This window comes from Botryllus schlosseri, chromosome 11, assembly GCF_051294905.1.
Source record: "Botryllus schlosseri isolate E-star chromosome 11, Bs_hap1, whole genome shotgun sequence".
Lineage (NCBI taxonomy): Eukaryota > Metazoa > Chordata > Ascidiacea > Stolidobranchia > Styelidae > Botryllus > Botryllus schlosseri.
This window is the reverse complement of record NC_137246.1, coordinates 2,377,278-2,449,366: the sequence shown is the minus strand read 5'-3', so window position 1 is coordinate 2,449,366 and position 72,089 is coordinate 2,377,278. Positions and strand designations below refer to the sequence as shown.

General features: G+C 40.4%; 2 protein-coding genes and 2 long non-coding RNA genes across 4 annotated transcripts; 2 read left to right on the top strand and 2 right to left on the bottom strand.

Annotated features, from left to right (window-relative positions):
- The first annotated feature begins 21,283 nt into the window (after nt 1–21,283).
- LOC145449435 (delta-type opioid receptor-like) lies at nt 21,284–23,799 on the top strand. The gene has a single exon (XM_080327797.1). It carries the CDS (start codon nt 21,363–21,365, stop codon nt 22,443–22,445), a length of 1,083 nt encoding a protein of 360 aa, XP_080183923.1. The 5' UTR covers nt 21,284–21,362; the 3' UTR covers nt 22,446–23,799.
- Nucleotides 23,800–29,571: 5,772 nt separating this feature from the next.
- On the bottom strand, nt 29,572–42,571 carry LOC145449654 (vimentin-like). Its single transcript, XM_080328049.1, has 11 exons — nt 42,430–42,571; nt 41,980–42,109; nt 40,923–41,115; nt 39,080–39,237; nt 38,261–38,417; nt 37,908–38,075; nt 35,480–35,605; nt 35,332–35,412; nt 35,007–35,146; nt 33,967–34,001; nt 29,572–29,868 (listed from the first exon to the last, which is right to left on the bottom strand). Exons 1-11 carry the CDS (start codon nt 42,527–42,529, stop codon nt 29,759–29,761), a joined length of 1,398 nt encoding a protein of 465 aa, XP_080184175.1. The 5' UTR covers nt 42,530–42,571; the 3' UTR covers nt 29,572–29,758.
- A 9,741-nt stretch (nt 42,572–52,312) lies between these two features.
- On the bottom strand, nt 52,313–55,713 carry LOC145449652 (uncharacterized). The gene is made up of 3 exons (XR_013918317.1): nt 54,869–55,713; nt 53,383–53,568; nt 52,313–52,492 (listed from the first exon to the last, which is right to left on the bottom strand). It is a non-coding gene; the product is annotated as an uncharacterized LOC145449652 (long non-coding RNA).
- An 8,173-nt stretch (nt 55,714–63,886) lies between these two features.
- Nucleotides 63,887–64,600, top strand: LOC145450911 (uncharacterized). The gene is made up of 2 exons (XR_013918634.1): nt 63,887–64,408; nt 64,485–64,600. It is a non-coding gene; the product is annotated as an uncharacterized LOC145450911 (long non-coding RNA).
- Nucleotides 64,601–72,089: the final 7,489 nt, after the last annotated feature.

The following is a 72,089-nucleotide window of genomic DNA, read 5'->3' as shown; positions in this document are numbered from 1 at the left end:
TTTGAGCGAAAAACCGAGCTGCTTTACAGTCGTTACAAAGCTTTCTTGTGCCGGTGTGTGACAAATTTTCACTCACAAAAGTCGGGGAACAAGTAAGGCCCTGTGGATATGCAGCTGTATCATAGCTGTTTCAGTTGTATCACCCAAGTATCAGCTGTATCACTCAGTTATTAGCTGTATCACAGCCAAGGCGGCAATGACTCTAGTCATAATTTTCTGATGCCTCGACTCGACTCGCGACAGCTGTATATCCACAGGACCAACAAGTAATACTACCAGATAGACTTTGATGCCATAGCATAACCCTATCTGTGAAATAGTTGGTCATAACGCATATAAAGTAGTGAATTTATTCGACTAATAATTGATGTTTTATCTGTACAGGTTGATTTGCAAAGTACCGTTTAAAAAAATCTATAGCCTATTTTATAGCTTATAGGAAATTGGATATGAATGCAGATAAGGGACCGCGGACTGTAAACGGAAGATCACATTTGCACTGTTGCGTTCCAAAATGCAACAATGACGATGAATTTATCTTTTCACAGGTTTCCTGTTAAAGAAGAAACAAGGAAAAATGGGTATTGCTAATCAGTTGTGGTGTGTGGCATGTCTTCTCACTAACTTCAGGGGGCCCGTTGTTTTGAATATTCCTACCATGTAACTTTTCCCATTACTTTTTATGTAGTTTCTAATGCATCTGGGACAAGGTCCTTTGTGGTTTCTTATATGCTATTATATTTTGCAATTTTGAAACTAGTACCTTGGCAGTTGCCAGTTGGCTTGTAATTTGTCAGAATTTCACAATCTAAAAACTGTAGCATGTAGGCTAATTTGTTTGAATTACTTTTCATGTAATTTCTAAGGAATCTGGAACTAGGTCCTTTATTGTTCCTAATATGCTATTTTAGTTGTCTGATTGGCGTTCTATCTGCGCTGCTCTATCTGCACTGCCAATTGTCTCTCTCTTCGCAGCTAGCGATCGCAAGGTCTGAACGAAACGTTATTACAAGGTTCAATGACGATGCGTATATTCATTATTCACAAATCCTCTAGCACACTGAAGGGAGGATACACACAAAGTCTTGAGGCATGGTTGACTGCTATTCTATCATAGCATGCAATCCCTTCATTTCCCATCTGTTCAATAAATGATCAACTTTCGACAGTTCTGTGCGTTATTTATATTGACGAAGTAGGCACGTAGACAATGGACGTAGCCAGTTATGCAGAGCTATCCGGGGCACAACTGGAAGTGAGGGGTTTGATGCATGAGAACACCATGGATACCAAAGTATAAACCCGGTTAAAATGAAAGATCTCCGGGTCGCCATGACCCTTTCATATCCAGCAAATGGGTTGGGTGTCACTGACAGTTCTAGGCAGTTCGTCATCAGATCTTGAAATAATGTCCATCGTTCCATGGTCCACGGCGTTGTGGTTGGTCAATATGGCACATCTGCACCTGGAAAATAAGAATATGCGGCAGTATTTAGTACTCGTATTTAAAGCTTCGTATAATTCGGTATTATTTATGAACAATTTCACTGCTTATACTTAGCTCTACAAGTTATTGCTTTACCAATATCACGCATTGACGGCAGCGAGAGGCAAAAAAAAAATTGAAATAAAATTTTTCAAGTTTCGAGAATATTTCTTTGAATACAATCTCATCAGTATAAATTCGGTTTATGTAGACCTTTTTAGAAGGTGTGTAGACCACGAAATCACATCATGACAGTCCTGTTAAAGCTAGTTGGCCCATGACCTGATAAAAGTAATTGTCATTCTCTTTGAGAAAATAGTCTATTGATTGTCAATTTCAAATTGTGAAGTGGGCTGTTTCTCGACATGGTATGATAGCTCTTCTCCTGCACGTAGAAAATTCCAGTGTCGTGACATGCTGAAAATACAAATACCTAAAAATTTGATTCAACATTATATAACATCACACTGCCTGCAAAGTGCTGTACATCGCTCAACACTGTGCAGATACCGAGATGAACAAACTCATTACTGATGCTACTTGCGAAGTCATTACTACTAGTTCTCAAATAAAAATACGGAAAGGCAGGTGAGAGCCAACGACTGAACTGCTTGAAAATATCTACCAACGACCTATGCTGGTGTAAATTTCTACATACCTCTAAAATCTGTTATATAAGACTCAGCGAAGACTTTATATATCCTTTATCTTTGTTATTTCCACTGCCCCTCGATTCACTGGCAATCCGCTGTCGACGTCAGCAAAACTGAACGTGGGTAAACCCGTCAACAACTCAGAATATACTAGTTCCATACTTTCGGTTCGATTACTGTCTAAAATGTTCCTGCCATTTGTGACATTGGAGATAAACATTGGCATCAGTGCATTTTGGCAAAATGCAGTTCAACGGATAAGGATTCTCGAACAACTAGTGAAGAAATAGGGTCCTGATTTTGCTAGCAATGACATGAAATCAGTCATAAGGAATGCAGCAATAACTAAGAACTCATATGCTCGCAGTAAAGCGTCGCCAGAAGGGCAAAATAATGAGATTGCCTTAGCTGACAATGCCAGCCTTATGGAGGCGAAATCACTCTGGCCAACCATCCACAAGAGGCGCTAAAGCGGTGAGAATCGTCCATTCCCATTAATTTCACCGAGGAAGCTGCATAAAGAAACTAAATCGCTCCTTTCTATATTGTGAGCAACTTTGGGGAAATAAGCGTCTCTATACTACCGGGTGCTACTGTGACAGCCGTGCTCTATACTGCCCCTTACGTCAGTTGTAGTATTATCGCATCGTGCTTTCACTTCCTCTTTGGCTTCTGGCCGCTTCGGCGGACGGAGGTATAATAAAGTCTCTGCAGCAGTTGTTGAATCGTGTGTGATCAACTACAGACGGAGGTCTGTTACAATGGCGAGCACGCTAAAAACGTTAATTCATTAATTTGGCTGCAATTCTGAAGATTCCGGGACAGTACCGGTATGCTGAAAGATAGGCGGAAATTCAATTACGGCATTGGCTATCTGAACCGATTGAAGAAGCAGTTTTGCATCGATGTGAGAAGTTTGAAGACTTGACTGATGCCTTCACTTCGTAATGACTGTTTCACTGGCGGAACTGATGTGAGCGCGCGTGGAGGGGATGGAGCTTATGACTCTCCCGGTCCGGTGTTATGAAGAGGGGATAGAGCATGTGACTCTCCCGTTGATGTGGCGCGGCGTTGTTAGGGTTTTAGTTTAGGGAATTGTTCATTGATGTTAGTTTAGGGTTAGTGTTCTGCTAATGTGATGCGGTCATGCGGATGTTTGCGATTTTGTTGGTGATTATGAACTTGTCGGTTTTGATGTTGCTGTTTTTTTTTATTGTAGTTTGTGAGAGTGCTTTTATAGGCACTTCTCAAGTTTGGTGGGGAATAGTGTGACAGCCGTGCTCTATACTGCCCCTTACGTCAGTTGTAGTATTATCGCATCGTGTTTTCACTTCCTCTTTGGCTTCTGGCCGCTTCGGCGGACGGAGGTATAATAAAGTCTCTGCAGCAGTTGTTGAATCGTGTGTGATCAACTACAGACGGAGGTCTGTTACACTACCGGGTCAATAGCGTAGATACTCGGCTACGTTATGTATGTATAAACAAGCTGAAACACAGCAACTACCGCGAATTTATCCGTAATTTTCCTATTATTTTCATTGCTCTGCAATATGTTCTTAATATTGGCATAGCGCAGAATTATAGGTGCGACAAATGCCCATGTTGTATATGTTGTATAGAGAGGGATGTGGACAGAAAGGCAAAGGGCTTTCCAATTATGCAACTGCTATCGAACCGAAATTTCAAGTAATTCAAACTGGATTATTTTTCTAATTTCGAGTGCGGGAATCAAGATCACCCAGGCTAATATAGCGACAGCGGCGCAGTGCGCAATAATGTGCACTATACAATACACACGATTCTTGCAATTTCAGGACCTCCTATGCTTTGAGCAATCCTGTAGGTAACGAATCATATGTAAAAAATGATATACATCACTCGAAATGCTGTTCATGGTATCTTCGTCCAATCAAAGCGATATCATAGAATAAGTTTGGTAAATATCACTGAGGCTTGTTAATTTTATTGCGAAATTAGAAGCGGACGGAAACACAATCTGCTTAACTCCATGGAAACAATGGTATTCTCATGTTTTAGTGGCATGGGCAATTATCCCCTAATAAGAATCTGGGAATTCCAGAACAGCGTAACTATAGTTAGGATTTAGGATTGCATTTACAACAAAAATCAATTTAAAACAAACCTAGCCCTTGTTTAAAACATGTTTTTTGTTATGTTCTTGATCTTGTTTGAACAATAACTCAATACGACGAGGTTTCAATATGAAATCAGTATATTATACAGCAGAATAACTTTACGACAAGCGACACGATTCAGAGTTCAGTTAAACGAAAAACCAGTAGACAACAGAACACAGGGTATAAATACAAAGCACGACACACGAGGAAATAATGATTGGCGGTAATTACCAATCCTAGACAAATAAGAAACAAACGATACCAACGTAAAATGCACGAACATAACAGTTTTTATTGTACTTTTTTCTGTTTCTGTTTTTTTTAGCAATGACGTCACGAATATTAAATTGTCACGCCACAGTGGATTGCCACAGACAATTGAAAATATAGGGTAAAAATGGCTACTTCGACGAAAAAGGCTTCCGGCCACTGTCACAAACAGACCAAAATTTTTTTAATACGGCATTTGCTTAAAGCACTGTTTAAAAACATATTTCAAACAAAGTGTTATAAAACATTGTTTATTTTAAACGCAATTATATGTATATATATCACAATTTAGCAATATCATGAGCTGCATTAAGTATCCTCGTAGGAACAGAGTTGCGTGGCTGGCAATGTCGTATACTTAATGCGACGTTACGTCGTATCAAGTACATTCACACAAATTGACATAAAGTGTATTAAAGGTGCCGGAGTAATGGAATACTGACATCTATTGAAAATGAAACACGGATTTTCGGACAGATCCATGCTAGAGATTAATGTCATCATCAGTAAATGCGCAATATAGACAAAAATGTAGTTATTGCAAACTCATATCAGCCGCCATTCATCGCATCAGTTTGCAGTGCATGACTAAATCTACTTTCCTTGCTATACATATTATAGTGTTAACTTTTCTGTAGTTGTCGGGGTCTTGATATATGCCCAACAGAAATTACCCTTGCGCGACATTTTCCGACCTCCTCCTCCGCCGACGTCCTGAGATCTTTCGACGCGAGGTTGTAAATGATCGGGTTGATCGCTTCCGACAAATTCACAATCCAACGCGACACAAGGTACAGAATGGCGTGAGACCGGCGGCTCCGTATGCCAACATAGTACCAGATACCGTAGATAAACTTTGCGATATAACCGACGAGGAAGCAGGTCACGATGGCCGCGAGTTCAATCAAGGCTTGCTTCTCTGGCTCGCGAAATGATTTGTCGACCGCGTGTCGCTGCCTAGATAACTTTCTTTGGATCAACAAAAAAACGATGACTGAGCATGTAATAACAATGAAAGATATTGGTGCAAAAGTCCCCAGTACTAAATCAATAAAATGATAAAAGTGAGTGAGCCACAGGTTTGACGGCTTCACGATGCATGTCTTTGCGATGCCCCAAGGGGGCGGGACAACTTCAAGGTAATATGACGGCGGTGACAAGATATCTGCGGTCACAATCATCCAAATGCAAATCACCAGGATTCTAGCCCTTTTCAAGGTCATGAAACCATTTGCTTTATGACCTCTCCGTATGACACGAAACCGCCAAATCGAAAGAACGAGGACGTGCAGTATTTATTGTAACTCCCGATGCTACCGCTACCGGTGGGAGTCGTACTTTGCAAACGAAAGCGCCCAAAGGATATTCTTCGTTTCTGCAAGAGACAATCATTTGCTTCACAATAAACGGTGATACGATCGCCGACAGAATGTCAGAGCAACATATAGTCCCATGATAATGACATTGAGAGGAATTTGGCTCATTCTGCAGAGCGCCACAAAGGTTGTCACATTAGCAACCACCCCGAAACTCCACACCACGCCCGATGCCACCCAAATCGAAATGATTTCGTTCCGCGAGAAGCATTTCATTGGAGCGTTGACGCCGATAGTCTGCTGAAAAGTCGTGTCCGGCACTTCTCTTGCGTTGCTAGTAGTTACGTTGTTCATTTTCAAGTCAATTACAGGGCGAACTGAGAAGAGTAAGTAACCTAAAATACCAATCGCGTCAGAAATATATATTTAAAAAGGTCAGCGAAACCTATTAGTTTCGTTGAGTAAAAAGCATATTCGGTATTATTCGGAAAATTAAGACAATCATGAATTCATATAATTGATTGCAGAGTTTGAAAACCACGGCGCAAATAACGTTAAGTGCATTTGGGCGCCTGATTTCCGATTTTCGAAAGGATTTTGCGAAAACAAATTGTACTGTGTCGATTTCATCGAATTAGCGATAATATTTCAATAATTTTTTGAATCTGCTTATCTCATGGTAAATACAGCGTTCTGGATTCTTTTCAAAACGCCATTTCAACTATAAAACTGGGATGGTAAAACTCTCAGCTGGTACCAAATCGACATATATCATTTCATTACGATGTGGGCTCACGTCGGTCATTTAGCCGCAGTGAAATCGTCAATTTCGTTCATTTTAGTCGATGACCATCCGAAACAATGTGTTTTTTGCTTTGGCGTTCCAACCAATATTTTTGTTTAATTCAAGTGCAGTCGACTCCGCTAAATTCGAACAGTTTGATTCCGCTCACTTTTGGCCGAATAAAGCGGAAAATCAATTGTTCCTTCCTGGTCATGCGTAAAGGAAGACAACGCAAAATTACGGTACTGTCGCGTAATAAATGAATTGAAGCTGCACTATACTGCAGTAACTGCACTGATCCCATAAAAGGCAGAAGAGTTATACATTCATGTTCGTTGCATTGTACAGTATTTTGCTACCAAACGTTTCAACAATTGCAATATACTGTATTACTGTGCAGTGTTGGGATGACTCGAGTCATGACTTGACTCGAGTCAGACTCGAGTCAACTTTTTCGTATGACTTGACTTGACTCGAGTCACTTTGGAAAAATGACTTGACTTGACTTGACTCGAGGCTTTAAAAATGCGCATTGACTCGTGACTCGGAGCAAAATTTACGAGTCAATTTCAAGTCATCAAGTAAACGGTGTCGAATAAATCACTGTATCTTGTGTAGGCCTATGTTCGGATTGTTCGAGATACGCCGGTGTCGCTTGTGAGAGCAGCCAGTCATTCACTGATCGTACGATACACTGATCCTCGATTGTTAGATCACAAATAAATAGACCGCAAACTAAAGTATCACAGCTTGCGTTGTCGTAGTAGTAGTAGTAGTAGAAGAAGAAGATTAATCTAAATCAGAGGTCTCAAACACGCGGCCCGCGGGCCGCATGCGGCCCGCGAGAGCATTTTGTGCGGCCCGCGACGGCATTTTGGAAATTCAAGTATTCGACAATATATTTCAGTGCCACATATCTTTTTTAGATATAAGAACTTTAAGTTCAACCTAAAACTGATATAAAAACACTGTAATCTCAACAAACTACCGTATACTATCACATCACCTTTAAAAGCTACCATGCGGTAGAAAAGATCAGCTAATACGTAACATTTCTAGTTGATGATGATAAAACATGACCCGTTGATGATTCGTGACTGAAAATATTGTGATTTGGTTTTGTGCGATCGAGACTTACGACGCGGAACGGTGACTTGGCAAATGGCAATCCTACGGACGTAACAATCTATGAAACTGTCATGGGGAATAGTAATATATCAAAAGGTGGTAGCTTGCGTTGCGTAAGGTATATATAGCTATCTAATCAGGTCAGTATGGCAACCATTGGCAATATGTGACCTCCGTAGTTGGTTACATGCAAGGTGTTGACTGATCTCTTTATCCATGTTATTATCGGTGGCGAGTAGGTATTAGTACGCTCCACAGCTGTAACACCAACAAATTCATCGGCGATTGGACATGTCTATTCTTAACCAGGGGTCCGAACTCGGAAGGGGTCTACGGAGCACCACATCATGGGGTACGAGATGCATTGTGCAATTGGGCCTATAAGCTGGGGAATGTTTTCTTGACCAATTTACGCAACTGGAAAATGGTCTTCGCGCTACGCGCGATTTTACGTGTTTGGGCTTTCTAATTTTAATACAGGGACAATCAGAAATTGTGTTGAAAGTGAACAGGGGCTACGAGAAATTTTATTGGAAGCACGAGGGGTACGATCACTAAGGTTAAAAAAACAATGCTATTACTATGGCTCAATAATGATTATATTCAACTTGTTATTGATATGTTTCAATATTAATCGAAGGCAAAATCTGACGCTGATTTAATTTGACTTTGGCAATGACATAGTAACAATAGCCTACTTATCACGACTATATCATAACACGGATTAGGCTACACCGCTCAAATGCTCTGATATCATATCAATCTTCAGTAGATTTTAAAGTATTCTACATAAAATTGTGGCACGTCAAAGGTCCACTAGCTGCAATATTATAACCCGACAGTTTGACGATGTCATGATCAATGTTCCATCTAATTTTTGACGCATCTGCCCAGACTCACCAACTTATTGCGCAGACCCTTGGACAACAGTGCGTAACGATCAAGAAAAAATGTCATCACTTTGGATTTTTTGCGCGCAACTTAGATTTTCTGTTCGCAGAGATCTTGTCAGCACTGCGCATTTGCGCACGTGCGAAGCTTAGAGGGAACATTGGTCATAATGCATCCTCTCGCATGATGTCCATAACTCATTATTTGCCCGGCATAAAATCAATTTTATTCAAATATTTGAAAATATGATTTTTTCCCAGGTCAAGCGTGGATAGTACAATAGTAAATTACATATCCATGATGTTTCTGGAATGCCTGTCGTCAAGTTCCCGTCAAATAAGGCCTACTTGGAAATTCTGCGTTGAATATCCCTACTATTGATGGTGCGGCCCGCGACGTCATCAAAACTAAGAAATTGGCCCGCGAGCACATTTGAGTTTGAGACCTCTGATCTAAATAGTAATGTGTCTCTGTTTCTTAGACGGATCAATGCTTACGTTGCGAAGTGCTCACCTTTACCAACCTTTATGTATGATTTAAATCACACAAATATAGTTTGGGCGTTTATTTACTCACGGATGTATAGATGTTGATTATGTCCTATATTTTGGCTGATAATAACTGACTGTAGCATGTGACTGTACAGTTACTCACGTATTTTAATAACAGTTCTACGTGTGCGTGAGTGATACAACGTCTTTTCGCAGGTATATTTAACTAGATATTCGTTATTTCATTCAAGCTAAATGATCAGCATTGATCAATTAATCTGTCTTTCACACAGCTAGCAAAGTGTAATGACTTTGAATCATCACTCATACATCGAAAATTCAATTTGACTTGAATTGTGACTTGACTCGTGACTTGACTTGACTTGACTCGACTTGACTCGAGTCACCTCCAAAAAACGAGGGACTTGACTTGACTCGAGTCACTTTTGAAAATCGATTGACGTGACTTGACTCGAGTCAAAATCTGCAATGACTCGAGATGACTCGTGACTCGAAGGTAGTGACTTGATCCCAACACTGGTAATAATATTATCGACGTAGTTCATTTATAAATATTGAAAATTGTACGCGCATGGCGCGGCCGATGGACAGCGCACTCGTTCGTCAATTGCACGTGGCCCTTTAGCCGAAAAGTTTCGTCACCACTGGTCTATATCAGAGTTGGATCAATTACATTATTTCAGTTCAATTACAATTACAATTACAATTACTTTCATGCATGTTTCAATTACATTACAATTACAATTACTCCATGCTAAAAATATCAAATTACAATTACAATTACAATTACTCCTTGCATGCTTCAATTACATTACAATTACAATTACAATTGCTGCTGCTGAACATGTAATTGAATAATCATAAATTCAATCGTGCTCCTTGACAACCGTAGCGTCGTATTTAACAACAATTCAAGTCTAGTTCAGATTGTGTAGTAATAAATGCGTTTATGTGCGTACATAGTATGCTATGTAAGATGTCATTGTGACGTAAGACGTAATATAGGCGTGTTTTGTATGCTCGATAATTATGGCTCACGTAATTGGAAATGTAAAATGTTATTTACCTAATTTCCTATGGGTTAGGATTAAGGATAGGGTGCAGTATGTCGTTGAAAAAGTATTATAATATATGCACGTGTTGGATTTGCGTATATAGTATTGAAGAAATAATATTATTTGTATCGAGGGACGTAGGAATTAGGATGAGGAGTAAAAACAAAACCGTGCTTTGTCAGATAAGACGTTATATAATATCCAGTGGTCTAGTTAGTTAGCCAGACGAAGTAACGATGCAGCATCGTGATCTGAAATCGTATTGTAGATTGCCAACCCACGGATAGATGCGCAAGATGTGAGTCACGGATGAATGCACCGACAAACGTACTGCAGAGCCGGCTAAAAGCAGCAAACTTTGTAGTCCTAGAGCTGGCGATCCATGCGTCCAAATTTGATGCATCTGGTCTTTATTGTAAGCTATTGATGTACTAATTCCGAAAATACAAAATAAAATCTCGTCAGGGCAATGTATCTGCTCCAAAATAGCCGTTTAAGGCCGACTGTTCTGAAAAGTGAGAGCGCTGCAGCAGCATGACCACAACAATTACCAATTACGCCCAGCGATTATTCAGAACAATGTCGATTCCCAGACTTTCACGACTATTTTGGGATGGTACCATTGCCTGGAAATATACTTTTATTGCGGAATCAGTGCGACACTAGCTTTCGATTAGGACCATACATATCAAATTTCGACGTTCGGATCGCCAGCTATGGGACTATCAATTCTGCTGCTTTTAGCCGGTTCAGCAGCTCGCTTCTCGGCGTATTCAATCGTGAGTCACGTGTTGCGAATCCATCCGTTGGTTAGTAATCTAAAAATTGTATACAATGGCAGCCGAGGCCAGCATAGCGGTAAAAATAAAAAAAACTTCGCCCGCAGGGGCGCAGTCAAAGGCTTCCGCGAATGGATCCACCAAATTCCTTGTCGACATTTAAAGAGAATGCATTATAAGTCAAATATTTTATGTCGTGCTTGTCAGGTCTCAATAGCAATTTAATGTAATTGAAATTGTAATTGAGCAAAATTTTTGTCAAATTACAATTACAATTACAATTACTCAAAATAAAAATGCTTCAATTACAATTAAATTACAATTACATTGAAAAATGTAATTAATTACATTCAATTACAATTACAAATTACAATTGATCCAACTCTGGTCTATATAGCAGACTTGGTCAACTAGATAATTCTAAATCAGAGCAAAATGCCAGCAATCTAATTCTAATCAAATTTGTGAAATGTTCATATGCTCTAATTATAATTCTAATCGAATTCGCCAAGTGTTTCCACACACTAATTTTAGTTCTAATCTAATGTATTTTTTTTCTGAAAATGCCTCTTTGTTCTCGGCATTTTGCAGCAAGTTAACAAGAATATCCCTCTCACTCAGGGAAATCCAGTGCCAAGCAGCCTATCGGGGCTAGCGCTTGCCAGCCATATTACTAACTGAAAGATTATCTCCTAAAAATTGATCTTATGTGGGCAAGCCCTAGGCCATTTTCTTAGCGTGTCGGTCTTTGCAGCGTATGGGCCATTGCACGTCATGACTCGAGTCATCCCAACACTGGAAATAGGGAATGGATGGCATTCTTACGAATTTTCTGAGCGCAATGATATAATTGTTACACTTAAAAAGTATTTAGGCCGCGCACCAGTCGACAGGATAACAATATATTTCGGGGGAATTTTCAGTGTTGAAAATTCAATACCAAAGGCTCCTACGAATGTATGACTTTAGGGTGACTGCTAGGTCCCAGTTTCGCAGCTATTTTTTGTAAATTTGAGTGAAATATAGGATCTGGATTTTTTGGGGTTCATTTGGCCTCCACATCTGGGTTTTTACGAAATACTCCAGTGGCATGCCTGCTTTGTAAAGCATTAAAATTCTGATGCGGCGTTATAACACTGGCGCTGTACTCGTTTACATTAGGCCATACTGCTGAATTCAATCTTTAAATGTGATATTTAATATTCAACTGTAATAGCAGTTAGAGTAATATGGGCGCATATCACGACCTGATCAATAAAAATCCGATTTGTACCAAATAGCCAATGGTTTGACGTTCGATATTGGTGCACTCGTCACCAGTCCATCCGGTGTCAATAAATTTTATCGGAATACAATATTCTCCCGTTGAAACGAATCGAATAATCGAATTAAACAGAGTGCCACGCATTAAAATGAGGAAACTTAGTATATTATAATTGCGAACCATTCGATATCACCAAACAGAGTTATAAAAACTAGGTTTAACAAGACTTTAACTGGAAACTGAGTAGTCAACACGATGACTTGAACTCGGACTCGAGTCATAATACCATGACTCGGACTCGATCCTCTGCTCGCTGACTTGGACTCAGACTTGACTCGGTGGTGAATTTAAAATGACTCGACTTGACTCGAGTCAAAACTATAAATGTGAGATTTGACTTGTGATTCGGAGCCTTGTGACTTGGTCACAACCCTGCTTTACTCACATTGAAGTAAATCCTGCACCCAGTTATTAACTTTAACGTTAATGTATCGAAACAAAGCAACCCATATTATATAACCTTGATTTGACGTTGCGGGTCACAACACTAGACAGTATTGTCCTTTATGATACCATGAAGAAATATTCTGAAGATCTAATTTGGTAGGAGCTCTTAAATACATGTATATTTTGTTAATCAATGTAACTTTAATGTACAAAGGGGTCTTACTCTCAGAGGCGGTACAGTGAATCTTTCCTCGATTTCGAAATCCTGTGCGCTGCAGGATCAAATACCTAGTTCGAAATATTTTGTGGAAAATAACCCGAGCTATCGCGACAGAAGTGTTTCAACGGAGAATCGGAGATCTAAAAGTACGGCATCTGCAATTTTTGGGCATGGATTATAATAAACCACTGCTCTTGTGGAAACATGTTGGAAACATGCTGCAAACATTGCCGGTGTACGGTGTACGAAAGATTTAGAGTATTGACATATTTTGTCGACTGTTAGTTTCAATTAAAACTCAGGGATCTATAAACTGGTATTTTACCATACAATCATATGTCCTTACTGCACCATCTACTGTGACGCCATTCTTTTCAGCGCCCCCATACCCCCTCATCCTAGTGACCCTCATATCGCCCCCAGACCGTTTCCGCCTCCTTAAAAATCAACATCGCCCCTTGGACTGAGAAACACTGATTAGTCGATGATAAATTGATTACCAAGAAACATTATGTCCCTTAGGTGGTCGCTTATTGTATGAGTCGATCAGTATTCATGGCAGACATGAACATAGATATTATTAGAAATGTTGAGATAGCCTACATTTCATCACATTTATTCTGGCGTATGAAAATATTTAGCTTGTATGGCGAAAATTACGGATCGATGTAGCTCTTTGCAATTAAAAAAACAGGTAATTTACCATCCTAGATTGCTTTTCAATCTTATATTAGACTTGATGAATGGCATCCTCGTGAATTAATGGATCCATCCCTTTCATATATCTCGACGTAAAAATACAGATAAGGTTATTAATACGAGAAAGTCATTCGAATCTAAGACATAAAACCGTGGATGATAAATATCCTGGAGCAGTATAAACGCACATCTTTAGCCGATTAAACTTGTGTACCTTCTATAAGTGGTACGTTGTCGTTGCATGATAAAGCACGTTTTGTCTACAGTTAAGCAGCATTTGAATGTCGTGGTATTCAGTGATTCGCGATAGGCGGCGTCTTTGTGCAACGGAGAACTGAAAATATAGAATCCTGGACTGAATTTAAATTTGTAATTCAGAACTTTAAAATGGTATTTTATTTATTATATTGTCACGGATATTCTCAGCATCATCCAGTCTCGCATCAACCCACTGGACACTGGACTAAGAGTTATCGATACCATTTCGACGACAGGGGACGTTCCGCTAGTCTTTCTTAGCGTGGCATAATTGTGATTTCTTTCATTTTCTTAGGGATGTATTATTGCAAGGCTATAGAATAGATATTACGTGTCTGCCTTACAAGCTCCGGGAGAATCACTTCTTCTGGACCATACACGGGGTAAATGTAATCGGTTACTATAATGAAAGCATTTTCAGGTAATCTTAATCATAAACGATTGCATTTGAAAAATAAATACGAATTAATCGTAATCGTTATAGATTCTTTTGCATAAAAAGTGATTACAATCGATTGCTTTGTAAACGGATAATTTTTTACTTATATACAAGGCATGTAAACTGAACATAGTGAACAAGCGACGCTTCAAGAACGCACCCCAAATTTATGCAGAGCGCTGCTCACCGTTTCATCACGAGTTTCAGTACACTAATCAATCGCGTTGTGACGAATTATGCTCACGTAATCCGGTTACAGCTGTCGCTTATCTTTAATTTCTCCAGGAATCTGAACCGCGCTGAATCATGCGCAGTTTTGGTGTTCTATCCGTATATCGTAGAAAGCATTCATTACACTGGCCAACACATATTTTTAGGCAGACGAAGTAAGAGTGGTTTTGGGGATTCTGAAGGCCACCGATTCCGAATATGATCTTGTTTTTTCAAATTGGCTCTAGTTTTTAAGATAACCCATGAGGCAATTTTGACTAAATTCTCATATTTTCGCTGTATGGGCTAGACATAAAAAATCGGCTCATTCGTACTATAAAGTTCAGAAATTCAATCTGCTTGTTCTTTTTACACGCTGAAGACTGTTTTATATCAAAATACATCAACAACATTGTATTTCGGGGTATTCGATTTGTCATAGTTGGAGACTTTCACGGGTATCATGTACAGTACATAAATAAACTCCAATCATGTATATAAGTATTTACCTAGTAGATAATCAAATAACGTTGCATTAATTCAATCAGTTTTATGTCAACCATCTATTATAAATGGAAGCTATAAATTCTCAATGTCATGTAGCAGTTCACTTGCGATCTCTGTCATTCTGAATTCACGGCGTCTTCACTTCGGAATCTAATGCGCATCAGCTCAAGGCAAGTCCGATCTCGTCGCCCACTTACGAAAGTTAGGCTTATCCTCTGTTATTAGGATTGTTCCTTTTTTCTCCAGACAAGTGAATGGTCATCCGACGACGCCCAAATGTCCTCATTTTTCGTATTTTCGGTTAGTTGCTTATACTGTCAAGTTCAACTACACTTTTCGGCGACAAGTTGTATTTGTGTCCAATAAATTACTGTAGAATGCAGAATTGCTGGTTTAAAACTGGTTCCCCAACAAATTGCCCTATATCGGACCTGTCTCCTTGATTTTTATTCGAAACATTGTTCGACGTTTCTGTAACATTGGGACCTTCATATATGCGAGGATCTGTCGCAATTTGAGGAGAAATGTTTAGTGAACTGTTACAAATCTCTCAATTTTACTTTAGCATGATGGCCCATAATTAGGGTTACCATAATTTGGGATCCGGAAAGATGACACTTTTTAGAAATCACAAAAATTGGATTATCGGACTAAAAACTGGTGATTTGAAAATTGTTACGGTTAATCCTCCCGTGTTGACTAAAAAGGTCATTTTTCCAGTCCGACTATCGAAAGACCAGTTCGAACGTCCACATTACAGGAATCTCGTCGTTTACGGCGCTTTTTTGTTGAGACTGTCCAGTGTAATGGCTGTCAAAGCTAGAAAAGGAGGAAAAAGAGACAACCTAGTTGTTAGATAAATTTCGAGCATCATTTTATTGATAGCCTATTTAACTTGTGGTTTGCTTCGTTTTTTTTTTAGCTTTTGCCTTCCAGGAAAATGTAAATTATCAGCAACCTCAACTGTCATACTTTTGTCTTACCTACTGGCTAAATAAAGTCCTCTTTATGGGTGCTGAAAAGATGGTAGGCCACGCGAATTAATTAAAATAATCAAGCAGGATGGAGGGGGCCGACGTGTCAGACCATATCTCCGGATGTCCTCGGGTATGTATTTTGTCCAATGTCCAATCTTCACGGTGAACTCTTAATCCAAGTAGATATTGACGAGTCCACACTAGCGGGAATACTGAAATCACCTGATCGATTTTGTCACATCGATTTTATCTCTATTCGGCCCTGCTGCCACATGCCGCATTCTACTCAGTCTATTTTTAAATAACTTTGTAGCAGTGGCGGCTCGTGACAATATCGGGTGGTGGGGCAAGGGCTGCAAGCGACTTTTTATCAAGATGACGTCACAATGGCGTTTTCCAACGTAAACAAGTAACTTAATGATGGTACGGTAACATGAATTTCCCGGCAACAGTGATTTTAACGTATGTGCCACGAGAGGTCCGCTGGTGAGCTGTGACTTGAAGTGTGGTAACTGCGTAAACGGCGTACGGAACAAAGATTCAACACGGTTCATGTTCGCATTAGACCTGACTAATTATCTGCAGAAATGGAAATGACTATAACTCGAGAGATAGCGTAAGCCTAATTGGAAAGGTCAACGAATTCGGACAGATACGTAATTGTTATCTCATAGATTGGGCCTGTCCTATTGAATCCAAAACATCATTGTAAAGGACTAAGAATAGCAGCCTCGGAAATTTGGTCTCGGTACAGCATAAGAGATTTTGGCCTTGAAACTGGAGACTGTAACACGACACATACGTTTTTATTACTGTCTTATAGGTCTGCTGCGAAATCGCCTTTGAAAAATATATTACCGAATAAATACGTGGATGAAAGCCCTAAACTTGGTACACTGTTACATGACATTATCGAGAAGTGGCCTCATGGCCCTTTTCGGTATGGTACACTGCAGTGTTGGGATGACTCGAGTCATGACTTGACTCGAGTCAGACTCGAGTCACTTTTCGCATGACTTGACTTGACTCGAGTCACTTTGCTAAAATGACTTGACTTGACTTGACTCGGCCTATCAGAAATGCGAATTGACTCGTGACTCGGAGCAAAATTCACGAGTCAATTTCAAGTCATCAAGCAATCAGTGTCGATGAAAATTACTGTATCTTGCATATGTTCGGATTGTTCGCGCAACGCTGGTGTAACCCGCGAGAGCGACCAATCATTCAATGATCGTGCGTTTTACTGAGCCTCCATTGTTCTCTCACAAATATATTGATCGCAAACGAAGTGATCGAAGCTTACAACCTACGTTGTCGTGAACTATAGTATAGTAAAGTAATTTAATAGCAAAATGTCTATTTCTGTTCTGTGTACTTACCTTAACAAAATCTATTGTTTTATTGCAATTGAATTCGAAAATACTTTACATAGTTATCAACCATTGGCGCAGGCTCGAATTGTATCATATCAATTTATATATATATATAGGTCTAGTTCTGTATGCGTTCCGACTTAGAGCACCATCACCGTGGTGATGGAAGTATCCATCAAAAAAGAGAGCATCAAAGATTTAACTTATAAATTTAATTTCCCTTGAAAGTGCTGCTTTTGAGAATGTCCTGATGTCATGGTCGTTCCGATTGAGGACATTGTTCATCAGCGTTGCGGAGGGTCTTCCTTTTTTCGTTGTCCTTTCATCTTCAAACGTTATTGAACTTCACGACACTGTCATTATGTTTTCGAATTATGTGTGCAATAAATTTAGCTTGTTGGTGATCAATGAATGCTGAAAGGCCTTCAGTGCGACAGATTCTATGAAGATTCTGATTGCTAATTTTGAATGCGTGATCGGTTCCCCTTCGAGTGTAGCCTCCGTTTGCAAAAGGGTAATGTATTGCATCTTATCAATTCGTTTCTCTATTCTCTATTTTGGCTGGTAACTGAGGCTGTGCAATTACTTACGTAGTTTATTGGTTCTACTTATATGTGAGCGATACAGCGCCTTACTTCCGTGTATATTCAACTCTACATTCCGTCATCTGTTCAAAATCAATGACCACTCAATCAGCATTTCAGACTGCTAGCAAAATACAATGACGTAATCACGCCTCATAACTCGAAAAGGCAATTTGACTTGAATTGTGACTTGACTCGTGACTTGACTTGACTTGACTCGACTTGACTCGAGTCACCTCCAAAAATCGAGTGACTTGACTTGACTCGAGTCACCTTCGAAAATCGATTGACTTGACTTGACTCGAGTCAAAATGTGTAATGACTCGAAATGACTCGTGACTCGAAGGTAGTGACTTGATCCCAACACTGGTACACTGTCAAAATTAATGCGAACAGACCAACAGCGAATTTTGCGTAAAATTTACTGAGGAATAGGCTGATCAAGTGACGGGGGGGTTGTACGCAAATGGCTTGAAGGCCACAATTTCACGGTGAAATTGACATTGGAGAATATACGATCAAAGTAAATATTTGAATGCAAACTGAGAATGATATCATCATCTCACTTAACGTTACCGCAGATACACCGGCTTTTGCCTGAAATCCGCAATGTGTTGTAGGCTAAAGTGTCAGATCGGAGCACATCTTTAGCATACTCGACCTTGATAACGAAATTACTGCCCTAATCATTGAGTGTCAACCTTGAGACTTGGCACAGCGTTCGATACTAAAATCAAGACATACCGTGCAAAAGCTTATGACGGATCTAGGCAAGGAGCATCGTTAAAATCAATAGAGACCAATACCGGCTTTGCGTATAATCTGTTAGCGATAAATGACGAGTCAGCTCTCACTCGAATTAGGAAACGAAATTACCACTAACACAGTTCAGTGACAAACTTAAAACTTGGTACAGCGTTCGATACTAACATTGAACACCGTCAAAACCAATGGATACCAATACCGGCTTTTGAGTAAAATCTGTTTGCGATACATGACGGATCAGCACACACTCAACTTCGGAAACGGAATTACTACCCTAAACTTTAAGTAGAAACCCTGAAACTTGGGGCAGTGTTAAATACCACCATCACGACATGACATAACAAGTTTCAAGAGTTTTCATGGTGTGAAACCCCATTAAAATCGACCTATACCAGCAAAGGTCGACTAAACGCATATGACGGTAACAGAGTTCAGCTATAGATACGATTGTTACATCACACCTTAAGGGCACAGAGCTATCGTGCCCCGGTTGCTCGGTAATTTTATGAATAGGAGAGAGTAAATCACCGTTTCTTTATTATGCGCGGTTTTGAGAGAATAGGCAGTGAAAGCTTGTTATGAGCGCTACCGGGGCAAGCCCCGGCTAGGCATTCGCAAAGCGAAAACACAGAAGAGAATTTGATTTTCGCATAGACTTCGCTATATATGGGCATTTACAAGCGAAAGGACAAGAAGTATACGATTTTCGCTGTGATTTCGGTTTATATAGATAGGTGTGCGTCTATAAATGGTAAAGAATTGTTATTGAACAGAATTTTAGGTGGGGCAATGCCCCAGTTGCCCTATAGGACGAGCCGCCACTGCTTTGTAGGATGTGTCTCATTGATGCGTGCCGTCTATCTTCCATTTGAATTACTATATTTGTAGGTCAAGAGGGTATGGTAAGATTGATTGACTTCGTTGTCACTCTTTCTTTTCTTAAATAGCTGGCTCGTGGTACCGAACGTGAACATAGCTTTCAATACAACATCCATTGTAAAAGAATATTTATTGAACTCTCTTTTCATGAGTTAACGGCACACTAAAGGGATTTGAACATATTTAAACACTGCGTAGACTCTTGGACAACAGTGCGTAACGACTAATAAAAGAAGATCATCACTTCGGATTTTTTCTGCGCAACTTGGATTTTCTGCGCGCTAAGACCGTTTCAGCAATGCGCATTTGGTCACATTGGTCACAAGTCTATCTCACTTTTATAGTTTTGACTCGAGTCAAGTCGAGTCATTTTCAGTTCACCACTGAGGCAAGTCCAAGTCCAAGTCAGGGATATCGAAGTCCTCGGATTCATAATATATTCATTTTTTCTTTCTCCAAACATGTTTTACAAACAGCAAAAAGACAGTTTCTGACCTATTTTTAAATTATCGGTCCTGATATACGAAGTGTTGGGATGACTCGAGTCAACTTTTTCGTATGGCTTGAGTTGACTCGAGTCACTTTGCAAAAATGACTTGACTTGACTCCGAAATGTGGATTGCCTCGTGACTCGGAGCAAAATTTACGATTCAATTTCAAGTCAACAAATAAATGGTGCCGAATAAATCACTGCTTCTTTTTATGTTCGGATTGTTCACGACACACCGGTGTGACTTGTGAGAGCAACCAGTCATTCACGGATTGTACGTTTAAATGACAGCACAAATAAATTCACCGCAAACGAAATGATCACAGCTTGCGTTAATGTACTAGCAGTAGATTATACTAATAGCATTGTATCTCTGTTTCTTAGACGACACATTACCACGATTGAAATTGAACGAATATAGTTTATGCGTTTTTAAGCTCGCAGATATGTAGATCAGTAATGCACTGTACCATATCAATTTGTTTCAACTTCTCGAGGCTACGTTTTGGCTCACGCGTTTCATTAGCAGTTCTACGTGTGCGTGAGCGATAAATACCATATTGTATATTATATTATATTCGTTATGAATTCAAGATAAATGGCCAATCAATCTGTCTTTCTCACGGATAGCAAAATGTAATGACTTTGAATCATCAGTCATACTTCAAATTCGAAAATTCGATTTGACTTGACTCGTGACTTGACCTGAATTGACTTGACTTGACTCGAGTCACCTCCGAAAAACGAGTGACTTGGCTTGACTCGAGTCTCCATTCGAAAATCGATTGATTTGACTAGACTGGATTCAAAATGTGCAACGACTCGAGATGACTCGTGAGATGACTCGAAGGTAGTGACTTGATCCCGACACTGGATATACGAGACCTGAATAAGTCACATAGAATGTGTCGACTCACATCGCTTGTTCGGATTATGTGCAATGACTCGAGTACAATAAGTCGAGTCAATAAACTCGAGTCGACTCGTTTTCCATTTTTAAGCAAATGACTCAAACCAGGTCGAGCCAACGAATAATTGCGACTCTGGTCATTACAACCACGATGCAAACTCAACTTTGATGACATCGTTTTATCCTCATTCGGTAACGTGGTAATTGGCAAACCGAAAATGCAAATACTTGCAGACTATTGCCCACCTTAATCTACTATCCTTTCTTAGAACTACTTCGAGTGCTAGGCAAACTTACTTCACTATATTATAGTGATATACGATTTAACATGAATGTCTCAAATTCGGAATTCTCAACCGCGGCCACAGTTTCTGCTCCGACTGGAAGTGCTTTAACGAAAAGCTTCTCGGAAAATGAAATACTCTCGACATGGATAGCGTTCGGCGTAGTATGGAGTTTCGGACTGATTGCAAATACAATAACTCTCGTGGCATTCTGTAAAATGAAGCAGACTCCTCTCAATGTATTTATTATGGGGCTGTGTTGCTCCGATATTCTCTCAGAAGTCGCGTCACCATTTGTGGCCACACATATAGTCAGCTATTCTGCTCATGAAGATTATCCGTGGAATTGGTACGTTTGCAAGACGGCTTTACCTGCTGTTGGGGTCACTACAGCGGTGACTATTGCACTCGTGCTTGCCCTGTCAGTATGGCGATTTTTTGCGATTAGGAAACCTCACAAGGCTGCCGGCTACATGACCATAAGAAAGGCAAGAATGTTAGTGGTAAGCATTTGGATAACCGTTGCCATAGTCGTTGGTTCTCTACCGGTATACTATCTAGACATTATGAAAGATCCCCGCAACGGGAAACCAGTGTGTTTCATCAGACAATCCGAAATGTGGCTTGCTGATATCTACCATTTCATTGATGTGGTGTTGACGAACTTCCTTCCAATTGCTCTCATTGTTCTGCTTTGCATCGCCATAGGATTGGCGTTGCTCAAGAAGAAATTGAAGAGACAGCAGATGACAGGCGATGAAGAGTTTCGGAGAGCAGAAAAACAAGCCCTGATTCAACTGGCTGCCATCATGTGTTCTTTCCTTGTAGGGTTCGCACCGAAGATCATTTTCACAGTTTTCTACTACACCTCTGGCTTCAAATCGCCCCGTCAACACGACATCGCTTACCTGACAGGACGCTGGATAGTGAATTTGACAGAATGTATGAACCCTATCCTGTATAACATGACATCGGAAGTCCTGTGGAAGTCGGTAAAGGAAACCTTTGAATGGCCATTCCTCAAATTGTGGATGTTCTTCAAGTCGGAAGCATCCTCGGAAACGGCGGTGCAGCAAAGTGGAACTCAGAACAGCGATAAAGAGGAACACCAGGACACTGCTATATGATGGATTGGTTGTAATTAATGGATGATATCAGATCTCTTTCTTGGTGAAATCCTAAAACAAAGAACTGTAACTCGAATTTTATTGAGAATTTGCTTCTATCTATTTGACATGACATTTGACATGTTATTGTTGTATTGCAAGATTTATTGTGTATCGACTACTCTGTTCATTTTACACTCGGTGATACTCTTTTTCATTTTTTCCTGTCCGATCAACTGTTAGCAAGGCTCGCTTTCGCTCTACGCCAAGGGTCATCAAAACGCGGCCTATGACCTGATTTGAGATTTTGGAAGAACGCATTAGTGACGAATTTTGAAATACTGAAATTGATTGAGTTCTGCCCAACATCACTGGAGGATACGGTTTCGGCGATGGTAATAGCATTCCGTGGTTGAAGAATTAGCTGATTTGAATGGCCTTGGCCTTGACGTGCAATAGCCCAGCCACAGCCACGATTGAGACGCTTAGAAAACGACTTCCCCACAAGATCATGCTTACGATGAGATAGTTTTCTAGCAAGTATACCGTGTCTGAATACCCCCAATATCGATTCTTTAGTTGCTGCAAATTGTTGTCAGGTATCGTGTGCAGCTCATAGGTAAAATATAATTAAAGAGATGATCGTGATATTTTTTGTTGCATTTATATTTATTTTTTGATAACTACATACCCTTCGAACGTGCGCGAGAGCACAGCGTTGTACTGACGTAAAGGTTTTCAAACGCGGTTGTTAAACTATGTCGCTTATTTCATATCGACATTACATTGATGTGGCTCACGACCTGTACGAAATTTGAAAAGGGACCCGCGACCCGTTTTGAGTTGGCGACGCCTGCTCCACGCTTTTTTGAGACATCTCGTGCGCAGATCGGATGGCTACGAAGAGCCCAACAAAGTCATGTGACAACCACAAAATATTTTGACTGTAGCGTTTCTTTTGAAAGAAATGCGACTTCATTGTTTGTTACATTCTACTACAACTGTCGCCGTCAACTGTCAACTGTCAACTTTCGCTAAATTGTACTGTACTTTCAAGCAATTCGATACAACAACCTCTGCACTGCGACGTTAAAACTAGGCCATCAAATCTGCACACGTCAGAAAAGCCTGTTAGATTACTACTAAAATTCTAAATTTGTTTAGAATTTGGTGTTTTATTTATTTTAATAATGGACAAGTTTTAAAAAGTGTTTTTCAATTAAGAATGAAACATTCGACAACAGTAGCATGCATATAAAATTGGGAGCAATGTCAGGGTAAAGTAGAACAGAAGTGGTAATACGAAGATATGAGGTACTGCGGAAAATCGTTTTTAATCTATAACATGGCAGTTATCGCATATGTGGTGGCAGTGAATTCTGAATGATAGGTCCTGAGTAGGGCTGTGCACCGTGATTCGAGTACCTAAAATTATACCCATCTTGTAACAAACTGTTAATTTATCATCGAAAATTATAGTTTCGTTACTGCTTTCCAATGGGGAGTCTGTAAACCTCAATTGGTCGTGTCGCAGCATACGGAACATGCATTACAAAGCTACGCACGCTAGTGGAAATGACATATCTGTGATCAAACCTCAAACATCATCACAAAGTGCAATGAAATAGATATGGTACCGATGTAAAACTGACATATTCTCTGTGGTCGCATAAAAATTATTTATTCGAACTTCCCCGTCATTCATACTGCTGCGATGCCGTGATGTGTCATACTCGAATAACCGACTCGACTCGAAGCCCAACAGCCAATTCATAATCGAATCATCCAGGTAGGCTACCCGACCCATTTCTAGTCCTGGGTAGTCAAGGGCTATCTTAGCTATAGGTTACTATATTGAGTGGGGTGCGTATAGATTTTATTTGTCTCTGACGAGGATCTTGTATGGTGAGACTGAACATCTTATGAGAAATGATATGAGAAAGTCATCATACACAGGAGGCACATTGTTTGGAATATATTTGCGCGTGTAAATTTTGACACGTATAAGCAATATCACCGTGGAACGATGCCGCAATAAATTAAAGCGATGTTACAGCCAACACTAGCAATTCCAAAAATGCCGGATTCGAGTATCGAACAGTAGTCATACTTTCAATTTAATAGTAAGTGGGTGATTACGAGAAAAATACATACTTTTGTCGTAATTATCTTTTGGGTGGATTTTACTTCATGAAGGTCGACCGGTCCGCAACCTCGTACGTTAACAGCCATTCCAAGAATATCCTTTCATGGGCTGTTATTTTCAAAAAAAAAATCCAAAAATGCCGGATTCGAGTATCGAACAGTAGTCATACTTTCAATTTAATAGTAAGTGGGTGATTACGAGAAAAATACATACTTTTGTCGTAATTATCTTTTGGGTGGATTTTACTTCATGAAGGTCGACCGGTCCGCAACCTCGTACGTTAACAGCCATTCCAAGAATATCCTTTCATGGGCTGTTATTTTCACTACAGACAGCTGTGACTATAGAACACTTAGAGTCCAAATATCTTTTAAATCATATACCCCGGCAACGGATTGCAGATCAAGTTTTTAGCATGGGATGAACTACCCCTATATCCACTAGCCGCGTTGTAGCTATTGAACTAATTAGTTATTTCTATACAATTTAAGTGTTATTCTGAGTTGATTTTCGAAGTACTAGTTCATTTTTCTGAAGTATAGCTATTGACGGTATTATACAGAATCGCTCAGACATTAGGTTAAAATTTATGCTGCGATTTTAACGATAGTATCAGTTTCATGACATTTGCGTATGTGTCGTATCCAGACTAGCTTTCGGGCTTAAATTGAGATCAATATGACCGTTTGATTCGAATTTTGTCCGGCTAGTCGTACGATTTCATCTATTCCGCTTGGCAATGCCAAGTGAATGGTTGTATTATCCAGCCAGTTCCATAGTTCTCCAAGGTTATAATGCAGTAGAGCTACTATTTCTAACTTTCGACTCGACCATCGAACTCAGGTAAAACCCGTATGGTTGCAGTAATACTGGTACAAAGGCGTAGCCAGAAACAAATCGGGGTCAGTGCCTACTTTCTATGAGTTGAAGGGACTCCCCCCCCCCCCCCCCCCCAGGGAAATTACCCTAACACGAATCCTTCAATGAGCAATTTCATCACTTTATATTAGGGATGGTGTAGACGTGAGGTTCACGTCCGCGTTCTGTGTGAAACTCATAAATTTAGAGGTTCGCGCTCACAAACGAACCTTGGTAGGTTCTGCACTGTGAACCTTTTTCATATATTACAATTTGTCACGTCCTTATAACATCTTTGGTTGAAATTTATTGCATTTCATTGCCACTCTATGCACGGCACTGGAAGCATAAAAATAAACACTAAACGAGCATGCACCTTGGCAATCTCAAAAGTTTTACTTGTTGTGTTACGAACGTTTGCTCGAAATATCCAGCCTTCCGATTTTGACTATTTGGGGAGTCTCTGTGGTGAGCTTGACACGCAATCACACAACACCAAGAGCGAAATAGGCTACATGTATCGGTAGTCAACGAATGGCGCTTATTCAACCAATCAGTGAAATTGGTGTTTAATGTAAAAAATCTAGCAGGCGTATTGTGTTCATTTTGATTTGGTACGTTTATTGTATCATAAAAACCAAATCCGCGCGATTTGGGTGTTGGTTACTGCTGATTAACTTGTCTATGGGGTGATATCGATAACAAGTATAGAAACCCGTTTACACTCTGCTCAATATCAAGGTAGGCCTATATAACAATACTCAGAAGCCAAATACATTGTCCGGCCAGGCCTGGGCCGTTTATATAGCCTAAAATGTGGCCCGAGTCGTCGCTAGGTATCGTGTCTGTACAGTAGGGCTGTACAAAAATAGCTTTTTTCCTAAATCTTGCTGGTTACGTGATTAAATCGTTAGGTTGCCTTAAAAAACGACGCACACCAAATTTTAATTCATTCCAACCAATAATCGCGGATTTCGTAGTTTGAAAATTTTGAATTTACCCAGAGATGCAATAAAAAAATTTTGTCAAATTTTTCTGTCAACCCCATGAAATTGGATTATCCACCGATCAAGGATAAATCCCGAATTATTGAAGAAAAACTCAAATAGCTCCGCTTCTACGGGTTGGAATTGTGTCAACTTTGTTTTGCGTCGTCTTTGAAGACAGCGCAACAATTTCATGGGGTTGACAGAAAAATTTGACAAAAACATTTATTCGCATCTTTGGGTAAATTCAAAATTTTCAAACTGTACGAAATCCGCGATTATTGGTTGGAATGAATTAAAATTTGGTGTGCGTTGTTTTTTAAGGCAACCTAACGATTTAATCACGTAACCAGCAAGATTCAGGAAAAAAGTTTTTTCTGAACAGCCCTACTGTACAGTGTACGTTAATATATCACTTCACTGAAATGTAGGGTTGGGATTACCTATATGACATCACGTGACGTCATGAGGTTCATGTTCGCGTTCACACAGAACCTTTCAAAAAGCTTCGCGTTGACACGAACCTGAACCTTTCAGAGGTACACACCATCCTTACTTTAGATACATTGTACTTATATTCAAAGACGCACGGATGCACCCTCTTGCCGTAGCGAACTAATTCCTGTGTTAGGCGATCGAAACGCGAACGAGCCTATATCGCTAATATTAAAGGGGCACTGCGCTCTAAAAATGATGTGGTCTCAAATTGAAGGGCATAACGAACAAAAATTTTTGGTCGCAGCCATTTCCTTCAGAACGCCACCGTTACGGATCTGCAATTTATTGAAATTTCCACAGGACCTTCACGCTCCAGCTGCCGCAGCTGCTTATCCCGTTACATGGCAGTGATGGCACGATGTCTTCACCGTCGCATTTGCTCGACGCGATTAGGCAGTCACGCAGAGAATGAATTTTAGATAGTTGTCAACTGATGTTATGAAGGAAATATGTCTAAGTTTCGTACTCTGCGTGACTGTCCACAAGTGCCCGACCAAACTATAAAAGACTCCGTTGGTAAGACTCGTCAGGATAGTCCAAGTTCGCACATTTTCACGGGGTCAATATTTTCCGGTACGAGCCGCATCCTTATTGCAAGGACAGGACTATTCGACGCGAGCCACTTAGGCATCTGGACATCAATATCGAAGGCTTGGGCCAACCTGAGTCGGTTTTATCGCCGTCAATAATTCTGGGAGCACGCTTCGTGGAGTGCGCATGTTGGCCGAAACTTTATGTGCATGTGCAATTGTGCATCCTGTCACGGAGATGGCCGGTAACTAATATAGTCCCCGACCCATATACTGCACGGCACAGTGCACACCACCCGACTAGATCATCCCAACGGTCTCCAGTAGTGGCATCGGGTGATACTATAGGAAGATACCGTTTTCTCATAATACAGGTAAAATCAATTATGTGCATTTTAAAAAATCTATTTGTTCGAGAGGAGGGAACTATAATAAAATAAAGAAATACAGTGACACTGGATCGCTCGAAGAGCGAAGAAAAATTTTAGGTTGAATTCACATTCCCCAAAATACTCATGAAAAATGTGGTTGCGCATGGCCCCTTTTGCTCCATGGCAACGCCAATGTACTGGTATCATATCTATTATAGGGTTACCATATTTTATTGGAACTAATTCCGGACGCTCTTTAGCGCTAACTAGCGGATTTCAAAATGAGGTATGAGCACATTGTCGATAAATATGATGTCACACCAGCAAAGCTTTTTCTATCGACTAGAGGTGGTCACGATCTGGTTCAGGAGTATGTGGTTTTGTGTTATAAGTTGCAACTAGCGCGGAAGCAACATTTTTTCAGCCCCCTCCCGCCCAAATAAACACTGATCTTGGGCCCACCGCACGGTAATCGATGCAACTTCAAGGGCATACTATAGGCATCAGGTCCGTGGCCCGGCTCAAAATTTGATGAGCTGATTACTAACTTAAGGTCAGCACATTTGCCCTACTCACGGCCCATTATTGAAGCTGATTACGTGCAACATATTCGCAAACTCCAGAATATAGGCAAAATGCCTCCCGGTTTAGAGCCATGGACTATCTTTGAATAAAGCATCCAAACGGTGTAAACCGACTCTATGAATATAGCGTTATCTTGTAATTGCGATTACAATTAGACTTGTTTTTGTAAATGAATGTTATTTTTATTTATTTTTGATCGCATATTTTGCGAGGGTAGTAGTCCCCATATTAAAACCAATTTGTAATAAATCGCGCGCAGCGTGGAGAAAAATTTCATGCAGCATAAATCTGCCCTAAAATAATATTGTTTATGTTGATTTACGAAAATAATATTAGCTTATTACTTCAAGCCTTCAAAATTCCGGACATGTACTCATATTTTAGAAATTCCTTCCGGACGCAGTTTTAACTATGAAATTCCGGACATATCCGGGAAATTCCGGACTTATGGCAACCCTAATCTATTATAGTCTACATATTTGGAGGATTCTGATTCGTGTCGATGCAATTCTGTTTTGTCGCTCATGATCTTCAACATATCTTAGGACCGTTACCGTGCCCCTTACGAAGTAAATTGGGGTGCACCGGTGACTCGATCATGCCCAGGTTTCCTGTAACGTTTCAATGTCGCATCAATTGACCGCTGTACTACTCAAAGACCAACGCACATATTTGGCATCGTAAGCTAAATTGAGACTGCGTTTTTACAAGCAATGCATTTACAGTGAGCGCATCCATGCGACGCTGTCGGGCATACCACTGCCTTCTTCCGTTCTCTTTAGTCCTGGGGCATCAGCAACAGCAAAATAGCAACGGATTACGCAGGTCTCATGCTGAATGCGTGCTAGGAAAATTGTCAGAGTAGGTTCATAAAAATGGCTCGTGGCCAGAAGCTTTAACTTGCGGAATCGGGCTCAACCTTTCGTGCAATGACTTGGGCTCGGACTCCCCCTTTGGTACCACTATTTAACCTACCATAACCCGGACGTGAGTCAGTGATGACGTGAAAATAACTCAACTGGACTAGAGTCTGAATTCAAAATCATCTAATGACTTGTGACTCATAAAAACTCATCAAAAATCATACCCCTAACTGTGCCCACCAGTCCTCTCAGGGGAATCAGATGCCTTTTCTCTGAAATATCCATTCTAGAAACGCTTGAACAATCACACTTCACGCCACAGTAAATGATCATAACGATTCTAGTACCATATACAGAACCCTTAAAATCAGAGAAGACAAGGCTGATACACCGTTTTGTGAGATCACGTGACTACTCTACATAGTATGGTCATTGATAACTTTTCGAATACATGGTCTCTGATCTATTTTACATCTCTCTGCATCACGGCACGCGCTTCAGTCGGATTCGGAATCGGAGGATGAGCTAGAGTCCACGGCAGTGTGCAACTCCTCCTTGACGACAATGCGAGCACGGGTTGGAGAATTGGTCGATGACACGGAATGAACTAAACAGAATTTCGTCAATTTAACATGAGATATGGATCTATATTTGTAAGTGACACGTCAGCTGCCTCCATCATGTTAGAATGGAATACAGTGACAATGGCATTGTCCCGTTATTAGGGTTACCAGGTCCGAAAAAGAGGGCATTTTTTCAAGTTTCATTAACAGACATGAAAACGAGAAATATATACAGATGATTGTGAGTCTCGGTGAGTTGATCATTTTTAGTCACCTGAAATCCGGTTTTCTCGGCGAAATTGTGTCGGGTTGATCTTATTTAGTTTTCGCTGTCTAATCACGTAAAACTCAGACAAAAAAAATAGGACGGCGCGTGAAAAAGGAGAACTTTTTACTTTTATTGAAAAATGAGGACAAGTCTTCCTAAAAGGGGACATATGGTATCGCTATGTTAATACTAAAAAGTACGACTATGATTTGCGATAATCAAAGAGACTCTGAGCTAGGGTTGGGTTTAAAACAAAAATCAATTTTTATTGTTGTTTTTGTAGTTGGTGTTAGTCATGACGTCACGAATCTTTAATTGTGACGCCACGACGGAAGGACATTGACAATTGAAAATATAGGGTAAATATGGCTCTTTCGACGAAAAGGGCTCCCGACCACTGTCCAAAAATATCTTTAACCAGGACTACATCGTTATGCAGCATTTTTACGGTCGGTGGTCATGATCATCAGAACACCCATTCCGTGTACCGATGATCTATATATACGTGCCATAACTTTTGAACCGACGATGATTTCGAGGGTCCCAGCCACTCCACATCGCATACATCTACTATATTGAGTACAAATCGTCCAGACTCATATACTACATGTTTTCGAAAGTATTTACACAATGATGGCATTATTATTAGGGATGGCGTGAACCTCCGAAAGGTTCAGTCGTATGAACGCGTACCTTTTTGAAAGGTTATGTGTGAACGCGAATGTGAACCTGATGACGTCACGTGACGTCATATTGCTAACTACAACACTTCATTTCAGCGACGTGATAGCCTATAGTAATGTACACCAGTGGTTCTTAACCCTTTTCCCTCTAGCGCCCACTTTCAAACATTATCGTGCTCCAGCGCCCCCAACCTTATATTGTAAGGAATGTAATAAAGACAATCAGTAAGAGGGAGGGCCGTAACAGCACTTCGTCAACACCCCCAAAAACGATTGCCTTGCGCACCCATAGCGTGATAAACCAAACTTCTGAGGGCTTCGTATCCAAGAACCCCGTAGCGTGATTTCGATGGTCAGCAAAGTTTGTGTGGCCTGGTCGCTCTAGGTACCAAAATTTTCTATAATGCATGAATGAATAGTTGGTAATTACATATATAAGTCGCTATAAACTATTTATCCTCTCAGCCCACGTAATCAGATTTACCAGTAGCGCTGAGTTAGCTGTTGTATTGGCAAATAAAGGGCACGTAATTAATAATTAAACATATTCGGGCGTGCCCGTAGGTACAATTAATTCGTTACCAGGGCCGTAACAGCACTTCGTCGCCCCCCCCCCCCAAAAAAAAAACACGTTGGTCTTGGGCACCCCATCGGGTGATAAACCAAACCCCCAGACCCCCTTCGGCTATCCGCTATTTGCTGATACTAGTCATCATAATTAATGATTAAATTGGTCAATATGATCGGGAATTGCATGCATATGCATATGCTCACGTAAACAGATTTACCGGTAGAGCTGTGTGATGTGTGATTGAAAAGGTAGGACCCCTCAATAATAATTATACATCTTCGGGGTATACCCGTTGGCAGGAACGAAACGGCACTTCGTCAAGCTCCCCGAAAAAACTTGGGTCTTGGGCTCCCATAGGGTGATAAACCGCCCGCCCCCATCACGTTGTTCGCTTTTGCCACGAAATCAGCTGTACTGTTTAGCGAGCCAGTGCGAAGCACGAAAATTTTCGATAATTTATGATACAATCGGTCAATAAAATCGGGAATTGAATATATATTGCTATCAATTTCTTGTCCTCTCTGCTCACGTTACCAGATTTACCGGTAGAGCTGAGTGAGTTGCAATGTTCCCTCTAAGCTGCACACGTGAGCATTGCCGACACGGTCTCTGCGCTCAGACAATCTACGTTGCGGACAACAAATCCGAATTATGACCTTTTTTTAGTCGTCACGCACTGTTGTCCAAGGGTCTGCATAGTGAGTTGATGAGTGTGCGCAGACTCGTCAAAACGTAGAGGGAACATTGTGGCGTGTCTTGGAAACTGTAGGGCCCGTAACTAATAATTAAACTTATTCGGGCGGGCGGACCCGTTGGTATGACTTCGTTGCATGATGTTATTTCGTGACCTCCTGTCTGCTACGGTATATCAAAAAATATAGAATCGCTCAACAGGGATATCGCCCAACAGGGATATCTAGTTCTATATATCCCCGTCGCGCAATCGTACTAAACTAAAAGACGCACACGATTTCAAATTGGTATTTCTTCATTGGCATATAATTTTTCCCAGCCAGATGGAATTCGTCTTCTGAGGTTCAGATTGCCAAGACAGGAACATTCGGTGCCAGTCATTTAGGCGCCCATTGACAATTAAACCTATATGTCTTTTGTAGGCTATATATAACGAAGTTTTCGGTGTTAATTTGCTCTGAATACTCATTAAGGATATGCCCTACCACCACATCATCTACTGCGAAGCCATTTTTCTCCAGCACCCCCAATATCGCCCCCTGAGCGTTTCCGCCCCCTTCAAAATCGCCAGCGCCCCTTGGGGGCGCTGGAGGCAAGGTTAGGAACCACTGATGTACACGATACCTAGCGACGACTCGGGCCACATTATGCCACAATGCTGAAGCACATACGGCGTTTTAAACGTCTCCAAATATATCAGCTGGGACAATCAAATGATACAATAATTCCATAAAATAAATATCTTCCGTCGTTTTGCCAACAATTTCGACGAGGATTGGCAATGGGATATAAGCTTACGCCTTAACGGTGTAGACCAGACCGGACAATGTGTTGGGCGCTACGTTGATATTAAGCCAAGTTTGAAACGGGTTTCTCTGCTTGCTACCGATATTACTCCATTAACAAGATATACAGCAGCAGCCAGCACCCCAATCACACGGATTTGGTTTTTATGATACAATAAACATATGAAGTCAAGATTGACCCTGTGCGCCTGCTAGATTTCTATTACATCAGACAACTATATCAATTCTATTGATTGATTGAATAAGCATCATATGCTCACTACATGCAGTGTATTTCGCTCTTGATGTTGCGTGGTTGCTGGTCAAGCTCACAGAAGAGAGTCACTAAATATTCACAAACGGAAAGCTGGATATTTCGAGCAAACGTTTGTAACAAAGCTGCAAGTAAAATTTTTGAGATCGTCAAGGTGCATGCTCGATTAGTGTTGATTTTTTTATGCTGCAGGTGCCATGCATAGAGTGACCCGAAGTTGATATGCAATAAATTTCATCCAAAGATGTTATATTGATGTGAAAATCGTAATATATGAAAAAGGATCACAGAACAGAACCTACCAAGGTTCGTTTGTGAACGTGAACCTCTAAATTTGTGAGGTTCACTTCACACACAGAACGCGAACGTGAACCTCATGTTCACACCATCCCTAATAATTATGCAACGTTTGAACAAAATTCAAGACATTTGTTTCAAACACTGTTTAAAACATGTTTTAAACAAAGGATTCTATAACACCATTTGTTTAAACTGCAATCCTACTCAGAAAAATCCGTCAAATTCGTAGCTCAACGCTATAACCAAGGCACTAACAATTCAGAATCATATCGAGATCACATTTTCGTGATTTAATAAATATATGAATTTTTGTAAATGAATTAAATAAAACCAAAAATAACAAACATCTATTTATCGGCCATTCTGTTGTAAAGTTATTTCTTCAAGGCCTCCAGCATGACCGACACACTTGGTTGCAGTAATTATAGTACGACTATGTTTCTCATGGGACCTCTCAATTTAAACCTACAAATTTTTATAGACAACAAATTAGGGCCGCACCATTTTAATGTGATATTCTTCTAATATTGCGTTTTTCACATTTTTATCAACGATCGATTGAACATACCTGTAGTTCTTTCTACACTTTCGCTTCTCTGTATTCTGTAAAAACAAGACCGAGTCAACATCTAAAATTTATATTCTAAATTGATAAGACAGTGACAAAATTTAAGAGGGTTTTACAATCCGATACGATATAAGGTGATTACGTCGGGATTCGGACCATTTGGATTGGTTGCGTCAAACTCATTCCGACCGCGAGCGACATCACTCTATTGGTCGCCTCCAACGGTGCGGATATCTTACGTAACCTTATAAAATACAAAGTAAATACGACAACTTCTTAGTGTTAAACACGGTTAGGGATGTTTTCGATACAAGGCCTTCTTATTCAATTCGACTGGTTTTTCGGAGTACATTAAAATACCGATATGTTCATGTGAATATGGCCGTGGCAGCAAAACGATTTTGAAGCTTACAGTTGTACGTAACGATTTTCAGACTCATATCGGTAAGTGCCAGATTTGGTTATATATAAAACGTTGTATTCTGAACATGATTCCCAGTCACGATTTTGATTATGCTCGCTCTGTTCGGCGGTAAAGTTTTGGGAAACATTTCCTTGGTGCCATACCCGTGTCTAGGGATGCATTTAAAACAAAAAACAATTCAAAACAAACATGCTTTTATTTTTTTAGCCGTGACGTCACGAATCTTTAATTGTGAATTGGCATTGAACATTGAAAATACTGGTTAAATATGGCTCCTTCGACGAAAAGGGGGCTCCGACCGCTGTCATAAACATACCAAAACTATCTGCAACAAGGACTATACATCATTATGCAGCTTTTTCTCGGTCGATGGTCATCTTTATAAGAACACCCATTCCGTACCAATGATCTATATCTACTCGCTATAACTGTTGAACCGACGACGATTTCGAGGGTCCGTAGTCCGCACTAGTCCGTAGCCTCATACTGGTATAATTTGGCAAGGTTTGAAAAAATACACATTATTTCAAAGGCATTTGTTTAAAACGCCGTTTGTTTTAAATGCAACCCTAGGGTGAAATGTTCATGATCTCAGATTATTGGGTGTTCTCGTTACCTTCCTTCCTCCCCTTCGAGAAGTTTCCTGTAGGTCGCAATTTCCAGATCAAGAGAAAGCTTTATGTTCATGAGTCTGTTGTAGTCCGCCAGATACCTAGTCATCTCGTCGCGGGATTTCTGTAGCTCTGTCTCCATTTCCTGAAAGTCGGAAGTGAGGCATATTATAGTTCACGCCTATACGAACGTAAGTCGATTGCCATAAATCGAGAGTTGCAGTGCGTTTATTACCACGTAAAATGTCGACGAATTCCATCAATCCTCCGAGTCACTGAGATCTCCTTCGCCTTGGATTGAAAGCAATTTTTACAATACATGCTACTTACAGTGATTCTCTCTGTATACATTCTCCCTTCTCTCTCGTGCCTCTCCTCAATATCAGCGAGCTGTCCCTCAAGAGTAGAGTTCTATGGGAAAATAAGCATATTATATACGCCGGTGAGGATGTACACTGGAGGCAAAGAAATCACGCACAGTGCTTCGCAATCCTTCAATTTCGGCAGTAAGACCCTGCAACTGGCGACGCGTATCCATCAGATTGCCCTTCGCCTCGGCGAGAGAGGAGTTTGCGTTCTTGACTTGCGACTGCAGATCAGCAATCTGAAATGATGATTGATTGAATGATTATTCTAAACTTGCAAAACCAAATTTTGATATATGACATTCGGCTCAGTATACATTTTAAATGGGTCTGCATCGTACAGAGCCTACTTACAGGAGAGCCCTTGTAAACCCCCAGCATTTTCGGATTGATTCATACCCGGTTCAAAGACTAAGGCGGTGGTATTCACGAGGAACAGTCAAAGTAATATGTATGTTTCGGTCTACAAGTTGCAAATACTGTTATAATACACCAATTTTATATCAATAATTAATTTATTTACTTTGAGGGTGGAGCGGTATATGCTTATAATCTGAATTCTTCATGTAATGCATAGGAATAACACAGTTTCACTGTGAATAAAGAATATAATATTAATAGGCTATACTTAGTGGTAAACTGGTAATTTACGAAATTATTTTTGTGTCTTGTTCGAATTGGGGGGTTTGAGGCGCGCGACAGTTACGGTACCGCCTCTATATAGTGGAGGCTTCGACGCATCAGTAATGTGCTTCAAATTTGAATGTTAAGACCGGAAATGCATGCGTGCAATAAATCTTTCATATTATCAAGTATCTATCATCAGTCGGTTATTTTATCGATGATTAATACGATACTTGGTAGACTTTGAACTCAGTAACAACTCATAGCCTGGTAGCTCATCTGAGTGACAAATGAAAATGGCGTTCATTTGAGAGACTAATAATAAGTCAAGTTTGAGTATAGGGCCTGATAAATTTGAGTGATCGTTTTTTTTAGTAACATTTCCAATCATGGTTATTTAATAAATTCGGTGCTTCCCAACCAGTGGGCAGCGAAGCTATTTTTAATGGGCCACATCGGTTGGTTTTGGTTGATATGTAATGCCAGCAATCATCTAATGGATACGATAGCGATTTTATAAGTATAAAGAACAAATCTTTCGAACACCGACGATCTGATGTGTGGTGGTTGGTCAAATATGGGCGTACCTCAATTCTAGGTATTCTGGGTATTTTCCTAGTAGGAATATCAAGCCAATAAAGCCTGTAGGCCTACTTGATCTGAAAACGCATATTGTATAGTATGCAAACTCAACTTTTGTCTGGATAGTAAATTACATGCGCATACTTGTTTTTTTCTCGATAACTTTTTAATTTTTTTTCATTCGTTTGGTTATATCTAGGGGTGGCATTTAAAACAACTAATGTTTTAAAACAGTTCGTATTAAACATGTTTTAAATAGTGTTTTGAAGGCTACCTTTTAAAAGATTGTTGTTTTTTTCCAAACTTTTTGTAAAGTTTTATCAATGAACTGTACTTATGTCACTCAGATAACCTATTCTTATCTGATTTATAGAGTACCTGGGTGATTCGATTTCGAACAGAATTTTAGGCTATAGTCGAGTATTCGTGTGTCACCCATTGTGGCGAGTTAACAGTATGGAAGATGTTAATATGTACAGTTTATGCTGTCACAAAGAATATAATGTCAATTCTACGTCACATTAGAGATAATTTGGTATTTTTTCGGCAATGCTTATTTTATTGCATTTTGTGACAATGAACTAGGACAGATTTCAGCAATACGCGGCCCTCGACGTTATATCTTGCGGCCCGCGACCAGATTTGAGATTTCGGAAGAATGGTTAGTAAAGTATTTTGAAATGTTGAAATTGATTTCATTTTAAAATATTGCTGTTGTTGTTAAAGGAAGCTACATTATTGTTCCCAAGATAAAGCTTAACGAGAAGATAGTTTTCCAACAAGTAGGCTACCAGTCTAGCTCACCACAATATCGATTCTTTAGTCGCAGAAAAGTCCTGTCCGGTATCGCGCATAGCCCATAGCTCAAAATAGAATGAAAGCGATGATCATGATATTTTATCTTGTATTAGTATTTCTTTGAAGTATTTCTTTTGTGGTAACTATCCCCGTCGCCCATGTTAGAGAGCACAGCGTTGTACTGAGGTAAGGTTTCAATGACGTGGTTGATTTTATGTCGCTACTGAATTATTGTGGCCCGCGGTGTCCGCGAAATTTGAAAAGTGGCTCGCGACCCGTTTTGAGTTGGCGACACAGATTCACACATATTTCATTTTCACTAAGATGATAAGCGTTGTTGGCTACTTCCAGTTTCGTGTTTTTCAATATGACCAATCAAGGTTTCAAGGCTTCCCCATTGGAAAATACTATCGAAGCTGAAATTTTCATTGATAAATTCACTCTTGGTGTCAAAATCCGCAGAATTAACACTTGATCACATATCGATTACATGAATCCTTGTGCCCATTCCTCCCCACCCCTACTCACGATACTCACGTTCGCTTTGTAGATCTTTTCTATGTCCATGGAGGAATTGCTTGACATCTGCTCGTAGGCGATGCGTATATCTCTTAGCGACTCCGTCAGATCGGTGCCTGGTGTTATTGGAGAATCGACCATTTCATCACGTCTTAATGAGAGTTGACTCCTCAGCGTCTCAATGTCCTGAAGATAAAATCCTACATTTATCAATATTTTATATTTCCGCCCACATACTAGGAATATCCACCCATCTTAGATGTTGCCAAATTCCTAAGTCACAATCCCACAGTCTCCCTTAATGACAAGTCAGAGCATACTACAAACTTTTAAGACCCCGTCTGATCGGACCCGCGCCTAGCCACCCTCACCTCGTCCGAAGTAGCCTTCATTAATGAGAGTTCCTCTTGCAAAGTTTCTATCTTTCTTTCCAAGTCAACCCTTGCGAGAGTGGCGTCGTCCACGTCCTTGCGAAGAGACTTCACCGTGCGTTCTGCGTCTCGGCGAGCTTCAATCTCCTCGTTAAGTCTATAAGCATCAATAAGGTGAATATCTAATGTTTCTTGCTATCTAAAAATAGGAAAATGTCCAATTTACCGGCATTCTTTCTAATCCTGAATGGATGAGATATCCGCGGCTTCTAAATTGGTGCCAATATCTAAGTATACTCCTTGTTATTTAGCCGAAATACAGGGACTGAATCCACATATTTACTCCTAGTGACTGTGACTCCCATTCCAGTTATTTATTGTGTATCATTACTGCTTTTATTTTTGTTACCCATACCGTCGATCGATTTCCATGACGATGAAAGTATTTGCTAAAATTACTACTGCCGTCAAATGATTCGGCGTTCAATTTAAAGTATATATCTATATATGAGTTTGTCTCTTGACTAACTATTTCTTGATAATTACAGTGTTATATAAGTTCATCAATGGGTCGCGCATCTATCTGGAAACACCAAATCGAGACTTTATATTCTGGAATGAGATTCATTTCATTGCAGATTCTGAACGAATTTTTATAATCCGTTATATGACATAATCTCAGTTCCTTTGCAAGTAAATCTTAAAACCCCGCTCATTGGTTATTTTAGTAGAATACGAGCACTTCGCCTGCTCTCCCAAAACCATCGCAGAATATTTGGAGCATTAATTTTTCAACCCAGAGCTGTCTTTCAGTTATACCTTTTATTGAGATCATCCAACTCTCGGTTGGCATTGTGCAGTTGAATCTCGGTGTCAGCCTTCTCGTGAGTCAACTTTTCTATTTCTCTTCGCAGTCTCACAAGTTCATCCTCGTACATGTCGCCAGCGCGGCTCACCACGGTCCGGGTGGATTCCAACTGAAATTCCGACGAGATTTATTTCCATGATAGTGTAATGATAGCATACCATCGTTATTTAGAAGTTGTATCGGGTCCTGCACACATTCACTTAGTCACGCTTGTGATCTGTTTTGTTCTCGGTATATTGGTATATTTAGTAGCTATCTACCTTGAGCTACTATAGGCGCAATAGTTTAGGATCGCTGAAGGAACTACTTGGTATTTTCACATTTTTCGATAAGACACTTTGGCCGTGTATCTGATTCCTCTTTGCGTAACTTTTAGTTAACCGTACCCTTTCCGTATTCAACTGCTGCAAGAAGTTTCAAGGAAAGGAAATACAAAATGGGTTGTGGTGCGCGTTGATCGGCAAGCTCTGCTTCGTACTTATTCTTGAAAGAGTAGTAATACGTATTAGATAGCGTATATAGCGTTCAATTAATTCAATGTAATTAGATTCATGGGGAGCAAAATGTAACGATAAAATATGCACCAAACTTTATCTGGCTGCTATTATACTACTATTTCCGATCACTTCAACAACAAAATGCTACTTCCATTTCGATTGAATGAAATTGGTTATTATTCTCAGCACAACGAAAGATTGGTAATCTGATTAGTGATTAATTACATTGATTAGTGTTCTATGGATATACGTGATGGATCGTATATATCGTTGTAACGAGTTCAATATTGTATTTTGTTGTTCGGTATGATATTACCGATGATCAGCGTACGGGCTGTCTTATTAAAATCTACAATGAAAGTCGGCCGCTCAAGGAATCATAATAAGGAATACCAGCCTGCTGTAAATGGCCCAAGTATAGCTGACACACCACGAATACAAAATTTAGGACATCCTCTGAAGGGGTACAGCCTTCTCTTTTTTTTCGGGGAATATTTCGAATCTCACTCGAGTTTTCACGGTGCTTCGAGGCGCGACTTGCAGGTAGCTCACTGGGGGACGCCTGCGGTCGTATTCCCCAGCTGCTTGCCTACAGCCCCTTGTTTTGAGCTGACAGGACTTTCGACAGGCCACATTTGAAACTCTTCTCCCGGTAAGTTACACCGTTGAGAGAGTGCTCGTTCGGGAATATGAAGGCCGAAGCCATACTCTTCCCAGTACAAACAGTGATTAAAGTGAATGACCGTAAGAGAGCAGGCCAGGTTTACCAAAATACCAACCTTATTTTTTTTTAGGGGTCTGGAGGAACCGCAGTAAACCTCCCCCCGTGACGCTTGTGACAGCCCTATGGCATTACACCACACCACTATGTGCCACAAGCGCCCGTAATAGGGTCGTTGGACTCAAAGCACCCATAAAGTTGCTTCCGTTTCCTCTGTTTCTCTTGTTAAAGGTTCAAACGGTCGGCACAAGCAGGCTTTAGAGGGGGCGTCTGCGGCCACTGATCCCTCCGCCACCATGCTTGTGCCTGGGGAGAACAGCCTCGAATTACGGGCCGCATCCCTGGGGTCGGAATATGAAGTCCTGGCAGCCATACTCATCCTGGGTACATGAGATAGTGATAGGATAGTATCCGCGTTGTACCGCTAGGACTTCGCATCGCCCGTCGCCCAACAAAGCGATGCTTGCCGTAATACAACTAAATACTCCAATCAACCTTCTCCCGTGTAGAATCCCCACAACAGAATACAACGAAATCATATGTACTGTTGTCAATTTACAATATATATGCAATTACCTCTACGATGCGATTTGATAATGCCTTGTTTTGAGTCTCCAATCTGCGGACTTTGTCGATATAAGTTGCAAAACGGTCGTTGAGGGAACTGAGCTCATGCTTTTCATCCCCTCGTTGCATTAAGATCCCAGGAATTTCGGCGAAGCTCTCACTCAAGTTAACAGCGCTGATAGGGATATGCCTTACGCGGGACCTGGATATAAAAGGAAATGCATAGAGTTTGCAGTGTGCAAGAAGAGTGATATGACATGTGTGTCTTATATGTCATGTCACTTTTCCCAGTGTGGCAAACCGACTTATAGTTGCTGGAGAAAGAAATAATTTTATAATAATTAGCTCCCTTAGACAATATGACGCATACTCTGAGCAAAAAGAGCGTGCATTTCCGACCGTGTACCACCCCTGATATACGAGTGTGAATATCCACCCATGACACACGAAACCACATCCTACCTCAGACTTATACCGCAACACAAATCGAGTTTGAATCCAAATGATGCATGCACGTAGGAACGTAGGAATGTATGGGTGGACGGATGCCAGTATAGGATTTATGACAGCGATATAATTCTGTGTTAGGTTCTGTTTTCGCATACCACCGCATTCGGTGCTTTGGTTGTGTTCGCTAAGAGTTCAGTTATAATCACGAAAGAAATCATTCTAATTACGTCGATTAGTTATCCCGATAATATTGCAGTTATCGATAGCATGAAGGTCTGATTATAAGGACAAAATAGGTAAACTATCTAGCCCCGCTACAGTTCGAGAAAAATCCTATAGTGCATGTAATGTAAGGCTTTCCGATAATGATTATAGGCCCGCGAAAATTTGTTCGACGACCTTAATTATCTTAGCTTACACCTCAGTATGTTGGATATGGGCCCAGGTCCAAACGGATGTTTCATTTGGCACGTATATAAAAAGTATCGTAAACCTCGAATGTATATGTAGAATATATAGATGGACACAGTCATGCAGTAAACATGTATGTTAATTAGACATTGCGTTCGAATTCGGATACCATTGTTAATCTCATATGAGATATAGCATAGCATACCTAGCGGATGATATTTCCGATCGCCTGACCCCGCGATTTCCAAACACTGCTTGATAGCTGGATGAAGGCATGTTCGATGAAGACATGCTCACGTACGATGTTTTGGAAAAGACGCGATCGCCCGTTGATGCTGTAGAAACGAACAATTTTATCCAAGGTCGCCTAGAACGGATACTAAAATCACTACCGATGGCAACGCGAAATTTGACAATAAATTATTGTAATCACAGCGTGTATTCTTTGTTCGCCCGTTGGCAAAAGAAAATCCGAGAAGCAAACACATTGCCGGGATCCGATGCCTACATACTGAAAGACATTTTGCCCTGAAAGGGTGCTTCAATACAAGAATTCACTTCAGAACTAAAGCACAAATGTGGGCTCGGTGGGAGCCTGAGAGACACTCGTTAAAAGCGTTCTCAAGAGTGCTTTACAAACTAGTCTGTGAATTACCTTGTTCCATACTGCCGAAATCGCGGTGCTTAATTTTATGTACGATAGTCTGCAAAATAAATGTCATCGGTGCAATTGAAATGATTTTAGAAGAAAACATATTTATAAAGTGCAAATTATACAATGCTTAGTTTGTCCAAGTATCTAATATTCCTCTCTGTGCTAAAGGCGTAAAATTTGTCTTCATTATTGATTAATATAAACATATTGAAATAAACACGGATATTTTCGGCTGACATTCGTCAGGGGTAATCGTCAGCTACTAGAAGAGATTTAAATAGAACTTTTTATATCAACGGTCGTATCACCGTAACCCGACGAAGTCATATTTGGTTATACGATTGTTGATATACAATGTTCTTTCCAATTATGTGCTACTTGCCGACGATCACCCCTGACGAGCGTCAGCAGAAAAGATTCGGATTTATTTCAATATGAATACATAGTTCAATTGTATACTGAAGTTGTATACCTTTAAGAAGGGGCCTTCGTTATAAAAGTATGACCACTGACCAGCCTAATGTAGGCAATGATTCGCAACATTATCTAAACTCCCCCAATACACATCCTAAACAAATAAAACCCCTTGTCATCTAGCTGAAATGCCGGAGTTAGCAGCACCGTTGACAGCGCTAGTCGCCAATACTGCCGTAAACGCCGGTCGATGAAATGATCGGCCCCCCGCACACTTCAGCGGTATTGAAAAAATAATGCTAAGCTAAATCCGCCAGGAGAGAATCGGGCCACAACATTGAGTGGCCGTCTCCTCGAATCTGCTCTCTCGAATAACAATAAGATCGAGTGGTTAACTTATGTATTGAGAATCGGTTGATGGCTCTAGTTAACTTTTCCGAGAAGCTGACTTCGCTTGTTGCTTGCTGACGATCAATATATACCACTCGGCACTATTTCACAAGTTTAATTTGGCTACAGGATTGAGCAACAGCCTGATTCATTGCGGGCGTGGTATTAGGAATTCTCACAGGTGTAAAATGAATATGTATTAACAATTAACATGTGGTATTATTATATTGCAAATGTCATGGAATTTAGCACGAATTTCGCTCGAAATTGGCTCGAAGCTTTCCGACTGTATACCGCTAGGAGCGGACGTCAGTAAATGAGATTGTTCTATTTCTTAATTATGCTTTCCATCATTATTTATTTCATTCACGTCGATTAGGCTCGCTCCCTTATGTAGTGCTATAAGTACGTAATCCGTTGTCAGATGCTTTAAGTGTTGGGTCTTGCGTTGCCGTATTTGAACTGTTCGGAGTGAGTATTTAATTTGTCCCTCCTTACGGACGAAGTTTAATAAATATTAAAATTCAAGGAATTTCGATCAAAGATGGGAATATTACTGTGAAATTGTCACAATATTAAGAAAGTCGTAGAACCGTCCACGGTTCGATTGTGAACACGAACCTCTGAACCTCGCATTACGAACACGAGCGTGAACAGAACGTTGGTACCACCCTACGACCGCTCAACTCCACTCCATTGAATGAAAACTGAGATGCAAAACATTTGAAACTAATCTTGACAGCACTAAATTACTATCAGGTGAATTAGAAACTGTACCACTACATTATAACTTGGGCTGGGCGAGTCGAGTGGTGAGATGATTTTTTCGCGTACTGAAATTATACATTAGGGTTACCATATTTTGGAAATCTGAAAGGAGGACCCCTTTTCAAAATTTTCAAACTTGCAATACCAGAGGAAAATCCTGAAAAATGGTTAGTTTTTCCCACTTCGTGGTCGGTTGACTTACAAAAAGGTCGACTACCCGATCCGCGCCCAAAATACAGTTTTTTCTTTCACATTATCAGGTCAACGTTCCGGCCCAGCTCCCGAAATACCCGCCGGAGCGTTCTTCGGTTCTGATTTACTTTATCTAAGTCGATTTTGCCATATAGTTGACCAGAATTCCCAAAAAAGAGCTCACAATCTCAAAAAAGAGGTCATTTGGGCATCCTCCGAGTACGCTTTCAAAATAGTCAAAAAAGAGGACAAATCCTCTTAAAAGAGGACGTATGGTAACCCTGCTATATACTCCTTACCACTAATATAGTTAATTTATAAACGAAAATTATAATTCCTATAGTATATTCCATTGCGGTATAGCTTTGAACCCTCGATTGCATGGTCATATCGCAGCACGAAACATGTAGAACAAAACTATACTCAAGCTACTGAAAATGTCATATCTGCGGAGTCGTGATCAGTAGCACGGAATTGTCACAAAGCGCAACTACGGAGGCATGATCGACGAAATATCAAATTATCGTTAATGCCCTGTACAACTTGTATTATATTCGATGCGGTCACAAAAAATGTATATATTTCGTTGTAGACAGATTGAGTGTTGCTCAAATTACTCATCTACTCGGATTAACTCGCCCTAATTTGGTCCGGTACGCAGCTAACAGAGATGAGAAAAAAGTTGCAACGTGTCGTTCAACGAAAGAACGTTCGTTTCCAATCATATAATCTTTTAACTGTCGCCAATATTATCGCCGAAGTATCGGAATTCATACCGGAATTCATACCGAATCGTCAGATTTAATCTCGCAGTCATATTGTGTAAAAACACATTTCGGAAACATCTCGATTCATAAGTTATAACTAGGGCAAGTTTTTGCAACTTTTGCAACTTGTTTTACAGCTTCAGGCAGCTTCCTAAATACTTAGTTATATAAAATGCTGTTTTAAGCTGTTTGAAGGAATCTTATAGTGCCACTTTTTGCAACTTTTGTCCATTTTGTTCATGCAGCTTTTTGCAACTTTTTCGATTTTTCATGAAAGTTTTTTCGATTTTTCATGCAACCAACTTTTTACTGCAAATATTTGGCAGTATATGTAAATAGATCGCCTGATTATGTCACTGTTTTCTTTGAGAATTTTGGTGAAATACACGCAAAATTCGACTGAAATACCGTCAATCAGAACTGAAGTAACGCTCTAAAAGGTATTTCTGGAGCTGAGCCGGAGTGTTAACCTTTTTTTCAGTCAGCCGACCAAAATGTGGTTTTATTTAGTGCAACTTTTGTGGAAAAATAAATGCAGCTTTTTACTGCAACTTTTATGAAAAAATAAATGCAGCTTTTACTGCAACTTTTGTGAAAAATAAAGCAACTTTCCACGGATTTAACTGCAACAAAAACTTCCCTCGTTATAACACCTCGATTGCGTTGATGTTAAACCCTTTGATGCGAAAATCACCACTAAATTACTATATAGGCTACGTAATAGTCATAATAATAGCCTACTAATGATACCGGGCTTCAAAAGATCTTGCTTAAGTGACTCGATATTTCAAGTTTTTGTTTTGCTCTCAGCCTTTTCACTTCCATACCAAATGATCGCGAACATTATCAGATTTTAGGGAGCTGGGCTCACAAGACAATCTCTCCCTTCGCAGTTGTTGCAGCTGTGTAAGGTGCCGATGCACTATCTCGCCACATAAAACGTCTATAAATACTACATCCGATAATCTAGCATTCAAGTGACTACCGCTCTGCTTAATTGGAGGAAACACTCATCTGTCGTTTACGGTACGATTCAAAAACTGTGTGCGTATTTATGCGAGATAAGATGGTTTATGAGTTTTCAGCGAATCATCAACATCGAAACGGCCGCGGTCGGAAGTCGGCAACGGTACGAGCGGCGACTCGCCTCTTTAGCATTTTGAGGACGGGTTTTGAAAATCATGCTAACGCTATAATTAAGCTTATACTATATGGTTACCCTATCGCAGTAGCGACTCGTCACTAGTGCTGGGCAATATCGAATACCTGAGTTATTCGATTCTGAATCAAGTCAACTCATCAAATATTAGTCATTGCGTCGTATGAAGATGTGTGAAGTTCAAATATGCACCACTTATGCGACTGCAAATAATATTATAATACCAGCTCTACATCACATTCACTTTACTTTGTTTTTTTTTCGATCATGATTATTCCATTGCATTGTGACAATGTTGTAGGTTGATGACGATTTCACAGATATGTCATCCCCAGAGGGGGTCAAAGTAGTCAAGAAACCTACCAAAGTAGAAGTAAAAGTAGCCACAAAAAATCAACTCAAGTACGAGTAGAAGTACTTCTTTAATAGGTCACCAAAAACTACTTGAAGTAGAAGTAGAATTGACTGACTTTAAATCTACTCAAGTAAGTAAGTAGTTTCGAAAACAGTCTTAATTCGTTCGCATGGACTGTTGAAAGCTGCGAATTGAGCTATGCGGAAGGTGCTGAGAGCTTGATTCGTATTGATGCATCCCAGGATGTATTGATTTTCGACAGAATGAGCATTTTTCGCATCATGGGATGCAAACTATAGCATTGATATGAAAATGCGATACTAACCCTTTGCTTACTAGAAGACCCCATTTTAGAGAATATCACGGTATGACGCCCTACCCCATATTATAAGGCCCCCAGATTAGGCGAAGAGCAATACGTAGACGTTGTATCGGATGCGGTTACATCACTTTGCGCGATTAGTTTACGTTAATACCAAATATTGTGGATCGTAAAAGTTATTATTGTAGTTTTATTCTCGGACAATACAGGCATTACTACACTTGCTTTTATGCTTCAACATGTATGTTCTGCAGACTAAAGAACTGAAAGTAATTAGACCTCAAAGTATGATACTCGCAATTGAAAGTGAATTACAAATACCACTTCTAAAAGGCGGAAACTGTCTTTCATGCCTTTTGTCCATAAAGCTTCAAAGGTGATCTGCTAAGACAGGTGTAACGTTCAAAAAAGCTGGATTTTCCAGATTAGCAAGATACGTAACGGGCTGCTGGATTACGATATGATAGGCAATTGCCAAATTGCGAAACAGTAGTTTCAAACGCTATGGTGGGCCATATTTACGTGATAAAATATTTGATATGGGCGACAATGCGGTGTGAGCGGAACCAAGCAATCCGGTACCTAAATTATATTCACTGATACTTTCGTGAAAACATATTTGTCACTCCATACCTACTGTGCGCGAAGCGCAACAAAATTTCTGGGCTTTACTTGAGTTTTATGAATATTAAATGTTGGTACTCCGTGAGAACAGCCTCGAAATTCCTCTGACTATCTTTCGTATTGGGGGATTAGACTACTTCTACTTGACAAACTGAAAATAGCGAAAAGTAAGTAAGTAGATCAAAAAGTATTAGAAGTAGAAGTAGAGAAAATCAGATCTACTTGAGTAATTAACAGAAGTAGAGGAAAACTACTTGAGTACTTCCAAAAAGTAGAAGTACTTCGTTACTGACCACCTCTGGTCATCACAGATATGTCATATGCCACTAACGTGCCTAGCTTTGTACTACATGTTTCGTATGCCGCGATGCGGGCGATCGAGGTTTCAAGGCTTCACAGCGGAAATAGTGTCGAAACCAAGCTGCACCAAGCCGACTTAGCATACTTATTCTACGACCTAAAAGCGCAATACAACCATCAAACTTTACATTTCCCGAATACTCGAAATTGCCTCAAAAAACAAGCAATACGCATGTCGCTCAATTTGCAGCGTCATCGCTCATACGCGACTGAAAAGTGTCATACAGCTTATCAACGTGCATGTATATTGTATACACAGGACCGTAACTGCCGCACCCCGAGCCCCCCAATTGTGATGGGGCCCGAGCTCGAAGGGGGCCTAAAATTATTTCGTGAATTAGCATAAATTATAAAGTAATTTTTTAAAATTTATGCAGCTTTTTCAAAAATTTTTCGATATCGATTCGCGATATCGAGTTGTCAAATATCTTGATTATTGGGTACTCTTCACCCAAGAAAAAAATACGCAAGATTTATAGAAATGGGCATATCGGCGTTGGCCATTAACGCGCCTCGACGCACCAAGATATAAAGTTTTAGGCCATGTAACATGCGACTCCAAGAAATGTGCCTTGGCCGAAAAGAACTGCGCTTATGCTGATACGTATAGGTTTAATTGTCCATAGGCGCCTAAATGACTGACGCCGAATGTTCCTGTCTTAGCAATCTGAACCTCACAAGAGAAATACTATCCCGCAGGGAAATATTATATGCCAGTGACGAAATACCAATTTGAAATCGTGTGCGTCTTTTCGTTAGTCTAGTAGTACATTTATGCTATTATATATATTTTTGATATAGCGGAGGTCACGAAATAACATCATGTAACGAAGTCATACCAACGGGTCAACCCGCCTGAAGATGTTTGATTAGCCTATTATTTACGAGCCCTACAGCTTCCAAGACACCTCACTCAGCTCTACCGGTAAATCTGATAACGCGAGCAGAGAGGACAATAAATTGATAGCAATATATATGCAATTCCCGATCTTATTGACCGATTTTATTATGAATTATTGACAATTTTCGCGCTTGGCGCGTGCTCACTAAATAGGACCACTAATTTCGCGGTAAAAGCGAACAACATGATGGGGAGAGGGTCGGTTTATCATCCTATGGGAGCCCAAGACCCTAGTTTTTTGCGGGGCCTGACGAAGTGCTGTTTCGTTCCTGCCAACTGATATACGCCTGAAGATATTTAATTATTATTGAGTGGTCCTGACTTTTCAAACACACCTCACTCCACTCTACCAGTAAATCTGATTACGTGAGCAGAGAAAGGATAAAAATTGATAGCAATATATATGCAATTCTCGATCATGTTGACCGATTCAATCATGAATTATAAAAAAGATTCGCGAATACCCAATATAGATGATAAGTAGTGGTAAACAACGTATAAGCTGAGGGGGGTCTGGGGGGGCTAAGCCCCCCAGTAGTCCGGTTTATCACCCTATGGGCGGCCCAAGACCAACGTTTTGGGGGAGAGCTGACGAAGTGCTGTTACGGCCCTGTGTATACAGACTAGCACAATTAGATTCTAATCTAATTTACGAAATCTTTCTTTGCTCGAATTCTAATTCTAATCTAATCAGTGCAATGTCTCTGTACTCTCATTTTGAATCTATTCAAACTTCTAGTTTTTTCTGTAAATGCTACAAAAGACCTGGATATAGAGCGAAACGGGCCAAGTTTGCTGTACAATGTACATACATTTGCTATTCTCATGCTAATAAGAATGAACCAGAATTTGATATTAACATCATTTGATTGAATGTCCACGTTTTCGCGAATTCAGTAATTCTAATTCGAATCTATTTGAAGAAAAACACTCTAGCTATCATTCTAATTCTACTCTAATTTGGGAAAAACCTTTGCAGCTGTATCGCTAATCCTAATGTAATACGGAAAAGCTGAATATTTTCAAGTTGCCCGAGACTGTAATAATGCCTTAGAAAAAAATCAGAACGAAAAACAAGAATTCAGTGAAGGAAGTCAACACAAACAATATGAGGACACTGGAAAATACTTTATGTATCAGTTTCTTTGCGGTCATTAACCGGAAAATTCCATGACTTCTTCACCTCAAAGTGCATCGCGTGCAGTTACCATCATATTTAGGACAAGTAGAATTATTTGATGAATCATATAGTTATCTAATTTTCTAAATTAGGGTGCAATGCCAGTATATTCTAATTGGAATGTAATTTTTGAAATGTTTCCTTGCTCTAATTTTAGTTTTAATCTAATTTGTGAAATAGTTTCAGGCTCTAATTTCAATTCTAGTCTACTTTTGAGTTTTCCTGAAAATGCAACAGGACAACTGTATAGCGCGAAACAGGTCAATCTCGCTAAACAGGCATTTGCTACTCTCATGCTTATGAGAATGAACTGAACGTGATTCACTGTCCAAGTTTTCACGAATTCAGTAATTCTAATTCTAATCTATTTTAAAAAACGTGTATTTTTCATTCTAATTCTAGTCCAATTTTGGAAAAAAATGTGTAGCTCTAACGGTATTTCCAATCTAATATGGAATAGCTGAAAGTTTTCTAGTTTTATCCAAGTCTGCTCCTCAAGAACTATAGGATATGCCGGACCACAACTGTTGTGTGGAACGGTTTCGACGAAAATCCGACAGTCGCCGAGTTGACCTGTATTGTCGCTGGAAAACCAAACTGTCTTATCTTCACTTTTCGTATTTTCTAATTTATTTTCTATCACTATTTGGACATATATCTTTCGTTTCAACCGGGTTCCAAGTTCCTAAGCAGCATGGATTTCTAGTGAAGTGGACATATGAGCCTGAATTTTCAAGGTAAATTGAAAACCAAACTGGTTTATGTCCAAGTTATTAATCAAAACTTCCAAAAATGAACATAAGACTGTTTGATTTTCCAGCGAAGATATGTCCACATTCAAGTGAAAATACATCCAAGGAGTGGGTTCGATCCCCGGCCGGGTCATACCAGAGACTCGAAAATTGGTATCCGCAGCTATCCCACTAGGCGCTCAGCAATCACGGATAGCATGGAGGAGAAAAAAACGGGGGCGCACACTAGATGACCTCACGGCCGTATCGCAACTCCGTCGTCAAAGTATCTCGATGGTGCTGACGAAAAAGAATATCATATCCCTCTCTCCCTCTCCCTCTCTCTCTCCCTCTCTTCCTCTCTCTCTCTCTCTCTCATGGCTTGTCCTTTTATGCGATCTTCTATTTCTTTTCATTCAACGCGCATACCTATTATATTATATAAATCGTGTATGCCCGTGGTTTTTAACCTTTTCCCCTCGCTGCACCCTTTTGAAATCACCAATTCTCGCACCCCCTTCTAGAATTGCTTAACTAACAAAACCTTTGTATTTGATTTTTATTCAAGTAACTGAAAACATTTAACTGTGCAATGGCATACATTACAGTGATGTGGTTACTGTGTCCAGTGACTCTTTTGTTGTTACTTTTCATTTGTAATGACATGACATCTCGGTGTGTTGATGTTAAGTAGGCTCCTACTATCATGTCGTGCTGCGGCTCCAAACGATTTCTAGTTTTTGTTTTAATATGGAGCAGGCAAGAAATTTTGGATGAGTAAGTGAAAATTGTGAAAATCTTCAAGGATTGTAGCACCATATTAATGATGGGTATTTTCGATCGATGTTCATTATTAACTAAATTTTAATAATGTATACATCCAAAACCACAGAATTTGCATGTTGATGGTTTAAATTTTAAAATGTAGGGCAAAAGGGAAGGTGAGGTATATAAGTGAGGCAGAGACGGACCAAGCCTCACCGATGATGGCGCACTTCATCATAGCCAGCTCAATATTGATAATAACTAGTATTAATTGAATGCTATTGACGCACTGATTCCGAAAATCTCAATAATTTTAATACCAGAGCCTCAAAATTGCCAAGGAATGAGAAATTCGACTTTTACCAATAGATACAATATTGGCCTACGTAACAATAGGACATCTAAAAATATTTTTAGCACAAGGGCAGTTCTGACGCACTTCCTGCTCTTGCATATTAGCAAAGCAATACATAAATTGTATTTTTGTATTTATATCGAGTACACATAACCAAGGGCCTTTTAAGGTTTGGTTTTGTTGTTCGCTTAGTAAATTTCAGAGGCCGCAAGTGTTTCATTTAAATACCAAAAAATAGCGAATTATTTATTAGGCTACTGGCAGTGCACAAGCACAGAACAAGGCTATATTCGTATTATCGATAAGACATACCCAGCAAACACAGTACAGACCAAAGATGTAGAAAAGCCGAGCCGATATAGTAGATATTAGATCTCGGCAGGTCGTAGAAAGGGGCATTTTGTGTCGACTCAATTCAACGTCTTTTCCATGTCCTTCAATAATGTAAATATTATGCAGATGCTACAGCCTTTAAACATGGTGAGTAGAATGTAGATCCTACGTTAGAAGAAGAAGATCCTGATATAATAACCTGTTTTCTACCACTATGGGCTTAACCTGATCACGGCTGCGTACACACACCACATTATTTACTACATATTAATCACATTTGTGATAATTTAATTTCAAACGAATTGGCAATAATGCCGTTGTAAAAAATAAAACGAACAAACGAACGAATGTCATTAGAAAGAAAGTGAAAACAGTCCTTATCATCAGGTTTCATCTTCTGATGAGCCAGTTAAATAACCAGCATGCGGCCTTTTTTTTTTCAACACCCTGCAGAAATAAAATGAAAATGATGATTAATAGCTAAGACATTCGTACTGCGAAAATGGCAGAGGTAGCGACTAACGAATGACTCCTACATTTTTTTCGCCCATACTTACTAAAATGGATTCGATTCTGAACTATTTCCACTCAAGTTTTCAAGTTTTATTATTATATTTTTTAATATTATATGACTAGAGAACTGACTTCAATCGTCACTTCTACTTGATTATCAAGATCAGCGATGACTACTTCAGCACTCTTTGAAAACAGCCACTAACACAAAAAGAATTCTTGACTAAAATTTCTTCACATTCTGTCCAAAATGATCAATTCAACAATCCAAATGAATCAGTTATTTGGCCGCTAGTTGGAGAGATATATACTCAAGTCTAGAAAGTGGAATGATACTCTGCCTGGAAAGCTGAAGACCTAACAATATTGTGTACAGAGAAAACATTTGAGTGGCGGCACTGGTATAGACATTAATAAATTATTAGAATTGACAGCAAGATAACCAGCAAGACATTAAAATGAGAATTAGTGCAGTTTCTTAGGCTGTAGTGATACTCAGCCAGTAATTGACCTAGCAGAGAGCAAAACGTTGTAAATAAAGCGAGCGAAACCTCCGACAAATGATACGATAAAACATTAGAATCGACAGTCTTACTAGAAGCAGAATAACAATCATGAGGGGTTAGAGAACAGAAGCCCGGGAAGTGACCATCAGAAATTACTGCATACTGGCCGAACAAATCCATGACCACTAACAAATGGTCTTTCAATAGTCAATATTGATACCAAATGACACCACCCCTATTTCATAGCAACATTTAGCAAATACAGCGCTGGAGTCAACCTTATATAAGCCCTAACCAAACGCCCATTAGTTTTCCCACCTACTACTTCGCGGATGGAAATACGCATTAAAGCGAACGGACGCGACTTGTCACACTCTTGCTATTTCTGCTCCTTTTTTCTCTTCGTTCCTCTTCTCTGTCGCTTCCGCTTGAGGAGAGAAACAGTCGGCCGCGTTTACGGATCGTGAATTCCCGGTGGGTGATTCTTCCTCGAATGGTCAGCACCTTGAAAATTGAGAACAATGTTGTTGCAAAATGCATGACAATTTGAAAGTTACATCATTCTAATTATTCCAGTTATGGCCGTGAATCGTTACAAGTGCGGTAACCATAAGAATTATTACTATACTTCAACTACAAATACAATACATTGTATAAAATGATTACCAATTCTTTTACGTTGATCGAGTCCCAAATAGATGAAATATGTCAAAGAATTTGCTAAATTTTTGTATAATTTGACAGATTCCCAAATCTTCTCAAAGTGCACCTTTCAAAAATTTGATATCAAGACTCCCAACATTTTACAATTCGAAGTTGGATGGCTTTACCAATACAAGCAAACAGTTTGTATCGCAATTGACAATTATGTAGAGAACGCTGCGAGACATATGAGTAGGCCTACCCTAAAACGTTTCTCTCACATGGACATTAGGGCTCTTAAAATATGACTTTTTTTCTCAAATCGTTCTGGCTACTTGATAATATTGTTAGGTTACCTAATTTAAGCCTAAACACAAAATTTGGTTCAATTCCAGCCAGTAACCGCTTTGCTACAGGAGAAGAAAGTTTCTATTTATTATATAAAAATAAATAGGTTATAAAAATTTGAAAATTTTCTGTTCACCCCATGAAAGTGTTAGGCTGTCTATAGAAACGATGCTCACCAAATTTGGTTCAATTCCAACCAGTGGAAGCGGAGATATTGCCGTCGAAAAATTTGGATTTAAATAAAATAGTATTTACGGTGACCGATTCTTTGTTTACTTATTAAAGTTGTGCTCACCGTAAGTACTATTTTATTAAAATCCAAATTTTTCGACAGCAATAACTCCGCTTCCACTGGTTGGAATTGAACCAAATTTGGTGAGCATCGTTTCTATAGACAGCCTAACACTTTCATGGGGTTAACAGAAAATCTTCAAATTTTTTATTATTCATTTTTATATAATAAATAGGAACTTTCTTCTCTTGTAGCAAAGCGGATACTGGCTGGATTTGAACCATATTTTGTTTGTAGGCTTAAATTAGGTAACCTAACAATTTTATCAAGTAGCCAGTACGATTTGAGAAAAAAAGTCATTTTTGAAGAGCCCTACTGTTCATGACCGTCCACGTTTAGAGTTGCATCTCAAAGATGCTAAAATAAGCCTAAATATAATCCAAGCAATACGATCGTCCACTTTGACTGACTGAATTTCTAAAAACACCTTGATAGCATCCACATCTTACGTTTATATATACTGTCTGCTATCGGCACAACAAAGTAGGCCTATTTAAAAATACCAAAACAGATTCAACATACCACATCTCTTGCAAAGGCTTTTGCTTTCATTCAATTTTCCATCAAACTTCTTTAAATCCTCCTTTGTGGTGAGTTGCTTTGGAATTCTTCTAGGATCAATTCCGATATTGTTTTATCATATACAAGCTATGGCGGAATAAAAGTTTCGGATAAGTTCTAAAACGAACACAATTTTCCACACAAAAGTCAATTGCCACACGAAATGCCAAATGCTACGGTCTCATTTTACAAGGTATGGCGAGGAAACGTAGTGGTACGTTCCATTATAGCTAAACACCAATGAATTGCGGGTTCGAGCGTGACACGTCGACTCCATAATTCCTACCGAAGTGTTGGCCGTTTATCTAGGCTCCTCCTCGCCATCTGATTCGCATAGCCATGTCTTAAAAAGCCTAGGAGTGGGCCGTGCTGTAAGTGGGCAGATGGTTGCCGATGCACCCGGCACTTGGTGAATTCGGCCGCACAAACTCGGCACTTGGTGAATTCGGCCCTCGGGAAATTTTGAAATGAAGTGTATTTACAGCTATTAATATGAATTATCAAACTAATAATAGTATTATCAAGTGATTCGTCAATCTTGTAAGGAGGTCAGGGCATCCGTAGATCGCGCAGTCATGGCGTGATTAGATCACGGATTGCGTAGCCACGGGAAATAACACAGCGCTCATATACCGACCACGCGCGGTCTGCTTGGAATCGATGGCGTGAGTCACGGGCCTGTGTCGTGTAAGTTTTGAGAAGATGGATCTTGGCGTTGTATGTGAGATCAAAACTGTGGAACATCAAGCGGCGCTTCTTCGTTTATCGATCACGACAAGCCAGTGTTCCTCATCAACAAATATTTCGCATGATCACGTCAAAATAAATTATTTTTTGCCTTTGGAGAGACGATTCCACTCTGGGATTAGGGTGTCTCGATAACACGGTTGAAGGATCCCAAGATTACGAGATCTACCACGAGCCACGACACGTTTAAATTTCCTTTTTGATACTGTTCATTAGGGCTGTTCAAAAATAACTTTTTTTCCTGAATCTTGCTGGTTACTTGATTAAATCGTTAGGTTGCCTTAAAACACGACGCACACCAAATTTGAATTCATTCCGACAAATATTCGCGGTTTACGTAGAGTTTGAAAATTTTGGATTTGCCCAAAAACGCAAAAAAAAATTTTTCTCAAATTTTTTTGCCAACCCCATGAAATTGTTGGGCTGTCTTCAAAAACTATGCAAAACAAATTTGACTCAATTCCAAGCCGTAGAAGCGGAGTTATTCCAGTTTTTCGGTGATAATTCTTGGATTATCCACCAATCAAGGATAATCCCAGAATTATCGAATAAAAACTGAAATAACTCCGCTTCTACGGCTTGGAATTGAGTCAAATTTGTTTTGCATGGTTTTTGAAGACAGCCCAACAATTTCATGGGGTTGGCAGAAAAATTTAAAAAAAAAAATTTTTTGCGTTTTTGGGCAAATCCAAAATTTTCAAACTCTACGTAACCCGCGAATATTTGTCGGAATGAATTCAAATTTGGTATGCGTCGTTTTTTAAGGCAACCTAACGATTTAATCAAGTAACCAGCAAGATTCAGGAAAAAAAGTTATTTTTGAACAGCCCTACTGTTCATTCATACTAAATGCATTTCTAATGCGAAGGTGTTCTAGTGCCAATTCCTCCAAGGCCCGAGTTCACCAAGTGAAGAGCGTTGCGTTATTTCCCGCAATTACGCAATCTGTGATCTAATCACGCCGTGACTGTGTGATCTACGCATGCCCTGACCGCCGTACAACATTGACAACCACTCAAAGTGCCAAGTTCACCGGCAAACATTCCAGTAACCAATCATGGTGACCGGTACCGCTACGAGATCTACCACGGCCGAATTCACCAAGTGCCGAGTTTGTGCGGCCGAATTCACTAAGTGCCGAGTTCACTGGTAATCGGGCAGATACGGAATAATAATAAATAATAAGAACCGGCCTGGTGTAAAATGACCAGTGTAGTCGAACCACCACCATGAACACCACAAACAAACAAATAAACATCTAACAAGGAAAAGAAATTACCTTTGCAGCCTTTGACAAACACAGTTACCATTGAAACCAGCAATTAAGGTCTTATTCGAAAGCAGAATAACAACTGTTTTAGTGGACATATCAAATCAAATGTTGGAAAGTTCATGTAAAATAGCCCAAAATATTATCTTACTGTGACCATATTCCATCAATATGGTCTGGCTAGCCAAATTCTCTGGGCCAACATAATCAAGCTGCGTTTGGTTTCAACGATTAATAATCTTGTCACTGGATTCGAGGTATAATTGCACTCAAATATCAAATTTTGCTCCATTAATCAACATCAAGTTGAAAATGTCCATTCTTGCACCAACTTTTATAAAATCATGAATCAGTGTTCTACAGGAATGTATCTATATGACTTATATACCTAGAAAATTCAAGCATAAATATTATGATATACCGTAGGTAATCTAGGTATAGGTTCCGGTAATTCAAATGTTTGAAGCGAATTATAGTGGTCTAATTTCACTAAATTAGAGCGAAATGCCAGCAATATAATTGTAATCTAATTCGGAAAAACGGTTTAGCTCTAATTCTAACCTGGAAAAGCTGAAACTTTTCTATAGTTGTCTACACCTGTTTTGCAGAAAGTCAAACAGCTCTAGGCGTCATATACTACAGGCAATTCGAAATACCCCATAAGCTATATGCTACTGTATATATACCTTTAACCCGCTACCTCAGTCAGTCACAATTCCTATATATTTACGGCATTTACCATACAGAAAGAGCGAACTATGCCTGGCTGCGACCTGTTGCGCTTCAAATCTTTGTATGGCGCGATGACGTAAAATTTGAATCGCTGAAATATTCTAGAAGTCACGCATCGATAATCATATTCCTAAACGTACAACATATCACTTATTTAGTTATTCTCTGAATAAAACTATAAACCATACTCGTTGAACATGCGAGATTACCGAAAGAGCGAATATATATATAATGAAGATCATATATATCAGAGGAAAACAAAACTATTCGACCTTAGAGCAACAACACGAATATACAACACCGGTGACATCCTCACGCAATAAAACGAAGGGAGAACATTGTTTTCTAATGGATAGAACGAAGCTACCGCATGAGATCGAACAAAACCGGATAGAATTCATCGTGATTGAATGTACCGACAAAGTCATCCTTTCTACGTATTTTAGTCGTACCCGCGAGAGATAGAAAATTTGCATTATTAGGTTAACTACCGGATATAACGAAGCCTAATGCATGAGATGGAACAACACCGAGTATGAATTTATTCTGATTGAATATAACCACAAGACCATCCTACTACGTATTTTAGACATTCCCTCGACACTTAGAAAATCAGAACCTAATCGAGATGATCCCGGATGATCCTTTTACGGTTTTGTGTTTGCTGGGTAGCGAGAAACAACTTCTACTATAGTTGCAAGTTCAAATTTTGGGAAACCACTGGAGAAATTTTGGGGACCGTTTCGTTCCTCAGAAACATCTTCAAAAACACTACTGTACCTAACCGATCGTAACGATTCAACAACACCACACCCCCTGGAACAGTTCTCGCCCCTGGTTACGAACTCCTGGTCTAGGCCTTGGTATTTGTATGATTGCGAAGATTACTGAAGTCTTTTCGACACCTTATCATCTTTTCATTGCATCGCAAACTTGTTCTGTTTTGACAGGATAAAATTATTAATATTAAACTGAACCTATATAAACTATATCGCGGTTTGCCGGAATATATTATCGCCATCTACCAAAAAACTCTCGCTCAAGCGGGAATGCCTTCGCGATCTAACTGATCACCGCGATTGAGAGAACTGATCGGTTGTTGCAGGGATATCCCTGGGTTGTTGTTGGTGGTGATTCACGGTGTTTCCACCACTTACATTGGTCAATGGTCATCTCTTTGTTTCTCAGTGCGAGACTTCATAATCAGACCATATTATTAACATCGAATACTACGAATTAAAGGACATCACCTTTATTCGCACACAATGGACTTGGCAAGAATACAAAGGCCGGGTGAAGGACGATTCCAAGAAAGCGAATGAAATAAACCAGGGCAGCGTCTGAATAGGAAAGAAAGGTCACAGAAAGATCTAGAATTCTAGATCAAACACTGTTACATCGAGCATTGGGTCGAGTTGTATATGTTAGATCGAAAGACCGCTCCCTCATCTGCTGAATACATCAGATTGTGACTTGTGCATCGCATCGCATTACACATCGTGTGTCTTGATTAAGATTATTATGATAATGATAGGGTTACCACACGTCCTCTATTAAGAGGATTTGTCCTCTTTTTTGATTTTTTTGAAGGTGTCCGCGGAGGACGACGAAACGTCCTCTATTTTGAGAATTTTGGTTTAATATAGGGTAAAATTCGACTGAGATACAGTTAATCAGTACTGAAGTAACGCTAAATTTACCATATTTTCAGGATTTTTTTCCGGTATTGCAAGTCCGAACATTTTGAAAGAGCGTCCTCTTTTCAGATTTTCAAAATATGGTAACCCTAACTTATAAGCCACTCAATCAATGACTTTATCATGCGGGTCACAATATAAATTGGCATAATGCGATGCTACCTTGGACCCTTGGTTCAAGTCCTGGTGCAGCATTGGCCTGCATACGTGTCGTGAAGAATACAAGAGATTTAATTTAATTTGATTCATCAAATCACCATTCGATCTTTGGGGCAACCAGTGGTTTGTTAAACACTGTAGTCACGACACGAGTCCCGGTTCTTCTATGTCGAAAGCTTCTCTGGGCTACCAATGGCCGATCTCACTGCTCTGAAAAGCCCAGGCTGAAAGTGAGCCTTGCTGCAAGTCAGCAGCAGAGAATGAAAGTAGAAATTAAACATGGAACGGCAACGACCGATTTTGAAGCTTCGTTCCGCTTCGCCGAGGCTGGAGTGGAGAATTGTTTTGCCTAAGCGACTGTAGGATTTCTGGCAATCCAAAAGCTATCTTCCCGAGCGCAGAAATTACTGAATCTGGTCTTGATCGAAAGCTACTGTTGCACCGATTCCGAAAATATAACTTAAAATATTGATCAGGCACTGATCCACCTAGAATCTGTCCTCCAATTCTGAAATATCGGCATTGTTCAGAACAATCGGGTAACCGCAACACAATGGCAATAACATCGACTCTCCGATTGTTCGAACAATGCCGATATTTCAGATTTGGAGGACGGATTCTAGGTGGATCAGTGTCTGATCATTATTTTAATTTATATTTTCGGAATCGGTGCAACAGTAGCTTTCGATCAAGACCAGATTCAGTAATTTCTGCGCTCGGGAAGATAGCTTTTGGATTGCCAGAAATCCTACAGTCGCTTACGCAAAACAATTCTCCATTCCAGCCTCGGCGAAGCGGAACGAAGCTGCAAAATCGGTCGTTGCCGTTCTAAGTTTAATTTCTATATTGAAAGTGTCCCCAAGATTACGAAAATCAGTGACGCTGTGGACATTACAAAATTTCGTGCCCTGGTGCACATAGCCTGAAAAGAGCGATAAGCGCCATTGTGTTGTACCCATAGGCGCCGAGTTACGGGGTGGCGGGGTGGCACAGCCAACCCATGACAAATTTATGGGGTGGCGGCCACCCCATACAATAAGAATAAACACCCGCCGTCGGCGATTTCAAATCATTAGCGCTGTCAATTAGCGAGTACGTGATAGCGCGTAAATGGCAACTAATTACCATTAACCGAGACGTGCGCGAATAATTGAATACGCAGCTTCATCGGCGACGACGAACTAGTGCTTAAAACGCCCAAATAAATTGTAATCCGTGATTAGTAATCATAATCAGACATTCGAAGCAACCTCGTTTACGACGTTCATTTCGACACGCTTGCGCTGAGAAACACCATCTTCTTTCTCGGCCAGGCGAGCGAATTCACGTTCTCCTTCTCTTTTAATTAAATTGTATTTGCGCCCATATTCGTTTACAAAATAATTCTTGAGTTAGTTCCGTGATAGTCTCTCTGATTGGAGGCTTGGATCGCGAAATAAGACAGTGTGTTTGTGTATGCCTGCGAATTGAAAATCATTCCTGCGCAAAGTGCGCATGCGCATATTCATTACTCTAACAAGGCTTTGCCAACTTTTATCGGGAAATGCAACAACGCAGCTCAAACGACGTTATAATGAGAAAACATTTGCCGCGATGTCAGACTCGGAACCCTATTATGCTGTACGCAAGTTGAGGAATTACTGATTAGATGCGCGCTTTCTCGTTTGCTATCATCTGTAGGCTACTAATTCTTGTCTGCTTTATTCACTCGTATTCCCTCGGTGTCACTTGTCAGTGTATGATTTGTTAATAATACTGCGCATTGTGCAGTGCACGGCGTTGAATTACGTTGTCAGATATTGATGCAACACGAGATTCTCGGTGTCGCAAATTCTGAATTTATTTGATTAGTTTGAACGGGAACCTAGTATGTTCCAATAAACTTCATTGATGGACGCGTGGACGGCTCTATCGAGCGCAACCATATCGCGGATCGAATTTAAAAACTATTAGATGTGTATTTCTATTGATAACGTCGCAGCATGCGCCCATATTGCTCTTGCTGCAATAACACGTGGATAACACCATTTTACGACCAAATTCGACAGGCTTATCGGGGCTTACGTCGGCCGTAGGCGCCGCGCTGATATTAACCAGCGCGTTGTCGGTATTAAAACCCTAGGTGCGTAGCCAGGGAATTTCTCATTTATAACTAGAAATCCCGTCCTTGCGAAATGCCAATTCACCAATTCGTATTATCGATGCTGCGTACTGCAAATGAGGGTGAATCATTTGTATTTGAAATGGGTCATCGATATCTCATGTGTACTATCGTTGGTGGTTTGTTTTAGCGCGTCCGCATGCAGGCCTGCTACCGTCCGCAGAAACACTTTCGCCAAACAGTAACAATCTCAGACTGATTGTTTATGTATCTTTTAGAATAAAACTTTGCCCCCGTCTAAACAAATTGTGCTCGTTGCCATTGCCGAATCTGGGTATTTAGGTATGACTAGCGCACCCTATAATTGTAATTATTGCGGGTTTGCGGCATGTCTGCAATTTCGTTATCAGCGCAACCTTGCCGGCCGATTGTACAGTCTGATAAAATTGATCACTACTATGCACTTCGCACAGCTTACCGATGCTGATTTCAGCAAACCAACGATCCTTTATTAGATGTACAAATTCGACCTCATCGTTAGAAACGTAGATTTCAGCGCTCTAAGAAACTCCATCTCCTATCGCGACTTGACGACCAAATATACGTTCACCTTCTTCTAATTAAAGCGCAATATTTGCATCGATGAGGGCCGCAAGCAGCGTTTGAAATATTTTGTGAACCATTTTTGTAATAAATATTCTCGGAGCGCAAAGTTGAACAGTGTATTATTGTGTGTGCCTGCTAGTTGGAATTTATTCCAGTGCCCATAACATTAATCCAATTATGCTTTGCGAATGTAAATCGGGAAATGACAGCAATGCAGTCAAAATCGATGTTTTATTCAACAGCCAATTGTCGCGATGCGAGCTTCTCAATACTAAGTAAAATCCCATTGTGCTGGCCGCGCGCGTTTGTAATCATCATTCTTGTCTGTCTTTCGTGTTCCAGAATTGCCGCGCCGTGTTATGCTCGTGCTCATTGCTCAGTCCAGCGATGAATGCCGAGCGCTCGGCTATCGATGACCTAATTTCGCTATCATCTCAGCGGGGGATCGCGTGGTGTTATGCGTGCACAGACGAATCTCGCTAATTGGTCGCGGCCGCGCGTAACACTGATAATACTAGTTGAATTGCAACTGAATATTAGCATCAGAATGGTCATTTCCAAAGGACGGGGTTTTGCGTTTCAAAAGGAGTGGGTTTCGACTCCTCCCTGGCTACGGGCCTGCCGCCACCCCATTCAAAAATAAAAGTCGGCGCCCATGTTTGTACCAATCATACAACTATAACGCTCGATCTTCTACGGGCACTATTTTACGTACAGGGTCATTCGAAACCTGGACAACAAATGTTGGAACCACCACATTCCCAAATTTTCTGAAATTTGGTACATGCATAGATGAGTTGGTTGTACGCGTTCCCATGTACAAATGAAGTGAACTCTTGAGATTGCAATTTTACCACCTTACAGTCAAAAAAACAAAATGAAAAAGCTACGACAAATTGTCCTTGAAGCCAGCTTTCATATGATACCTTACTCGCTTGAATATTTTATTAAGGTTTCGAACAATTCGCATTCTAAATTGTGTCACGCTTGACCGATTTCATACCATGGATTAACTTTCGCTCCAATTTAACCCTTAATCCTACACCGCACGGCATTTAATACCACGTGGGAATATAGACCATTAGACTAGCTACTCAGAAAACCGAGTGCCAAATCTGAACTATAATCCAATATATGTTCACACCTTTTCGAATATTACTTTGATAAAACCTGCATGCTGCAGATCTCAAATGCGCAGAAAATCATCAATTTTTAAAATGACGTAACTTTTGACCATGGAGTTCAATTTTCCTCAAATAAAGTTTATTGTGTTCGAATGTATCTTATCTATGCATGTACCAAATTTCGGAAGACTTGGGAATGTGGTGGTTCCAACTTTTGTTGTCCCGGTTTGGAATGGCCCTACCGCACAAAACAAAGGTTGTTTGTAGCGGTCGATGCAACGACTTGCTGCAAGATACGCTGGTGTCGTGCTTGATTGGAGTCGATGCTACAGTCCCTGTTGTACGCACTGGCCGACTGACTAATGACCGCTCTTAGTTCTCTAGCAACCCTGATCACACACGCAGATCTATGGAGCTTTCTTCAATAGCACAGAACAGCTAAATATTAGTAATTAGTGGTCAGAAACTTGTAGATTTACGAGGTTCAAATGATACTGCGCTACAATAATAAATAGAAAGAATAAGCGAAGTGAATGAAGCCAATTGGGTAATCTTAGCGTTGGCGGCCACACCTCAAAATTCAATATAACCGGTATTATCCGAAAGCTATTATTATACTGATCACGAATATATAATTTTTATCTGGTTCCGGGCACTGGAACCCCCCCAAAAACGTCCTCAAAGATGAAAATTCCCATTGTTTTAGACAATCGAAAATCTTCTGAACAATGCGCGATTGAGTGCGCGAGCCCATTGTGTCGCCACAAATAGTTCACTCGGACTTATGAAGTGTTCCCAGCGATACTTGGCATAATCCACACCGCTGCACAAGCTGTTGATCGCGTCGGCATTTAAATTTACGGGTTTTCCTTACGGTGCATTCATCTACGGATGGAGTAGAACCAGTGTGTCAATTCAAGTTAAAATACAAGCCGATTTTACTGAAGGTTTTTCGCCTTACAGTGCATTCATCATTACTGAAGTTATTTCGCCTTACAGTGCATTCATCTACGGACGGAGTAGAACAGTGGAAGAGTATTTCGCCGGCAATCCCACAGTCGTCGAGTATGTCCACATTGTCCAGTGTCTCAATTCAAGTTAAAATACAAGCCGATTTTACTGAAGTTGTTTCGCCTTACAGTGCATTCATCAACGGACGGAGTAGAACAGTGGACGAGTATTTCGCCGGCAATCCCACAGTCGTCGAGCATGACCAGTGTCTCAATTCAAGTTAAAATACAAGCCGATTTTACTGAAGTTATTTCGCCTATTCTCAGTTCCGGGAAAGGGGTGTTTTAAAATCGGTAGATACCAGAGATGAGTTTAACTGATATAATTTGTGGTAGCATTTATGACATGCTGAATTTAACCTGGTGCGTTCGTGGCTTAATGCTGCTTGGAAAGGTTGAGAAGCACTATCTTAAACTATTCAATGTATCTAAAATGGCTGTAGCTGACATCCTGCAACAATACAATGTAAAAATAACTGAAAATACGGTACTATTGTTATAGTTATGTACACCGAAACAGATCAGGCAAAATAAAATAGATGTCATTCTGGAAGTGTTTGAAGGAAGCCTGTCAGCTATCGCCTCCATCTGGGCTACTACTCTTGCGTATACTTAACCGGGCGATAACTTATCACTCTTTTTGAGCAACGGTCGCAGCGGTTCCATCGCTGTCGCCAAGTCTCTGTTGAAGATCTCATCGTCGAATTTGCATGGGGAGATCAAGCTTACAATTTCAGCACAGTATTGTTGGAACTATTGTCCAGTTTTTTGCCTGCATTCCTCAAACTTATGTCGTCTGGTCCAAACGTTCTCAGCGGCGTCGGCGATACTATTAACAGCTTTCAATGTCTCCCCAAGAATTTCCCGATTGTCGATCGGAAGTTCCAATCGCAACGCTTCTATCTTCAAGAATGTGTTAGGTTGTCTGTAGAAACGATTTCCACCAAATTTGGTTCAATTCCAACCAGTGGAAGCGGAGTTATAGTATTTACGGTGGCCAATTCTTTAGGACCGCATAATAACCAACATGTACCCAGATTTAAAGAGCTTCTTGGAGGTACAGAACTTCAATATACAATTAAATAGTATATTCATATTGAAATGAACCCGAATATTTTCGGCTGACACTCGTCAGGGGTAATCGTCAGCAACTAGTAGAGAATTGGAAAGAACATCGTATATCAACAATCGTATCACAAAATATGACGTCACCAGCATGAAATTTCCAATGAGAGAGCGTTCAATGTACTATTTTTAGGTGGTACACGAACTCCTTTTGTTGACAGAGTTTTGGTTGGTGTATTTTGATAAAAGTTGATTCCAAGGCACACATATGGAATTGTGAACGACCTCGCGCTACGACTCGAAATCGGTCGTCTCGAAAATTATTCGCACAAATCGGATTATCCAACAGATGTTTGCCGATGGCAGAATTAATGGCCTTTGATCGATCAGCATCAATCTTAAGTGGATGAGTTAAGGGTGAGCTTTTCACATCGCGTGACTTACGTGTTCTGATAAATCTGGGGACATGTTGGTTTCTGCGGTCCTGCAGACGTCTTGACGTTCTTCCCACGTAGCCACAATCACAGCGGCACCTATATTCGTACAATACATTACTTTGTTGAAGTGCAGGAAGCACGTCTTTACGTGTTGAAGGGAGCAGTTGTGTTGTTGTGAAAATCACATTGGGTTGATTGAGTTGTTGGCCTCCGTATAACTTGCTTATGGGGTGATATCCGTAGCTTGCAAGTACAGAATCCCGTTTACACTCTGCTAAATACCAATGTAGGAAGAGTCAGACGCTGAATGCATTGTCCGGCCTCGCCAATACCGTTTAGGCGTAATCCCTTCCAAGTATTCGTCGAAATTGATGACAAAGCGACGGAAGACGGGTTTTCATAGGAGGGCTATCCGAGGTTCCGTCACGACCGCAGACGCTACAGGGCCAAATGAGGTAGCGCTGAATTCGTCTCAGAACCACGCGTTCATCGATATCCGATACAATCGTATCGGACTTTTGTCGGACTCAGAATCGGCCTCCAAAATATAGTGTATAGGGAAGTTTTCACCGTTCTCTCGAACACGTGAAGTTGCAATCTTTGCAGATTCCGCGTAGAGTAAGCGATCCAATCGGCATACGACCGTGCCGGTAGCAAATTTTCGGGGCTATTTCTTTTATTTGTATGACACTATTTGTGTTGCGTGATTGGGGAATAGTCAGGGTGTTTATTATCGATACTAGAGACGTGACGCTGCCGATTACGCCAAACATGGTCTATAGTTACTGTTTTGCTCAAAAAAGATTCGGTGTCACAAACATAAAAGAAATTGCCCCAGAAATTTGCTACAGGCACAGTCGTATGCCGACTGGATCGCTACTCTACGCGGAATCTGCAAAGATTGCAACTTCATGTGTCCGAGAGAACGGTGGAAACTTCCCTATACACTATATTTTGGAGGCCGATTCTGAGTCCGACAAAAGTCCGATACGATTGTATTGGATATCGATGAACGCGTGGTTTTGAGACGAATTCAGCGCTACCTCATTTGGCCCTGTAGCGTCTGCGGTCGTGACGGAACCTCGGATAGCCCTCCTATGAAAACCCGTCTTCCGTCGCTTTGTCATCAATTTCAACGAGGACTTGCAAGGGATTACGCCTAAACGGTATTGGCGAGGCCGGACAATGCATTCAGTGTCTGACTCGTCCTACATTGATATTTAGACGACTTTAAACCGATATCACCCGAATTTGGATTATGAATAAAATAGTATTTACGGCGACCAATTCTTTAATTATTTATTATAGTGGTGCCCACCGTAAATACTATTTTATTCAAATCCAAATTTTTCGACGGCAATAACTACGCTTCCACCGGTTGGAATTGAACCAAATTTGGTGAACATCGTTTCTATAGACAACCTAACACTTTCATGGGGTGAACAGAAAATTTTCAATTTTTTCGTTATTTATTTTTATATAATAAATAGAAACTTTCATCTCCTGTAGCGACGCAGCTACTGGTTGGAATTGAACCAAATTTGGTGTGTAGGCTTAAATTAGGTAACCTAACAATTTTATCAAGTATAGCCAGTACGTACGTATAGCCAGTATAGTAAGTACGCCAGTACGTCGGGCCAACGTCAAACTCAGCTATCAGAAGGTGATGCAGATCATCTATCACTGGTCGATGGGTAGATTGGGCCCTGACATGAAGATATCACTGGGGATCGCTGAGTCTACCATTGTCGACTGGCGCAATTTCTGTCGCGAGATATGTGTCGCAGCTTTTCGACGGCGGACGAAGTTCGGGGGAGTCGGGATCCTGGTGGAGATTGATGAATCCCTGGTTCGTGGCAGAAGGAAGGCGAACCGCGGTCGGATGCTACGCGGGGATAATCGGCAGGTAAGTAGTAGCGTCGATGGTGACGAGGAAAGCGATGGCGGTGATAGCGATGGTGGTAATAGCGATGGGGATTCCAGAGTTGGTTCGGATCTTAATGATGGTCCAGGACCAAGTGGAAATCCCAATATAAATGTTGGTACTGCTACTGCTGCTACTCCGCAAACTCGCGACCGTAGTGGTCCGTGGGTTGTTGGAATGCGGCAAGTTTCAATTTCCTATGATTCCGATAATGTACCGCATCGGAAAGCCGGAGAGCTGAGGCTATTCCCAGTGGAACGGCGAGACAAGCCAACCCTTCATGGCTTGATTCTTGCCGAATTGGAACTGGGCACAATGATTCAGACCGATGAATGGCGCGGATATTGGGGTCTGAGCGGTATCGGATATCATCACGATACCGTTAACCACACAGGTCACTTTGTGTCGCCCGTTACTGGTGCGCATACTCAGTGTATCGAGACGTCGTGGTGTCCGCTCAAAAACCGAATCAACCGTTTTATGCGAGGGACGTCTCCGGAGTTGTTTCCCTCGCATTTAGCGGAAGCATGGTTTCGGTCCCTTACTTTGGATCTATGGGAAGTGTACAATCTGTTGATTGAGACGATCGCCCAGGAATATCCAGCGCAAAGGGACTGAAAAGCAAGTGAGCTTAGGCCAGTAGAGTAACTGGCCTACACTCTATCCAGTCTAAAGGCGAGATAAGCGGATGATAATGGCTTATTCTTGCCCAAGCGGAGCTGGGTACAATCTCAATAGCCCTTATTTTGGGTTACCCTAACTTTTAGGGCAATGTAACGCGTAGAAGTAGCAAGTGAAAGTAGAAGGTAAAGTAGAAAATGAGAAGTACTCAAGTATGTATAGTTTAGAAACGGAAGTATAGTTTAAACATATGCTTCGTATATGAACGCCTCGAGTTTAGGCCAACACGCGACGCCGTGAAGTACGCTGCTAATAGGCTCAGTATGTTGATATCTTTTGTGCTTCTTGTTCTTTTCTTCCGTTATTACGACTGACTGACTAGTCAGTAGTTTTGACGAAAACATGTCATTTTCGCAATATACGAATCTTCCATTGAACTGTGTACCTGTTGTTATTGAAGTCGAGTGATAAACGAGGAGCAATATGATAAGAGTTCGAGTGAAGTTGAAGACTGATGTTATTGAAAGGCTTTTCCTGGTATGATATTGTTCGGCGAGGGCATATGGCTGCGTTAGAGTCATCATGACATTTATCGACTTGTGAGGTCTGATCAGATGCATAAGGTCTGGACAAGGCAAAGTTTTAGCGATACGAAAACGGGCCGTTGGCAGTTGGTCATGATCGCTAGTCGTAGCTACATGGATTTCCACCCCAGGATATGTCAATGATTAGGCACATCTCTAGTAACCTGGGACAATTTTTCCAGCAGCATTAAACCACAAACGCACCAGGTTCAATTCAGCATGTCTTAAATGCTACCGCAAATTATCAATTAAACCCATCTCTGGTATCTACCGATTTTAAAACACCCCTTTCCCGGAACTGAGAATAGGCGAAATAACTTCAGTAAAATCGGCTTGTATTTTAACTTGAATTGAGACACTGGTCATGCTCGACGACTGTGGGATTGCCGGCGAAATACTCGTCCACTGTTCTACTCCGTCCGTTGATGAATGCACTGTAAGGCGAAACAACTTCAGTAAAATCGGCTTGTATTTTAATTTGAATTGAGACACTGGACAATGTGGACATACTCGACGACTGTGGGATTGCCGGCGAAATACTCTTCCACTGTTCTACTCCGTCCGTAGATGAATGCACTGTAAGGCGAAATAACTTCAGTAATGATGAATGCACTGTAAGGCGAAAAACCTTCAGTAAAATCGGCTTGTATTTTAACTTGAATTGACACACTGGTTCTACTCCATCCGTAGATGAATGCACCGTAAGGAAAACCCGTAAATTTAAATGCCGACGCGATCAACAGCTTGTGCAGCGGTGTGGATTATGCCAAGTATCGCTGGGAACACTTCATAAGTCCGAGTGGACTATTTGTGGCGACACAATGGGCTCGCGCACTCAATCGCGCATTGTTCAGAAGATTTTCGATTGTCTAAAACAATGGGAATTTTCATCTTTGAGGACGTTTTTGGGGGGGTTCCAGTGCCCGGAACCAGATAAAAATTATATATTCGTGATCAGTATAATAATAGCTTTCGGATAATACCGGTTATATTGAATTTTGAGGTGTGGCCGCCAACGCTAAGATTACCGCCAATTGTCTATCTTACGAGGTTACGACTGAAGCGCGAGCCCGCCAAAGTGAGGCCAAACACAATAATAGAGCTCTCAAATACGTGCCTCGCAGAATGCCTGTGCCGTCACGGTTGTGGTTTCGCGTGCAGCCTATTTATGCTTTCGCGCATGACGGAATTGGCACCCACCGATACATTGTTGAACCGGACTGCTCCAACTGCTTTACAGCTGGTTGGTAACATGGGGATTAACATATTCTATCACTGTGTCCCTAGCAGTATTTGGCTCATTTTCATGTTGGTTGGCAACAGAATTTTTAGATTGACCCTTTCGAATTTCTTCGATTATCACAATGAAAATTTGTTTTCAACACCATAGATCAGTAACAAGTGCCATTTTTATTGTACCTAGAAGTATTTGAAGTTGTCGAAAATAAAATTACAGTAAGCAAATTGGTGTCTTATTACTTCATGAATCGTTGTCTTGCAGTAGGCCTACATCAAATGATTAGTTCGCGAGTCACTTTCTTTACTGCCCTTTGGAATAGTCAGTTAGTAATGCCAACTGTCATTCACCATTTAGGCTACTAGACGCGCTCTCTTGGACATATGAAGCCAGGCCGAGTGTAGATTGTCTGTAGTCCAATGGTTCCCAAAATCGCCCCCTTCGGAAGATTTTGACAGACAAGTGGATGAAAATAACGCAAAATCCCAATTATTGGCCATAAATTCCAAAACAAACCTAACTGTTAACATTGCTGGTCAGTCAATTTCCGACAGGGAAAATGCCAAATACCTTGCTGTTGTACTGATGGACTCGAACATGTCCTGGTAGAGTCACATCCAGCCACTAAAAACAAAATGATCTCGGAACTTATTGGTATGTTTTACAGCCTTCTAATACTCTTTTAATCTTTTTTTCAATCGCAATTACATTATGGCATCATCTGCTGGAAAGCTGTCAGTGTTAGTGCACGCAAGCCACTGCAGAAACATCGACATCTTCCTATCTATTCATTGTATCGTAGTCATGTGGTGTTTGGAAATTAGGAAATTTTAATACTAAATTGAACTGAACTGGATCGAGTATGTGGAGTAAACCTAGGGACATTCAGTCAATTTCATTGATAGAAAAGCGACTCGGTTTTGACTCATTCTAGCACGGGGAAGGTGAAAAGAAAGTTTGGGAATCACTATATTGTTAAGGCATAAGTTGGCAATGCCATTACTCGGGCATATCCGTTGAAAAAGTTTGCCTAGTTCGTCTTCGTGCTGCTTTTTCTACAGATTTTACGAGACGACCACACGCAGAGAAGGATAATTTGGTATTTCATCAGTCAGTTTGACTATGATTAACTATAGATAAGTAACCTACGGAGGTTAGTTAACGTAAGTTAGTGAATGTTAGGTTAGTTGGCTGTACATTAACCTAACCTACTCTTTTACAAAAAATTAGACACCAAGAGTCATCCCACAGATGGTAAACACGGTCGCTAGATGTCCGTAGACTGTGCAGGAAGTTGTTTATAAAATATTCACGTGGGCTCATGCGATGAAATAAGAGGGAGTGGTCATGAAGAAGTTCTGGCCGTTAGGCGAGCGGGTGTTCAGTCTCTATCAACTTTATTTTGGCATTTGATTATTCTAATACCGTTATGGATTGGTCCTACCAGGATTGCACTTGGCGTCGACGTCAGGGTTTCATGAAATCTGGCAACATTCACTGCGGTACCGTATACGAATTATATCGGAATGGTGATGAGTTGAGTGAGATTGAGGAAGGGATATATTATTTTCCTTGTGTCCATGTGCCTTATAAAGAACCGGACGTGACTATAAGACGCACCAAATACAAGTTTACGGAGTTTTGACATAGACATGAGCAGATGGAGACATCACCCCTTGCCTTGTCTATTGTGTGTCCGGCATTGGCCCATTGCACAAGTGCATACCGTCTAACGCAGAACTGGAAGCCGGGTCAGGCTGTGTGATCACACCTCTAAATGATAGTTCCGGCTTTACTGCAGGTGTGACCCCCTTAATAATTTGGGGATATCCTGCCTCATTTTCAAATTTGATATAGCATAGGCCTAA

Bases quoted from the DNA above. Each gene is read 5' to 3' on its own strand.
- LOC145449435 (XM_080327797.1), top strand. From the start codon at position 21,363: ATGAATGTCTCAAATTCGGAATTCTCAACCGCGGCCACAGTTTCTGCT.
- LOC145449654 (XM_080328049.1), bottom strand. From the start codon at position 42,529: ATGTTTTCTTCTAAAATCATTTCAATTGCACCGATGACATTTATTTTG. The intron at 42,110-42,429 runs GTAATTCACAGA...TCGTTTCTACAG, and splicing joins TTTCGGCAGTATGGAACAAG to CATCAACGGGCGATCGCGTC. The intron at 35,413-35,479 runs GTGCGTGATTTC...ATTTTCCCATAG, and splicing joins TTGAAGGATTGCGAAGCACT to AACTCTACTCTTGAGGGACA.